The sequence below is a fragment of the Musa acuminata genome, chromosome BXJ3-10 (assembly GCF_036884655.1).
Source record: "Musa acuminata AAA Group cultivar baxijiao chromosome BXJ3-10, Cavendish_Baxijiao_AAA, whole genome shotgun sequence".
Taxonomy (NCBI): Eukaryota; Viridiplantae; Streptophyta; class Magnoliopsida; order Zingiberales; family Musaceae; genus Musa; species Musa acuminata.
Genome location: NC_088358.1, coordinates 23,436,904 through 23,504,132, shown reverse-complemented (window position 1 = coordinate 23,504,132; position 67,229 = coordinate 23,436,904). Strand labels below are relative to the sequence as shown.

Below are 67,229 nucleotides of genomic sequence, written 5' to 3'. Positions count from 1 at the left end.
GTCTCAGGTGGCTTAGACAACTTTCCACCTAGTGTTTGTGAAGATGCCTGCCCAAGATGGGACGAAAATTGAGAGGTTGAAATTGATGATTGGCCACTACCTGCCATCTGCATCTGTAGTCAAGGTCAGTTACAAGCATTTAATGTTAGCATAAAGCCCACATATTGCCATCATGAGTTAATCTCAAGGTTAACAAGACAGACCATCTGTGGTGTAACCATGCGAAGCATTATCTGTGCCTGCAGCACAAAAACAGAACAGAATTTCAGTTTCAGATAATCTCATTAATAAAGTAATTAAAAGATAACTCCAAACGCAGGAGAACATAAACAAAAGCAAGGATGCCATCATGTTGTATCCTTCATCACCCAGAAACCAGAGCAGTAATAGGTTTACGAAAATCTCTAACTTCTTAGTTGCAATTTAAACTCATGCAACTAAGGAACTCCCAAGTTTTCCATCATGATTTATATGTCATTGGTAGGTTTTTTCATGAGAAAAGGGAGTCCAAGACAATATAATCTCATGTCTTCGATCTTTTGTTCTAGCAATGGAGGTTTTGTCCAGAAAATTAGGAAAAATGACTCATCAGAATTTCAGTATCATCCCATGCGTAGAAAGATGAAGCTTGCCGATCTAAAATTTGCAGTCAGCCAGTAATAAATGATCTGTTACTATTAAGTGGAGAGAATTAGTCTACAAAAATGTTGATTATGATTTGTCTGAATTCTCAACTATAGCAGGTCTCTTTCTTTGAACAAGAACAAGAGTGCTTTACTTTTGGGTGGTGTTGGCAAATGGGTGAAAGACATATACTAGCTCTGAATTTAAGGAAGTGAAGGATATGGTAACCAGTCAGGCATTTGGTTGTGGTTTTGATTTTCTCAACTATAGCAGGCCTCCTTTGAACAAGAACAAGAGTGCTTTATTTTTGGGTGGTGTTGGCAAATGGGTGAAAAGACATATACTAGCTCTAAATTTAAGGAGGTGAAGGATATGGTAACCAGTCAGGCACTTGGTTGTGCTTTTGATTTGTATGGAATTAAAGGTCAAAATATAAAGATCACCTGTAAATTAGGTAGCTGGACAACTAGAGTTCTTACTTGTGAAGGAAGGTTGCAGCTTGTTAAGTCCGTTATATTACGTGCAGGTATATTGAAGCATAGTTTTTATGTTACTTAAATCTGTAATTAACAAGGTTCAAAAGAGATGCCAACAGATTTTATGGTCTGGAAGTGATACCAAAAAATAAAGGGCTGATGAACCGGACTGTCACGAACGGTCGTCGCGCACCCGCAACAACTCCGTTCAACGAACCGTTCGTCGCTCACACCTGCATGTACAGCTGCTTGACAGCATGTTTTCTCTTGGTTTTGGGTCATTTTGCTTGTAAATATGTAAGTTCGAACAAACTGCAGCGTTACAAAACGACCGCTCACCGAACCGAGCAAAACAGCCCCAAAACAGCTCCGTTTTCGCGTGCCGCGGGAGGTGAGCGGAGAACTGCCTCCGCTCACCAAAATGTCAGCCATCTCAGACCCCAGGAACCCCCCAGGTGGCACAGGGCTGGATGGGGCTTCGGTTATATACCGGGCGTTGAACTCTCTTTCGCAAGTTCGCACGTGACCTTTACGGGAACTTGGTTTTGCGCCCGGGACCAGGTGAGCGGCTGTTTGTGGGCTTGCAGCTGTTCGTTCATCCTTGAAAGCCTTGTTTTTCTCCCTCTCCCTCTTTTCTCTTGTGCACACAGGGTGTTCATCGAATTTCTTGTAGAGCTTCCTCTTTCGCGAGACTTCGGGACTTGTCCGTTGCTCGTTCTTTCGAACTAACTTTCTTTCTCTTTTACAGGTCCTTCGGGACCTACGAGAGGTTACAAAGTGGGCTGATCCTTGCGGGGCAAGATCGCAAGGGCGAAACGCGACTTAGGCAACGCAAGCTAAGTTCGCGTCTTTGCCACGAGGGTGACTCGCGACTTAGGCAACGCAAGCTAAGTTCGCGTCTTTGGTCGCAAGGGTGCCTCACGCCTTAGGCAATTCCAGCTAAGGTCGTGACAGGACGACAGTTTGTAAACCATTAGCTGAAGGAGGCCTGGGCTTGAATTGAAATACATGTTCTACAGCTGCTATTTTGTACTGTGGATTCATTATAAATCAAATGGAACTATCAATGAAAAGAAGAAGCATATGGAGCTTATCTTCCATGTTTGTTTCCTTTTATTTTCTTCTTACCGTGTACTTATTCACTACCTTGATGAAAAAATCTAGCAGTTCCTCTCTTTGCTAAAACAAGAACACCGAGCCACGGTCAACATCCACCAATATCAAAAGGATCATCTTATAATATAGAGATCCAAAACAAGTCAACAGAAGAAAGAAGTACATCTTTTCCTAGTCATTAAATTACAAATAGATATTGGGTCGCTTCAAATTCTCAAAACCATACTTCTGGATTCATATGTATATTCACTTGAGATCATCCTATCAAATTGGGTAACACGGCCACCAACAATAGCAAAAGAATTCAAAAGTTCAATCCAGACGAATTACCTGAAAAAGAGCTTTGGACAACTGTGGACTTGCTTGCAAAAGTTGGTGAGCTAGAGCCTTGTTCTTAGCAGTCAGGGCCTGTTATCAGAATGAGACAAAATACTTGATTATTAACTGCAAACATATTAATACTAAAAGAAGAAAACAGAAAGAGAAGTGACCTTCATCTCAGACATAATTTCATGCATTTGGTGTCTAGATAATCTAGACAGATAGTGAGTTAAGGGATCATTTCCTACTCCAGGTTGGCTCTGTAACACATTTTGTGCATTAGAAGTCTGAGCTCCACCGAGAACTCCAGCCATGACAGAAGCAGCGGTTGCAGCTAATGGGAGCCCTAGTGGTTGATGAAGAGTTGAATCACCCAAGATAGGGGCTCCACTAAATTGTTTTTGAACATCTGCCATATTTGAAAAATCATCTTAACAAAGAAATTGTTCATGAATCATACAAAAACAGAATAAAAGAAATCACGAAAAACCTAATTAAAAATGAGAAATGAGAAAGACAACCAGCACTTGACGCCAATCCTGGTCCACCACGACCCTGCTAAGATAATACTGATTAGATGTCTACTCAATGAATTCATCTTAAAGTGTACTTCTAAAAATTGCAGTCACCAACAATGTAAAAAAACTAATGCCAGATGAAACTTCCAATCAAATGTATACTAGCAGATGACAGAGAAGCACAACATATTTATGAGGACGTACATCTTTTGCTTTATTAGTAAATAGTAATATCATGCTCAATAATGGTAATAAATGTGCCATAATAGTCTTCAAAAGCTACTTAACAAAATATTAATTTCCACGGACAAAAATTAATTCTCAACTCATGTATTAAGAAAAATAAAGTTCGTTCCTATGTTAATAGGAATAAAAGAACTAGTACAAAGGAGCAACATGCCAGAATTGGCCTGCAAAAATAACTAATAGCAAGGGACAGTAGGCACAAATATGACAGCATCTGGTGGCCATAAACCTTTGAGATAAATCTCACTGTTAAAACCCAAGGAGACACGAAAGGGGAACTTTGAAAGAGAATTGAAATACTCCTACTAGGTAACCAGCTAAAGGGTATCAACCTGCTCCCTGTTACGGTCAGCATTTTTATCATTTTCGGCAAAGTCAACTCGTAACTGACGACCATTTATCTCATAGCCCTGAAGGTTGCGGCGAGCACTCAGAGCTGTTTCTTCATCTTTATACTCACAAAACCCATAACCTTTGGGTTTTCCAGTTTCTCTATCAAATACCAACCTGCATCAATATGACAGTACCATTAAAAGGCATACATAGGAAAAAGATGAACAGATCTACCCCATGTTAGATATGTTCCCACAGTGAGTTCCCTAAGATATTGATAACCATTCAGCATTAACAGTTTTAGGTATGGAACTTTGCTATTTGTATAAGGGTTCCTGTCAATATATATGTTCAGCTAGTCTGAGAGGCTTATTAAAGGAACTATTTACTGAATACAATGGTATCTATAGATAACAAGGACCATCCACAGCATAGAGAGAAGCTTATGGTAAGTGAGTTATATAGTACCTACATATCACTAGCCTGTGGAAAATCATATAAAGAAAGATGAAGAATGAAGTGTGAAAAAATATGCGACCAATTAAAAGTAAAAACCATGTTAATAACACTAAAAAGATTGACATTGCAAGGTGGACAAAATGAACTAGCCTACATGTAAATGTGTACCATCTCATTCCATTAAGAGTAAAAGGTTAAACGGACAACAATAGAGAACCATAACGAGTAAAAAAAGGTAAGCTTCCAACACATCAAGATTGTTAGGGTTTTCAAGAATGGAGACCTGAAGGACACCACGGGGCCAACTTCCTCGCATATCTGAATAAGCTGCTCCTCCGTTGCATCATACGGTATGTTACCAACTGCCAAAACCCCAAAAAATTGAAGTGAAAAACCTTGTTACACTCCAAGAACCGAACTTGCAACCGAATCGAAGACAGAAAGCAGCTCAAAGACGATCTTTCCTATTGAAGCAACTAAAAATACAAAGCCAACGAGGACATGCACCGATAGCAGCCAAAAGACAGAACATCGACAACATAATACTGATGACCAAACAGGGGGAATCCAACCGACCGAAGACGCAGCGGTGCTGGGAACCACCGGAGGCGGCCATGTCATGACAAGGGGCGAGCCTCCTTCCAGTCGGTCTCCGGCCCTTCTCTTCTGCGATCGCCACCGCTTCCAATCCAACAGTCGCAGCCAGAGAGGCGGCCGCGATCCATATACAGACAGATTCGATCGACGGGCAGGGGCAGGTCACAACATGGAAACTCGAAGTCCCGCGCTGGCAAGAGGAACGAGAGGCGGTGCGGGAGATCTAAAAAGAGGGCTTTTATTTAATTATCGGAATTCGGGGGGGGGGGCGCGAGGCGAGGTGGGAGGAGGAGGCGGCGGCGGGGTTAGGACAAGGGGGAAAGGACCGGAGGAAGAAGGGAAGAGGGCGTTTATGTTTCCGGAATCGTGGTCGGAGTTGACCCTTTGATTTATGCAGCAGCAGCGATTCGTATGAAGAGGAAGGCCTGACGATTAGGGTCTCAAATATATACACCCCCCCTTTGGGGATTCCAATTCTAATTAGCCCGTAATAGACAACAGAGGCGTCTGCCTCAAATAGTTTCATGTGGATCACATATTCCGAAAAATTAATACTTTGTGATTTATTATCATACGACTGTCATTAATACGGGGTACGAAGAGAGTCAATGCATGGGGACAGTCTCCATAACTCAAACCTTCATCTCTCATGTTGTTCTGCTGATGTGTTGTTATCTATCATGGAACCTAAACTGGATTTGAATTGAATTATGATAAGATGGGATTTGGTAGCTTTAAGATTTACAATCTGATGCAAACCATCATGATACTACTAATTGGAAACCAAATTCGAATCAGAGTTAGTAATATGTATATAATTATATACAGTTCTCAACAACAATGACATTTCTCAGAATGATAATTTTTGTGGATTAAAACATGATATTATCATCCGGCCTGCACTGTGATCGCAACAAAGTACACGAGAGTCGCAAGTCTCCAGAGAACACTCACAGGGAAATTAAAACTACAAATATCAACAAGAGTAGCAAAATTATGAGTCACACAGTATACAACAGAAGGGAATTCTACAATCAACAAACACTAAATCACGCAGTATGATGAGAAGTCACTGAACTTTGACGGCTTTTTCTTTGCATAATATATGCCACTCCTGTAGAACCGCGGACTGAAGGGCACGATGTTCCACTTCCTCTGCAGTAAGAGTTGATAAGGTTGACGGTTCTTTAGGGTTACCATTCTCATCATCATTCTCTTTCTTTTTCTGATCATCTTCTTCTTCTTCTTCCACCTTTGGCGGCTGCGGAGGTGGCTTGGCTGCTTTGAACAGGGCTATTTTTTCCATGGAGATTCGTAGCCTCTCTGCAGCCGCAGTCTTAACCTCTTCTTCGGGCATGTACTCCACACCCCCGTCCGTAATATCATCTAACCAGCCTTGCAGGTCTGATCCTATTTCCTTTGTGATTGATGGATCAGATGCTCGGATGACAAACTTACACATCATCGTTGTTGTCTCATCTCCCAGATCCACATTTCTGCTCACCTCGCTGGCACCGAAGATCATCATACCGACAAAACCACCATACCAAGTTTTTGCAGCATAGCACAACTGTCGAGATAAATCAGAATATATAAGGTCAGCCATGTATAAGGAACTGCTTTTACGATCAGCAGAACAGTCCAAAAAATTCAATCAACAATTGCAAAGGCATTAGAAGATGCTTGCTGGTGAAACAGGATATGCATTTTGATTATAAGATTGAAAAGATCATTAATTATTATTTTATTAATCATTCACAAAATGGAACAAGGTCAACCATGCATGATAGATCAGAATGTTGGGCATTTAGAAAAACATATACCAAAAGTTATTATTGTTGAGATGAATGTATAGATTTACTAGAAATAATAGAAAAATACATATTTATACTTATAAACATTGAGTATAACTCATACAAAAGATAAAACGAAGCAAAAGATGTTTCACGTGTTACGAATATACCCAAAGAAGACAAATAAATATTGTTTAAATGAGATGAATCAATTAGGATTAGTGGTGATGAAAAGTAGAGGGAGACCTAAGAGAAATTAATTTTTTTTTAAATTAGGAACTCTTAATTTGGCTAGCGAAAGTGCCCTAGACAGAGCTCAATGGTTGGAAAAAATCCATGCAGCCATCCCAAAACAAGTGGGTCATTATGGCTTTCTTTTCTTCTTTTTTTTTCTTTTCCAAATTATGGCTTCTTATCGTTGTTGTATACTCGTTATGCTTCTAACGACACTACATGTATAAGATGAAAAAATGCAGTTTAATAGGAAGAGTATTCTAAATTATAGAACTAAGTATAAAACAATCTAGGACTTACCTGAAAGCCTGCCACTGTGCGGATGAAGTGTGAGCAGACTTGATGGAAAGGCTTAGATGCGAGTGATCTGAGCCCACTGAGGAATGGGGAAGCCTCATACTGTTGTGCAGCAGTGGCTTTAAAACCACTTCCTTCATAAGTATATGCACCTGTGTACTCCAATATAGCCGGTAAACTTGGCCACAAGCGAAAATATTCAACAGGAGAACATTTATGTGGCAAAAGAAGATCTGTTAGTGGGATCTTGTAAGGCTGACACCGTAAGATTACAGGCTCTCCAAGTTCTGGTTTCTGGGAATGCTTTTGCCGCAAAATCTGAGAATCCTCTTCTGCATAATCTCCTTCATAATCCCCAGAAACACCACTTCCATAGAAAGGGTAATAAAGAACTTGAACCCAAAGAGCACATCTCTCAAAGTGTGAAACACCAACAGTGACGCTGCTAAGGACTGGATCCTAACATAAACAAATTTCAAGTGAGGCTACAACATTAATCTAAATATTATCATAAGTAGATAGATACACTTTTGTCTTATATGCACCAAAAAAGTATTCAAATTGATTCACATTCTAAAAGGAAAAATGAGCCAAAACAAAACATGCTCACATGTAATGTAATCTAACCAATCAAATTAAGCAATGGAGACTGTATAAAAGGAGAAAGAACTGCTTCAAAAATGTCCAGACTCACATATACATATCATTGTGATGTGGCACTGGAAGGTAACATCTCTTATAATTATTTTGTCATATAAATTAGGCCATTCATCCACTAATACACTAAATCATTACAGTTCTTCGCCACAATAGCTCTTCACAATTAATGATAGGTATTAATGAGAAAATTGGATCTTATCATGCAATTATATATAATTAAACCCAACTTTGTAACTTACAGTTCAAAGAAATTAATGCCGAGTGCATACTAGTGTCTTCTCTAAAGGCTTTGCCATAGCATTGCAGTAAGAACATGAAAAAATTGGGAGAATATGTAATTTCTTTCCACTAAAGTAATATGACAACATGAAAAAACTTAAAACGTACTCTAGCACTATAGGCTTAAAAGTGCTGATTTATTCAGGTTGAAAAGATTTTGAAAGATATGTTTTAACACCTAAAAATGAAACTAGAAGTAGATAAAACTAATTTATGGAGAGGCACATATATGTATATATAGCATATATTGTAATATGTATGCATGTGCATGTGCAAGTGCTAGTACAAACAGATACCAACAAAGCAGTTTTTTTTAAAGCATCTATGTGCCACAAATACACATCAACAAGTGATAGCAAGGTAAAACAAATTGCAAAGTCAAAGGAAAATAAGCATCAACTGGAAAATTACAGAAGCAAACTCTAAGAAAATTAGCAGGGTCCCAAAAAATACCTGTGAGACAAGATTTCTTAGCGGCCGAACTGCCTGAAGTGACCCATCCATAAAGTACAATGCTCCAGATAGTCCAACACGGATATCCACCCTATTAATCTCTAGTTCAGTCAAGTTTAAGATCTGCATTTATTGACTTAATCAGAATGATTGATTGGTCTAACAAGTATACTGTAAAAAGTATTCAATTACTTTGCATTTAAATGTAAAAAGTATTCAGTCACAACAAAAATAATGAATTGCTTCGTCATGAATTTGTGATTTTTTGTTTAGGAGATCTCGAGATGTAACATATAACATGAAAGTCAAAAGTTACATTTTTTCTATGACAACAACAAGAATTTGCAACCACTTATTACAATGCAGCACAATGAAAAACAGAAAGAGAAATCATATCTAAGGTAAAACAAATCAATAACTTTCAACTACTTAGCTAAACAAAAAAAGAATGCCCTCTAATCATAGTTCACACTTCACAGCATCAGCTAATTCCAGTATGATACACCCGATTAGAATCAACGGAACCAGCTATAGTCCATCAAACTTATCCAGAATTAGCAGTTTTTTGCAGATTTTTTATTGTCTCACAGCCTCAAAAAGGGAGGAGGGGATATAGAACAAGAAGGAAAAGAATATCTACAACTATGAGTGTGAGATAGAGAATACAATGCTAGTATTAGCATTATGTTAAAACCATTGCATTTACCATGTACCACCATTCAACCACCATAATGTAAGATAAAGACGGAAGGATACAAGGAGGGAAAAGTGAAGAATAGAGTCGATCATTTATTGACGATCTTAACGATGTCGATCATATCATTCATAACCAAACACAAACCTGTTAGACAATCTTGCAAACTATGCCTCAAATAATCCTTAGGGTCATCAAATTCCTTCATAGTTTTCTCAAGTTTCTAATCGAATTTTTCTGAACATCTCCTTATTCAACTTCTTATTTCTTTAGCACATTCTCCTTACCAGTGTTCTTGATGGTCTTAATTAGGCATGTCAGACCAGCATAAATAACTTCTCATGTCATTCTCAATTGGTTCTACCTAAAACGTTTAAGAAACAAAACTATCATACTAGAGAATGTCGAGAAACTTGATGCAACACTGGTTGGAGAAGTACCCAGCCAAGAGGATATTGCTAGAATTCTTATCAATCTCCTGTTCAAGAAAGATATTTCTAGCTCTATAGTTAAAACAATTAGCTGCAGCATGGGTGGAAGAACATGCTGAAACAAACACCCAAAAGTGGACCATGCCACACTTGGAGCTGCAGGCTAATAGAGATGTGCAGGTCCAGGCCATTTTCTTAACCAATTTCTACAGAAGTATCCTCAATAAGTGCATAATTTGCATTTCCTTGTTTTATCTTTCTCTTTAAAACAAGCATCCACCCCAAGGTCCTCATACTTGCAACACTAGTTTATCATATAAGCTGATTCCTGTTTATCGAATATTCTTAACATAATCATGTTTTTTTTCTTATTGCTTTCCACAAGGTTTCAAATATCAGTTGGACTAGTACATGTCAACTGGTCTTTATAGTCTGATCATAAATCAATAGAAGACCATGTAGGTCAATACCAGTCAGTATTTAATATTTTATTTTATTTTCCCAGTGATGCTGGAAAGTCAGTATACCTCGCAAAGTATCAACACTGGCTAATCAACTGTCAAAACTGTAATCAGTCGAGATTTAAACCCTTTATACTTCAGTTACACACTAACTGAATAAGCTCTACAACCATCCTGTTGTACACCCAAACACAATATCCATTTTATTTCCCTTTTCTGTTATTCCATTACTGAAATCTTCTATTTTTGCTAGCCCTGGGAAATATGTTTTAAATATTCCTTCACTTCATGGTTTGAAAAATTAAAATTATAAATATATATAATAATATAAATGCTAATTATGGAAGCAAAGTAGGCTGCAAAAAAACTATGTGAAATTAAAAACCTTAAACAAAACATCACATAAGTATGAAAGTCTAATACCTTTAAGTGCAGGGTGATCCTTCCATCCGTCGAATCTGCCAGGTGATATGCTTCAACATAGCAAGGATCACTACTACCAGTCAGTGCATGTGGTTTTGGAGGTACTTTATGCCCAGTGGAATCGATGCCTTTGGTTAACAAAAGGCTCAATTCACTGGGATCATGCCTCCAAAGCTCTTGAATAGCCTTATGAACCAATCCCTCCAACTTTCTGTCTTGTGCTACAGATGTCTCAAAAAACTGGACTGTGAGCTTATGGTGGCTAAAAGGATAATCTCCTGTCGTCTCGCTAACACCTACCCATCTGAAAAGTATTACATGTTAATCATTACTCAAAAAATCAAACTGGCAGGAGCATATGTAGCTACAGATAGCCCAAAAATATAGCACAGAACTAAAGTTGATTTAGAAGATTGAAGTATGAATGACATCAGCACAGGTGAAAGATTCAAGAATGTGTTATCAATCCTTTCACAGAAATATACCATATATAGAGAGATAATTACTAATTAATTTCTTGTTCGTGTTATGCACTAGCAACACTACAAAATTATGATTCATGAATCTGAGTGCCCTCTCAGATAAAAGCTTCAAAGTATAAAACATTTTTTCTAGAAGAGGAAAGTATAACAATAAGCTTGGGCAAAAGAAATCTACCGTGTAGCTTTTAATGCAGTATAGCCTGGATGATATGAACAGATCAAAACATGACTTGCACCTAATGAGCCACATATGTATGCATGGAGGATCGATAATCAGCTCAAGAGAACGAAAAGAATACAAAAGTTTAAAAAAATGAAATGTGTATATATATAGACATACACATATGAATATATACGTATATGTGTATATCTTATCCAAATTTCATCTTAAAGTGCATATGAAAGTTTCATGTTAAAGTCCAAATCTACTATTTTGAAAAGGGTGAGGATTGTTTTGCAAAAATGTATATCCTGGGCCTACGTCATAGCAGTTTAGTGTCATCAGAGTCCTAGAGCTGTTGGATCTGATAGTAACTCCCTCACCATTCAGAACATGCAACTACTCAACCACATGTACTGACCATGTACCCAATTTCCAACCCTCCTCATTTACTTTGTCTCACCGTCTAGATTACTCCATAGAACTTAAAAATGACAATGATGTCACTATTGACCAATGAACATAAAGAACTATCTGTTAATGTACTGGACAAGCAATAACGGCATCCAGCAAACAACAGATTAGTATTTCTTTCTCCAACCTTTCTTCGGACTCCTTCAGCCTCTTGTCTTCTCCTCTCCTTTTGTCCCATTTACTTTCCTCTTCTACCTAGAACTCTCTGCCAAGGTTGGTTCTCTAGGATAATATTCATCCAAACCAGCCAATCCAACAACATTCTGGCGAAATCAACTGCAATATTAGAACAGGGGATAATCATCAACTAAATCAAAGTTAGGACCGAGGCTGGATCAAAATTGAATTGTAATTGACCGATCCTTAAAACCATCGTAATAAGCATATTAATGCTCCAAAATTCCAAGTGTAGCAAAGTCCTACATGCATTAGGTCTGAGGTACAAAACCAATCATGCACCTCTGGCCGTGACAAGTATATCCTCTGCAGGACACTAAGTTATTGCTTTTTACCAGCTATTCTAGTCCATTAAATACAACTAAAAGTAATTATAGTTTTCACTATTGAAAATTGAATTATCTAAGAAGTATATTGGTAGCTATAACAAAACTAAATAATCATTGTACTGCAGTTCCAAAGAAACTATGCTACATAATGAATATGAGATTTATATTAGTACAATATAAAAATTAAAGTAAACTAACAACTTTATAACACTATTGGATTAACATTTGTGAAATTTCTGCATACGAAATTAACTTGTGCCATAAACACTCCCCCAAGCCATAAGCACATATTTATCAAATCATGTCTCTAGCTTTCTCAGTTTGACAAACCATCTATATCCCCAGAGAAAACCCCATATTTTGTTCACAAAAAAACCCTTGTTCTTCTGCTAAATGCAGTTACAGTTGCATTGCCATTGTTATTTTTTCCTATCAATAGAACTTCTTAGAGTCAACAGCCACAACATATAGGATAAATGAATTAAACAAATGGACTTAAACTGAAGTGTTCCTTGGCCATTTTTAAGCTTTTTGCTAAATGTTATTATCAGCAACTGAAACACATTTCTTAATTTAACCAGCTAATATATTAAAATTGATATCTAATAGATACTTCAACAGAGAGTGAACTCAATTAACTGACAAAAGGCATTTGCGGAACTTGTAAAAACATGCATACACGACTGACCTGCTTTCTGGATGACTGGCAACATACTTCAATATCTGCAATATATAGCGACTTTGATGCTTGTTTACAGAGTCAGCTAAGGTGCTACCTCTAAAATCTTCAAGTTCTTTACTCAAGAGCTGACCTGCTCTGAGATTCCGTGTACCTAAACGTTGTGCACAAATAAGGATAGCTTGCACATCTTGTAGCCTGTTTGCAGTAGTTGCAGAGGACTCGGTGTTGAACAACACATTGTGTATATTTGATATAATTATGTTTAACGGATCCTCCAGGTCATCAGCTAGAAGTGGATCAAGACCTTCCATATCAAAATGTTCAGCAATGGCCCAAATTAAGCGTGCAGATATTCTTGGTGTATGCACCTTGTAAAGGAAATCAAGTATGAAATCTTACTTTAACATGATAAATAGGCAGACAAGGAAAACATAGGTGTTTATAGATATAAAATAGATTTTAAAAAATGAGAAACATGAGATCCTATGATGTACAAGTGATGTTTTCTAATTTACTAGAATTGATGTTTTAAGCACATATGAGATTACTAAAGAGGATCTTGGTTGTTTCACCAAGAAAGGAACCTTCACAACTTCAAATGCATAAGGATGAAAAAACTGTTACATTTTTATCCTGAACAAAGCAAATAAACTGATATGAAGATAGATCTCTTTGTTAGATTTCTTTTTTCACAAATACCATAGTGTCAGACTATCGCATGAATATTAAAAGAAGAATCCAAACAATTACATACAATAGATAATCCCCTAAGCACCCAGCGGCAACAAATAACTTAACCGGATTCAAGCACAAATGAATATGAGAGTGAGAAAAGAAAGGAAGCATTTATAAAAACATATTTTATTGCAATCATGAAGAATACTAAACCTGAAGAGGAAGGAAGCAAGGAAGAGAATAGCAAATTACTCGAAGTTGAACGTACTTTATCTCTAATAGGTCATGCTTACTTACTACAAATTTGCAATTTCCCACATCTGCACAATGCTTTAATATTTTATAATGTTGGTCTAATATCAGTTTGGTAACTGGCCGAACCAGTGTGGTACCCGTATACCGGGCAGTACACCAACATATACCGTATGATATCACCAAAAAAATAATAAGTATTAAATATTGACCAACACCAATCTATACAGTCTAGGCCATGGATTGATTGGTAAATACCGATTGGTACATACCAATCTGGGAAATATTAGATTCCTTGACTGGGATAAATGATAAGACTAACCTCACGAAGATCTTTGATAAGTTGTAATTGCAAGTTGCGTAACCGAGTCTCATTCAGAATCTGCTCCTGAGAAGCACCATCCTTGATCCTCTTCACACCTCCTCTTGTATCATAAATGTGACAGAGCCTGACAAGTAACTTCAGGTAACAATCTATGGCATAAGTTCGTCCATCACAGTCCCATAAAACACATGGTCTGCACACTTCTACAACCTCCAAAGCTGACTCTGTCCAATTAAGTGCACCATAACCAGTACCATAGGCTAAAGCACCAATGACTCTACCCTCAGTTCCCGAATTCTTCTGCTCAGGCAACGGAAGAGATAATTGAAAGCAACTTTCTACTAGTGAAGCAACTAATTCCTCTCTGAACAAGCTTTTACTCATTACACTGTTCAAGTCATCCTTTATCCTTGCATCCTCGAAAAGTGAAGTAATGTCTGTTCCAGGGAGGGGCTTTTGTCCTCTTCGCACACTTTCTTTTGCAAAAAGATCAACACAAAGGGCTGTGCGGCATATACATGCCAGAGCATGCATACGATCTGATTCTGCCCTTAAGTTTCTCACCATCAGAAGCAGCATCTTAAATAAAGAAACCTGAAATCAGGAGAAATGATAGAAACTTCAGTCCAACATATAACCCTCCAAAACCACAAGAAGGCAGTCGAAGTAAAGAAAATCTATGCTTACCCCTCTGAGCTATCACAAAAAGTAAACTTTGCCTTTGAACTACAATATTAGGAAAAAAAAGGAATAACTCTGATCAATGTGAGCAGTTAATGCCTTAGTCTACTATTCTTTATCAAAGAACATTCCTAGTTCTTGAAAGGCTAAGATAACGTGGCTAATCCAGTCCAAACATGGAGGTGCTTTGGTGCATGTCCTCAACATGTAACATATTAGAGATCAAGACAAAAGAAACCAGATGCTTGGATGTGCTCAGGTGCGTGTCCTTGATATGCAATATGTTAAAGATTGCATATGCAATATAAGGCTGGTGGTGGCATCAGAACAGCTAGACTAGCTTGAGTGACGCCTTCCTCCTGCATTATGCTGCTGCTAGTAGCTTAAGTTCTTTCTAGTCATCTTTTTCTGTTGACTCTACACATAGATAGATAAATCATTCTCGAGTAGACAAAGACGGACTGAGAAATGTACCTGCATGCTGAGATCGAGAAGGTGGAGATTCGTGACGACAGCTCTCACAATGCTTTCTCTAGCGGAAGAGAACTCCTGCCTATCCCAGAGTGTGAGAATGGCGATGATTGATGCTGAAGCCCACTCCGGCTTTCCTCCCCGAACATCAGCCAGAGAGAGCATATTGATTCCGACCTCGAAGATCAAAGGTGGATCCAAAGAGCTCAAGAACGGCAGGAGATGGGAGACCACGTCCGAGACCCCGACGTGCTTCTCAGCGCTCATCGAGGAGTCCACCGCGGTGGCGGTGCCCGTGTTGTTGCTGCTCTCTCCAGACCTGGATAGCTTCCGGAACACCTCGAGGGAACCAGAAGCCACGGCCTTTGCAGCATAGACGAGCGGGAACACGGTGGCACGGAAGCTTTCAACAGGGATGATGAGGGAGCGGGCCATGAGGGCATTGCGCTTTTTCCAGACGAGGTCAATGGCGGCGACAACCCAATTGGAGCGGATCGCGAGTGAGTTCTCGCCATCGATGAGCTTGTCCCCCGCTAGGCGGCTCATGCGCTTGGTCTCGAACTCCTGGAAGAGGCGGCCGACGGCCGCGAAGGCGGCGCAGGAAACAGCGTCGGAGCGGTCGAGCGTGCCTTCAGCGATGCGGTCCCACCAGGCGGAGGCGCGGTCAAGGAGGCCTGGGGCGGTGTCGCAGAGGAGGACGAGATCGTCGCGAGCGAGTACGCATCCGAGGGTCTCAGTGGCAGCGAGACGGAGGGTCTCGCTGGGGGAGTCGAAGCAGGCGGCGATCTCGCGGTGGGCGTCGGCAACGAGGCGGGGGAGGCGGTGAGAGGGAATGGCAGAAAGGATGGAGACGGCGGCGGCGGCGACGTCAGGGTCGGGGAAGTCGAGGTCGGCGCGGACGGCGGAGCAGACGGTGTCCCAGAGGTCGGGGGTAAGGCGGGTGGATCGGATGAGGTCGAAGGCGAGCTTCTTGGAGACGGCGGAAGCCGGGGAAGCGAGGATCTCCTCGCAGGTGGAGCGGGCCACAGCAGAGACGTCCCGCCCCGCCGCCGACTGCTGCAGCGCCTGCAGAAGCGCCCCCGACTGGCGCAGCGCGTCGCTCGACCGCAGGTCCGCCTGGATCTGCGCGATCAAGATGTCCATTTGCCTCGATTCCCCTCCTCCTCTTCAAGCCCAAGGAGATCGACGAAGGTGTCAAGTGGCTTGGAGTCGAAAGGGTAGAAAGAGAGAGAGAGAGAGAATGGGATCTCTCGTGAAGTCAATAGTAGAGGAAACCTCTTTTACTTGCGAGATGTATTTTCCAATTTCAATTATTAAAAACTGAACAATTTATGGTGGGAATTCCCAAAAAAAAATTCTATTTTTTAAAACTTTCCTTTGAACATTCATATTTTAAAATTTTATAAATAATATATTTTTTAAAATATTTATTTTTCTCCTATCGATCATCATCATACCACTTTGCCCCGTCGACCATCCCCTGAATAGTTATTCGTAAATATGATACAAGAGCTCATTGTCATCGTTTATATCCCTCGTTGTCGGCTATAGAAAAGAAAGAAAATACACCATCGATCACGAGCGATAAAGGAGAGGGGGTGTCGTTGCCCGCAGACTCATCTTTCAAGAAAGAGATAGATTAACCTATGTAACCATGTTATGTGCTACGGTGGAGTGAGGTTAGCTGAACTCAAGATGTTTTTTTTAGAGCTATCAAATTTTTTCTCAATAAAATTCTTAAAATATTTTATATATTTATTACAATAAAAAAAATTATCAAACCTATTTTCACATTAAATAACCTTCTGATCCGATCGTTATTTAAGATCCTTAAAATGATTTTTATAAGCACAAACAGCTAATAGAGAATAAGATGAGTTTAAAGAAAAATATATATGCTTTGGAAGGCAGAATATGAACAATAAGGATTAAGAGCATAGGCCATAAGTCTTCAATAACATCAAACGATTTTTATTCCTTACATGCTTATAATATCTCTATGCAGTATGTTTATATTTACTACAATTAATTATATTTTTTATGTCACATCTCTAAACCCGAGAAAATCAAAAACCTCATTTTGTAGACAACATTTTTGGTATATTTTGCATATAATACTTACTCATATACTTCTATATCAACCACTACAACACAAATTCATAACTAAAATAGGTACTTATAAATCATATAAATATAAATAATGTTATCATTTAATTAAAGTAAGGATAACATATCATGATATTGGAACAATTCTTGATACTTCGAATTATAACTAAAACTCCATGTTAAAGTTGCGAAAAAATATCTTAGAACTCCTAAGCAATTGAATAAGCCTTTATTTCTAACATAATTAAAATGACAATATTTCACAATAAAATATTTCTAAATTCACACTCGATGTCCATATAATATTATACTCTTTACTCTATCAAGTTTTTTGGTTTATTAGGTCATAAATCATTCGTTGTCTCCCTCTTGTGTTTACGGATTTCTTTCGTTGCATTATATCATTATATTTTATTTACTTAATAGTTTTAAGATTACAAGATTGACACAATACCTAGTTACATTATCTATCGGATTAATGATTTACTTATGTTTATCTATATATAATTAGCTAAAAACATACTATTTATTATATCATAAACTTAAGTCTATGAACCACTTTTCAAGCCTTCCTGGTGTGATTTAGCATAGTTGAATCATTGGGAATGTTTCTTCCTAGAACTCTTAAATTCATATGAACTTGTGTTTTATAACATAATATTTTGGTTTTCTTTTTTTTCGTAAGCAAGCTCTTCATATAATCGCCTTTCAATTTTTATAAATTTAATATATATTTTTTTAAAAAAATATTATATGAGTTGTAATTACGATAGATTTTTTTATTTTTTATTAAGAATAAATGATGAAGACGAGATTCGAGTCCTCTCATATTTTGTTTTATACATTATTACCAAACTACTAAAACTCAATAAATAAATATAGAGACTTATCTATGTGGATCCAATTGGGTCGTTCACATTAAGTGAGTTGGGCTCACTAAACTCGACCAACTTAGGCCTAATTCGGAAAATAGGACATCAAAATTTGCTTTTGTTTCTGTCTTTTTCGTTTCTTTCTATTATTTGTAATATGCCATCTAAGGATTGACTTAACCAATCTATGGAGTGTGCGAAGAGAAGAGAAAACAAAATCGAATGTTAAAAGAAAGATATGTCTCACATGCAAACAATACTCACACTACATGCTAATCATCGAGATGATTTAGATTAAAAAGGGTTCATTATTCTCTATCACTAATCCTTCCTACAAACATATTATTATAATAATGGTTAAGCAAGACAATTTCTAGCAATACATAACAAGAGTAAAGGAAAGGAATCCCTACCTCTCTCTCTTTGGGCAATTTCCCTTCCATCTCGTTATCTTTTTGCTAGTCGATCTCATTATCCACGATAATTTATTTTCATTAGCCGATTTCATTTTCACAATGTTTTAAGACAAGAGGATGGATGAATGTATATATAGAGGAGACCAATAACCCTAAATCATAGATAATTTTAAATTACTAAAATACCCATGTCATAGACCATAAAAGAAAAATAAATAGATACATGCATCCTCTCAAGAATAACTTAACTCAGCTAATATTTATAATTATATATATATATATGATTATGATTTATTCCTTATGAATATTTCTATCATCATTTTATAAGTAAAAGCCTCCTAGATAAATTTAAATGAAGAAAATTGAAATTGTTTATGAAAAAAAATAATGTTTTAATATTTTTTTGGGGAATAATAATAATAACTATATTGATGAAAGAATATCCCTTGGGACATTAACCTATCAAAATAACATTTGGACACTTGCAAAGTAATTCCTAAATAACTCTAATTCATTTATTGAATGGATGTATCACAATCTTCCTCATTTAAGAATGCAATTTATCATAATCTAACATGATAAATTAACTCACTAACTTCATTCAACATCAACCACTAACAAAAAAAAATACTTAAGATCAAATTAGTAATAATACACATATCAAGTTCTTATGAATCAATCAAAGTTTTAACCTACTTATAAAGTGAGACGTGATTTTATTTTTTTTTTATTTTTGATATTTATTAATTTAAATATGTAAATTTTTAACCCAACAAATGTACCATCAAATTTAACACTAATGATACTAAAACACATGTCGATCATCAAAGAAAGCTGTGGGTGTGTCCTAAATAGGGCTTTGCGACACTGTCACACTCTTTTCGGTCTTCTCATATAGTGTGATATCACATGATGCTCATCATCAGATGTACAATCAATCATTGAGATAAGTATAAAATCTATGATATGTTATATATAATGTAATATATATATATATATATTATATATATATATATATATTGAAATCAAATAACATTAGATCGATTTTTACCTTTCAATGTCATATGAAAAAGAAGTTATGTGTGATCTGGGCATCGTCTTTAAATTAAACAACCGTTGTCAATTTGTAAGGAAAACTAGATTTTACTTATCTCTTCCTATCTTTTTACAGAACTATTTATACTAATAAATTAAGAAAATTAAGAAAAAAATTATAATATCTCAATAACAAGTATCATTTAGATCATGTTTATTTATAGACGAAAACAAAAGATCCATGATAAATAATTAAGAGAGTTGTTCCTGTAAAAAAAAAGAATCCCTTAAAAAATGCTCGAAGATCTGTCACGGATCTTAGCTTGGCATCCGCGTTCTGTGTAGCTTAAGTATGCGCACAGATGTGTTGAGGAGGGACAACGAGAAAGAGAATGGACAGCATCAACATTCGTCACTGTACCTGCAACTGGGGCTGATGGCCATGGCCACGGCCATCATTGCTGCCCTCTGCACTTTGTGCTGTAAAGAACCCGAACAGTGCCTCCATCTGCATGGTTGAATGATGCACCCAAAGGAGCAGCTTCCCATCATATGGCTTCACCCTTTTCTTTGCCACCTAAAAGTCATCATGCCTACTACACCTTCTTTCCTCAATCATTGTTCTTCCCTGCTTTCTTATCATATCGAAGGGAAACTAATTACTGGTTTTAGGAGATCACCGGACTCGATAGCCTCCTCGGTAGATAAAGTGTTCGACGTTTGTCCTCTGGATTCGGAGAAGAGATATGCGAAAGCCTTGGAAGACCAGACATACACCGAAACTTACAGCAGCTACGAGTCAATCTTCGAAGACATACGATGGAAGAACTGTGATCGACAGGCTACAACTCAAATCAAATTGACTGCGGTGGTTCTTTTCTTTCACACCCGATATTTCGATGGAAAGGAATCGAATGCGATGGGAAGAGGTAGGTCCTCTTCCACATTGATCTCCTGCTTCATATTATTTCTTGGCCTTTTGGTTCTCTTCCTTCCACTGTGTCATACGCCAAAACAGTTGGGTGAGGAGTAAAGACCGGATGGTGGTGAAGCCGAGTCATGGCTTAGTCAATGAATGAGGGAGGAGGAAAGAAGCAAGAAAAAAGGAATGGCAGAAGGGAGGCATGTGAAGGGGGTGATGAGATTTGATGCATCGCAGCCACCGGCAAGAAGGCTTTTAGTAAGCTCCCTCATAAAGCTGCGTAGCAGCAATTGTTTTGAGTAGATAATGCAGGCAGAGGGTGCAGCTCGATGACCCACCTCATTACTGTCCACCTGTATCCACGTAATTTAATATGTGTGCGTGACAGATTTGGCTCCTCCACATTCTGATATTTAAATGCTACAGTGCTGATATGCAAACCCATGATTGGCCCACATGGTTAATGAGCTTGTTCTTGACAGTTTGTATGCTCTCCAAGGACAGGAGAAAGAATCATTGTCCAGGAAGAAGGAAATAGAGAGAGAGAGAGAGAGAGAGAGAGGAGTTCATGAGACATGAGCTGTGAGGAGGGGGAAGAAGACAAGCGCAAGGCTACAAACCAATCCATTACTAAGGATCTCAATCGACATGGTTTGTACTTTTCCTAATCTCAATGACAAAAACCACTACCGATGTTGCTGTGAGCTCTCTTTTTTTTTTCTTTTTTGGCTTAGAGATGGGAAGTACTTTGTGACTGCAGTTAGGGAGGGAGGACAGTCATTGGGAAGAGCACATGACAGTTCAAGTGTGGATCGAGAGGGAATCTACCTCCATTCATGAGACTTTTTTGTTTTTGGGTCACCCCTGGTGGAGGATTTCTGCTTTCAAATCCTCTAAGCTCACATCTCAAATCCATCCAGACGAAGAAGAAGAAGAAGAAGAAGGAAACACTTTCAATTCCTTTTGGTTTATTTCAAGCCCGTACGAGGCATCCGCGTCATGCAGCAGCAGCAGCAGAAGCAGAGGACGGTGAAATGGAAAGGAGAGGGTGCAGTTCTACGGCATCCGGTTACTGCACTTTTACTTTGCTGTGTCCCCCACAATAATTGATCAATTACCACCGTCGTCTTCCTCCTCGCGTCTCCTTTTACCGCAGTAACTCCTGAAGCTCCACCCCCCGCGCACGCACAACACGCGCAGGCCAAGGCGAAGAAGCTAAAACCAGACACCTCGCTGCAGTACTTGTTCCTTTTACCCATCTCCCTCAATAGGAAAGCCCCTGGCGCCGGTTTCGGTTCGCTTTGTGGGTGTAGAGCCCCAAAACCGGCTGAAAGCTGATTTCTTTGCTCTGCTTTTCGTATAATATTGACACAAAGATGGATGCAGACAGGTTGGCCTTCTTCAAATGCACACCAGGGAGAAATGATTCACTCGGTTGATTATGATATCCATGGATGAGCAGTAACCCAGCATCGTTTGCGTGGATTATTTTTGTGATGTGAGTGGGATGGGATGGTGTCAACATCAGGAATCCCATATCCGGAGAAGCCAACAATGGTGGCGTGATGCAGGAACAGTGATGCTGTTGTCTCTGGTGTTCAGGGCTCCATATAATACACCCCCACCTTTGCTTATTTTGAATTCACACCTCTCTCCGCCTCTTCTTCCTCCTCCTCCTCCTCCTTTGTCTCGCCTGCTCTTCCTGCAACTTGCGCTGCAACTTGACAGAACACGGAGGGAGGGAGAAGGGGGGGACTGGGAGAAGACACCGAGCGCACGTGGGTCAGGTGAGTCGTGTGTGCAGGCAGAGAGGCCAACCGTGGAGGAAAACAGGGGGAGGGGAGATGATTTGAAGATGGGCAGATGATAAGGTTTGACATTGCCACCGGTGGAGTCAACAAAAGCTTGGCTTCAGCTTCAGCCTTTGAGAGAAAACAAATGAGCACCGACCTCACCTTTAATCAGCACCCACAGAAAAAAAAAAGCCTTATTAAAAGGAGGGCAAGAAAGAGACGCATCGGATCACGCCATCCTCTTACACTTCTCCGCGGGTTGGTGCACCGAAGGCACCGAGAAGAGGGGGTGGCGGGGATGAATAAAGGTGGCGGAGTTAAGTAATGGAACGCCCTGTGACGTTTAATATAAGAAGGGGGATAAAGGGGTGTGGTGTGCTTGCTGTGTTGTGCGAGGAGGGAAGTGGGGCAACCTGGAGTTGACTGGCAGATGAGTATTCTACTGCTGGTGTTGGGAGTATCTCACAAGAGTATTAGTCTGCCTCATTTAACTGGAGGAGGACAGTGTGCAAAGGTTTTATCTTTTGGAAAGGAAATTTCTTTAAAAGAAGAGATGTTTATGTTGGGATGAGCTGTCATCAGCATTAGATGCTTTATCTGACGCGCACCTGCAATGTCTGCTGCTGCTGCTGCTACTGCTACTGCTACTGCTGCTCCTCCTCATATTACCTGGGCGCAGTAATAATAATGGAAACCACGGCAAAGAGGGTGCTTAAGCTCCTAATCATCGAACGAAGCGGAGACTGTTATGGGATTAGCAGTGTCCGGCGGGTGGAATGGAGGAGATGGAGTTAGAGAGACATGGAAAGAGAAGGATGGTTAAGTTCCTAACTGCATCTTTCTAACTCAGAAGTCTATATTCATCATTCTCTCCGAGGCCCCACGAGCGGGCTACTGCTTCTTTCTCAGGCGGCCCCCCTCCCCCAAGCAGTGTCAAGGAGAGAGAGCAAGCTGCAGTTATAGCGTGTGTAGGTGAGAGAGAGAGAGAGAGAGAGAGAGAGAGAGGAATCATAAGAGAGAAAGGGAAAGAGAAAGAGAGAGAGAGAGAGAGAGAGGGAGAGGAAACAGTGGGGAAAAGCGATGCAAGAAAAGAGGAGGAAGGAGAAAAGCTGAGGGAGTTAGGGTTTTAGGATCTAAACCTACGCGCCTCTCTCGCCTTCCCCCTTCTCTCCCACCTTTCTTTCTCGGTGACGTATCTTATTGTTTGCCGCTCGCTCTCACTCTTTTCTTGCATCATTTTCTTATCCGTGCGGTTAAACAACCTCAGGTAGCGTCTTCCTTCCCCACCTCCTCTTTCTTTCTTTCCTTCCTTTCATTCTCGCCCGCACCAACGCGCGCACAGAGACAACAGTCAATCAGCAGGAGAGCCCCACGCCAGTCTCCAGCCAAGTATGGAGCGGCCCCCTGCACGTGTTTGCCTCCTCAAACCCTAACTAGGTTATATCGCTCTCTCTCTCTCTCTCTCTACCCTCCCCTCCCCCCTTAATATTTCTTCTCAACTTTTTTCTCCATCCAAAAATATAAGAACTGGAGCTGCCGTAAAGATAAATATATATACACAGTTGGAGAGGAAAAGGAAAAGAAAGAAAAGCAAGCAATTGGTGTTGATCTTAGGGATAGATTGGAAAACAGTAAAGCATGGAACAAAGCGAGCTTAGTAGGCATGGAGGACAGGGAGGTGGTGGTGCAGGAACAGGAGGAGGAGGAGGAGGAGGAGGAGGAGGAGGAGGAGGGAGAGGGGGAAGAGTTCGGGCAAATAGCAACAGCAGCAGTGGCACCAGCAGCAGCAGAAGCACTTCGGAACACCACCAGCCACAGCACCACTTTGGCCACCATCACCACCAGCAGCAGAAGCAGCAAGGAAACAGCAGCATCCCGTCGTCGCTCGAGCTGGTCCCGTTAAAGAGCAGAGCGGGCCCCAGCTCAGTAGCCCCCTTCATGGGCTCCATCGTCCACCACGGCGTCGTCGACGCCTCCCTCGCCATCTCCACCGCCAAGCCCGATCCCTCCCTTTCCCCCGGCGCCGTTGGCCCCTCATCTTCCTCTGCCGCCGCCGACACGTCCAAGAAGCTCGCCGGCGGCGGCGCCCCAGCCAAACGCTCCTCCAAAGATCGCCACACCAAGGTCGACGGCCGCGGGCGTCGGATCCGCATGCCAGCCATCTGTGCGGCGCGTGTGTTCCAGCTGACGCGGGAGCTCGGGCACAAGACGGACGGCGAGACCATCGAGTGGCTGTTGCAGCAGGCGGAACCCGCCATCATAGCTACCACTGGTACCGGCACCATCCCGGCCAACTTCTCCACACTCAACATCTCGCTGAGGAGCAGCGGCTCCTCCCTCTCTTCCCCGCCCTCCAAGTCCGCCCCGCTCTCCTTCCACGCGCTTGCCCTCGCCCACCACCGCCCCGACTTCGAGCAGGTGACCGACCCCGGCATCTCCCACGCCGCCGCAATGCTCGGTTTCCACCAGCTCCACCCTCATCCCCACCAACATCAGCTCCTGTCCGCCGATCAGATTGGAGAAGGGTTACAAGGCGGAGGCAGTAGCGGCGGTGGCGACTCTGCCGACACCTATTTGAGGAAACGTTTTAGAGAGGATCTCTTCAAAGATGAGCAGCAGGAAGGAAGCGGAGGGGCAGGCCCGTCCTCCCCGTCGTCGGCCTCCAAGTCTATGAGGGCCGGCAGCGGGCTCCAATTGCATCAACGGTCACAGCAGCAGGAAGCTGCAGCTGCAGCTGCCGCAGCCGCAGGTCTGACGAGGCCGCAGGGGATCCTTCCTGCGGCGGCAATGTGGGCGGTTGCTCCGAACAGCGGAGCTGGGGGAGCTTTCTGGATGCTTCCAGTGTCCACGGGTTCAGCGGCGCCCGCGGTGGCCGCAGCCACCGGACCCTCAGAGCCGTCCATCTGGACGTTCCCGGCCATGGCCGGACAGTACCGCCCCGGGATCAGCGGCGGAAGCAGCATCCAAGCGCCACTCCAGTTCATGTCGCGAATAAACTTATCGGGCGGTGCCGAGTTCCAAGGCGGCCGCGCATTTCCGCTGGGATCGATGGTGCTGCAGCAGCCCACGGGCGGCATGGCGGCTCAGCATCTCGGATTGGGAACGTCGGAAACCAATCTCGGGATGCTCGCGGCCCTCAATGCATACAATAGAGGTGGTGGCCTGAGCATGAATTCCGAACACCACCAGCCAATGGACCACCATCACCAAGCCCACAGTACCCATCAGCAGCACCAAGGTGCAGCCAGCGGAGAGGACCACCAAACCAGTTCACAGTAGTAGAAGGAGGAGAGTTCACAGGATGTCAAAGAGCAACCTTGGACGCACGCATGCAAGGCAGAAACAAAAAATCCAATTGGAGCTTCAAATCCAGCAACGGCGAGTGTTCCTTTCCTCCTCCTCCTCCTCTTCTTCTTCTTCTTCTTCTTCTTCTTCTTCTTCTCTTTTGACTCGCACAAGGTGAGCTTTGGGTGCTAAAGAATCCTTCAAATTAGTGGACGGCGTTCTTTCAGCTTGCGAAAGAACACTGCCACTTCTCTTATCATTATTTTTCCCCTTCCCTTTGTTTTTGTTTCGTTCTGCTTGAGTGTTGTGAGTTCAAGAACCTTACTTCCAAGAGTGGGGGACAAAGATTTGTATAGGGATCCAATTCGTCTGTGCAGTAGTAATTCTTTGTTTGTTTAAGCGCAGAGAGAGCGCGCGCGAGAGAGAGAGAGAGAGGGAGAGAGATGGAGGTTTTAGATGACCGATAACTCATAATCCTTTTCTGGTGTGCTTCTCCCTGCCCTTGTAAACTGTTGCATTAATCTGTCTTTTGGAATCTTCCTCATACCTAAGTCCTGCTTTTATCCTGCAATGGAGGATAAAAGCATCATCTGTTGCGACGCCTTCGATGTGCGTCGCCGCGGCTTCACCTTTGGACGCAACACAGAAACGAAGGGCCTTCACTGTCACGTCCAAAAGTAGGCAAACATCCTCATCTCCAAGACGACCGAGCTGGGAAGAAGACTAATCCCGAACGACGGAATCCTAAATGGTCATCCGTTAAGGACACGGCCCTCGGAGTCCGTGTTGCTCTTCGTGATCCGTGCAAATGGCTTGCCGTGTGAGTTCGGCTAACGATGCAATGCCCATTGGCGTTTGCTTCTGCATCGATCACCGACCTCTCGCGGCGGTGCCCGATCGCCACCCTCAATTGCTCGAGCATTTCGAGCTGAAATCTCTTCAAGATGGAGAGCCGAGCCAGAACACTTAAAAGCAGGTGAAGAAGACACGCTTGTTACCTCGTCTGTCTGCACTCCAAGAAGCAGTGACGAGCTATGAACTGATATGGGGATCTGCAGGTTATCATGATGAGGAAACGTGTGGGCACTGAGACCTCCAACTCCTCAGGAAAAGGTCAGCCGCCGCAGCAACCCATCGAGTGGGACTGCAATTTTGTAGCCTTCTCTTACCAAAATAATCTTATTTTTGTCACTTTTATTATATATATTAAATCATCTAAGATAATTCATTTACTGAACAAAGTAAAAAAAAGGATGGAGAATGCATCCTTCAGAGTTTATCATAAATGCTCTAAATTAAAGATAAATTCCAACAAAAGGTAGAAAATTCAACATACCTAAGAATCAAATCTCGTATTATTTGGATACAGTTGGAATGATCAACAAACCCTCGAAAAAGATGTATGATGTATGAAAATATACTAATGATCGACCATGATTTAGATTGCTAGAATAATAATGTGCACAAAGTTTGACCTTATCTCGATGGCTCTATGATTGAAGGAGGCCGGAATGGACGCTCATCATGATCCTGATTTCAATAGCTGAGACTTGGTTTTTGAGTTATGACACCCAACGACCAACCACTTCGCATTCTAATGGGTGTGGAAATTGATGCTAATCTTTCACTAGATTTTAATAATTATATATACATATTTTTTAAAGATCAAATTACTGTCAACATAAGATTGTAAAGAAAACTAACACCTACATACCTTATGATCGAAGGCATGGTTGGGCTCCATGTGGGACCGCATGTTGCGTCCAATCACAACGCCGGTGGGTGCAATAAGCGATCTATAATGACAACCTGTCGTTGTCTTGTGTATCGGTTGGGGTGTGTTTATGAAAGAGGGAGGAGGTGGATATGATAAAGAGTGCACTCACAGTAACGGGGCATCGATTGGTGCCGGTTTCTGCGCGGTCACGGAGCGAACAGGTGGTGTGCATCAAGCGGAGGTGGACGCCGTATGCTACGTACAGGCTTCGCCACCGCTGCTGCGCGCCCATCAAAGCCACCGGGAGGCGGGCGTACATCTCCGATCAGACCCGTACGACGCCAGACACGTGGGGAGGGACAGTGCCCCCTCTGACCTCCCCACCTCCTCTCATATCATGTTGTCACCGTCCGCGACGATGAGATTCCTCTCTCTCTCTCTCTCTCTGTCTTTTCTCATCTCGGTCTCCCTGCTTTTATTGTGGTTGGCGCAGCGGAGTGCTTGTCTCGTACCGGGATGACAGGTGATTTGTCTCATGGGTCGGGTGTTCGCCGCTGCCAAATTTGATCTGAGAGTTCCTCCGGGCCCTGTGGATGATTTGATGCGTTCAACTTTAGCTTTTCATCATTTCATTTATCATTCGAACAAATGTTACTGAACAAAATAATAGAAAACAAAAATAAATGGTAATGAACATGTATTCTCTTGTCGAATTATTTGGAAGTGGATTCCACGCGATTGTCTTGAGCTCCATGATTAGAGCAATTATGGCAACTGCTTGGTCACAGATAGCCATCATTTACAGATCATATACCCAATTGGAAGGACAAATGAAACAGTTGAGCAAGAACACGATTTCTGAAATGGAGGTGACGGTGCCCCTTTGCGGGCTCGGCAGAAGCACGGCCTGCCTCGAGTCGTCTTCATCATCTCCTGTAGTCCTGTAATGCATGTTGGGGAACAAAGGCACGCTGTGAATCCATCTTTGCCCAATAGAGACCTGCATAGCAGGAGCTGAAGTCAATGAACAGGTAGAAAGTACCCACCAAAGTCAACAGTCTTGCTGAAATGAAAAGAACTTGACACTAGGAATAAGATATTACAAAGATTTCTGGTAGATGCTACTCCCTCTTGATGTCGACTGCAATCGGCACAGCAACGCCAACCTAATTGGTCTCAGCCGCATCCACTTTTCACAGCTACAACAGAATACAAAACTTATCGTTTGCTTTTCCTGGATCAGCCCCACAGTGTTGACTTTTAGACATACTTTTCCTGGTTAGCCTCGATTTAACCATCCATTACAGACATCATATCAAGTGCCATAAAATATGAGCTATTCAAAACATATGATCAGGCCTACTAGACACAATGAGATGCAGGAGGATATTGCTGGGGCATTTTCTGCAATGCAAACAACACAAACTTCTATCTTACAGAACCATTTCAAATCAAGGTTTTAAACCTTGTTTTGGAAATCTGCATGGCCCAATCCAGTATCACCAAATATAAAAGAGAGAAATATTGCCAAAATCAATCTATATGGTCTGATATCCGATGGCGGCTTGACTCTCAATGGATTCAGCCAACTACTACTGCACTGTCCTTACAAGAGGGACCAAGGTTGAAAGTCCCACCATTTTCTTGATGTATGATTTCTTACAATTGAAAATAGCATTCTTAAAATTGAGTAATACAGGTCTATTGCTCAAGGTCTTATGCATCAAGTTGCGACTGAGTAAAAAAAAAGAAAGGTTGTATAGCAATTTGCATCACATTTCACTTGTAAGCACATAGATTCCTAGTTTTCCTTTTTCTCAAGTCATAGCATGTTGCAGCCATGAAAAATCAACAGGTGCACCACACCTGATCACCATGTTGCATTAGTTGAATAGCATCTAAATGAGCTATATATCATGCTCAAAGGTATGAATCATAAATTGGGTGCATCTCTAATATTAAGGCTAGGCACTTCAAAAGTTAAGTAATATAAAGGAGTCGTTGATGAATGAACTCGGGCAAGCTTTTCGCTGGTAAATCAACAAAATCTTAAACAAGAAAAAAAAAGTGTCAACAAAAAGGAAGTATAAGAACTAATGAAGAACATATTCGCCAAGTTGAAAAACCTGCACTGATCTTGAGATTACTATAAACTAAAAATGTTACCACTTCCACACAGGATGAAAGTAGCTTTGCAAGATCAGTCAAACAACACAAATAGAACTATATACTAGATATGTCATAAGCAAATAGAACCACATACATCAATGTCACTGACCAGAAGGTACTCAAATTCAAGCATCACGACCATATTCACAAAATCTCTGGCACCTAGAAAGCTATAAACTTGCATATCCATGGGCGCTGGTGCTACCATATGCCACTGAAAGCAAGTGTCTGATATAGAGGCATCAATATAACCGAAAAAAAAGTGTTGAGTAGAATCACAATTCTAAAAATCACCGAATCTTGGGCTTCGCATTTCATAGGCACAACATTTCAAAGTTTGACCCCAATACATATGAAAGCACAACTAAAAATGATTTCTTTATCAGAAGGAATGACATATCTATATTCTTAAGGACAGGATTAACAGAGAATAGTGAGCATATGTACAGATTATGGTCTTCTGGTGACATTAAAACAAAGAAGTTATTTATATTAAAATTAACAGATATTTGAGACATAAAAATTCTTTAACTGTTGGATAACCATGTTTTGGTCAAAATAATACAGCAGTAGCCAGTGGTATTAGTAGCAGAAACAGCATATGTCATAACTTTCCAAATCATAAGGCATGCGAAGTCCCAAGTCAAATTTGCAGCTCCCTACAAAAGTATTCCATATCCACTTGTGTTTCACTAAGTCTCATATAGGGACATCTGAAGATACTTCCACCATTGTTAGGCACTTCATGGAAAGTAAAGCAAGAAAAAATGAATCTGTACAGCAGCTTTTTCCATGATGTCTAGCAAAAATCCATTTATTGTTTCACGAACTTTGATTTCTCATTTAAATCTCAGTAAAAAACTTGGACTTTTAAACCCAAAAGAAAGCACAGAGTATCAAAATCAAAGCCAACAACACTTTCAAACATTAAGAATAGAATCTACATATCGTATAGCTGTGAAAAGAGGAGGTATAAAGCCACCAAAACTCTGAAACATTAAGAATAATACAAACAAATAGAACTTTAAATCCAACAATAAGAAGAGAACCGTACAAAATGGGGAAAAATCCAAGAAATAACACAAAATTTGGGGTAGTGACGACCGATTACAATCTCGGAGTCACATCTAGACTCTGCAAGTAACTAACTAGGTTTTTCAGACAACAAAGACCTAAAGAAGGTTCAAATTAATCTCCAACATAATGCAATCTCTAGTTCGAACCACAAAAAGAGAGCAATAAGCAAGATACGAGAAAACGAGATATAACAATAGAAGAAAAAACTAGGGTTTCCAGGCATCAGAAACATGACCGGAGCTCGACAACTCATAGGGGAGAAATAGGCGAACAAGGAGCGGCCTTCAGAGAGAATACTCAAAAGTTCCATCACCAGGCCGAGGAGAGGAGAGGAGGACGCACGGCTCGAGCAACGGATTGCGGATCTCAGATTGAAAACTATCGTGGAATGCATCACGGATATCAGAGATCGCTTGGTTCCTCATCTCCTCACAGATCCATCCGCCGCTTCCAGAGCCGTCGCGGCCTCTCTCTCGCCCTCCTCACATACGAACGCAAACGCTGTGATATATATAGCAACCGCAGAAAGCCGTCTGATCTCATCTTGTACCATAATCTCAACCGTCCACCTATCTGATGATCAAATCAACGTTTTGTATTTATTTTTTACTCGAAATAATGGACGGTTCAGATTTGAAAAAAAAGCGATGGACGGTTAGCGAGGGACCTTCGTCACACTATAGCACGACACGGGATGGATAAAGAAATCGGATCCTGTGTTCCGGATCCGATCCGCATGTGCGAAAAGAGCCTGGGCAGAAACATTTCTTCATCTGATAGCGTCGAGCTGGAACAAAAGGAAGGGAATGAACACGATATCGCTTCTGGGAAACGGGACAAGAGGACAAGCCGTGTCAAACCAAGCGATGATTCCGCCCTCCTGCGTCCGCCTCACTCTGTTCCTTGCCGACTGCCTCATGGCATCTTTTGAACCATTCCAATCTTCCAACCACTTCCCTGTCTCGCTCCTTGTCACCACCGTCAGGCACGCACTGAGACCAGATCGAGTGAGAAAAGAGAAGGGGGAGAGGCGGTGCCAACCAAAGAGAATAAAGCAGCCCACCGTCTCAAGCTGGGAATCCAAGACGCGAGAATTCCGAAATCTGAGAAAAGAGAAATGACCTGAGGAGAAGATACCTACTCTCCTTTCCCCCTCCTCATGTCTCCCAAGTTTCGTCGACTTCAGAGAATGGAAGGAGACGACAACGTCCGCGCTTGGCGTTCTCATGCTATCAAGAAGAGGAAGGCGAGGGACGGTTTCGGTGCATGCCATGTGAAGGCGAAAGATGCAGATGATGGGAAGTTCTTGGTGCTGCTTCAAGCGAGAGAGCGTATGCTGAGAGAAGACCCCAAGCGAAGCGGGCAGGAAGACGCGACGGACGAACAACTGCCTCGTTTGCTTCTGCTCGCCGCCTCAGCGATCGACGCCGATCATGCAGACGCAGCGATCGACGCCATAGTCGACCTGTACCAGCATGCTTCTCTGCATGGCCATCCGATGCAACGAGTCATGGCCTACTTCGCCGAAGGCTTGGCTGCCAGGATTCTGACAGATAGCTCCCCCTTCTACCGATCAATCATGGCGCATCCGACACCGGAGGAGGAGTTCACTGCCTTCACCGAGCTCTACCGGGCTTCTCCGTGCTACCAGTTCGCGCATTTCACCGCCAACCAGACTATAGTGGAAGCCTTCGAGGCGGAAGAGAAGCAAAACGGCAGAAGACTATATGTGATCGATTTTGACGTCTCCTACGGGTTCCAGTGGCCCTCTCTGATCCAATCCCTTTGTGACAAGGCTACAACGAGTAAGCCAATCTCTCTGCACTTGACAGGGTTTGGCAGAAGCACGGAGGAGCTCAAGAACACTGAAACGAGGCTTGTCGGTTTCTCGAAGAGCTGCAGCAATCTGGAGTTCGTGTACAATGGGCTTTTGCGAGGCTCGACAACCAGTGACCTTAAGATCGAGAAGAACGCAACCCTTGCCGTGAACTTGGTCTTCTATCTGCAGACCATGAAGAGCTCGTCTGAGATGCTCGCGACATTGATGTCCATCCACTCCTTGAATCCCTCCGTCGTAGTCTTAGCAGAGAAAGAAATTAGCCAACGCCCCGCAGGCTACTCAGCGAGGTTTGTGGAGTCGTCCTTGAACTACTTTGCAGCCATGTTTCGCTCGTTGCATGACTGTCTCCCAGCAGACAGCCTGGGGAGGCTGAGCATCGAGAAGAACCATCTTGGGAGAGAGATCAAAAGCGCCATAACCTGCAACTGTGAGATGACAAGTGCGTGGAAGGGGAGGATGGAGAGCACTGGGTTCCAAGGAATGAAGTTGAGTTCGAGGTCGGTGAGCCAAGCAAAGCTGCTGCTGAAGATTAAGGGCCAGTTTTCGAGCATAGAGCATGTGAGCAACAGCGGGTTTGGCATTTCAGAGACAGATGATGGAAGAACACTGTCTTTGTGTTTGCAAGATAGAAATCTAATCACAGTCTCTGCATGGAAATGCACAAGGTGATCTGGGTACATGTGAGCAAAATGAACCAAGCCAACTTTGGAACATGTCATGATCTAGAGCTTAAATCAAGAAAATGTTTTGTTTACATCATGATTTCTTCATTTCTTTCCTGTGTGTAGTTGGGATAGAGATGGTTCCTATGCTGCCTTTTTTTCTTGAGTACTGCAGTCGATTCAAATAAGTACGACATCCAAGTTAGATTCCACCTAACCAAGATTTGCAGGACACCACTGTGAAATCTTAGACTTGGCATCCTCGTTACAGTGTGCTTGGAGAATCCTTGACCTTAGGTAAGATTTAAGAGCAGAGGATGCAGATATACCTCAGGTCTAAATCTCCTCAGCATACGTGTCACATTCATGCACTGCAATGACTCCTTTAAAGGAAAAGTAAATGATTGATTCCTTCTCATTTTGTATGTAAAGATGCTGTTCTTGATTGACTTGAGAAGGATAAAGCAAACTTTTCTTTCCTCCACAAGAATATATTGCAAAGCCACTGAAGAAGTTTCCTGACGGAAGAACAAGAAGAAAACAAAGGAAAGCCATCTTCTTCATCGGATAGATTTGGGTCAAGATTTGAGTCTAAATCAATCTTCCCTTAAATGTGGGGCCCGCCTGTGGAGCCTTCTTATACGTTATTCTAACAGGTTGGTGTGTCGCCACGTCAGCGTAGGGCGTATGGGTCAAACGCCGTCTGTCGTCACGTAAGTCGTAACGTTCAGGTCCGGACATAGAGTAGCGCTCTCGCTCGTGGGTAAGGAACCACGTTACCCGCGGACTTACCTGTTTTATGATTTGCCTTCCTTATGGGACACGGTGGGCCTTCCAATTGCACGTCTTGGTGAAACGAGTATTCGGACAAAGTGCGAAGGAACATTACAGTCACACCAAAGTAGCCGTTGGAGAGGCGGCCAACGGGCTTCTCTGCTTTGAAATCCCCATTTCACACGAACACCTCTCTAAATAAACGCCCGAATCAACAACACACAAGAAAGAAAGAAAGACATGATGGGGGACAAGGAGAGATCGAAATCAGAGGAGAAGGAGATCAAGATCGCCGTCCTCTCCGTCCTCAAGAAGGGCAGCATCCTAAAGCGCCTCTTCCTTAACTTGCCCCCTCCTCATCCGCCGCATCCGACGACGGCCGGAGACGGCGGCCACATTCCTAACCCAGGTGGGGGAGAAGTAGACGATGAGGACCGCCCGATCCTCTTCGGTCGCCATCCAGATTGTCACGTCGTCCTCGATCACCCCAGCATCAGCCGCTTCCACCTCGCCGCCCGCCTCGTTCCCTCGCTGCGGAAGCTTGCCGTCACCGATCTCTCCTCCGGTGCGTCCTCCTACTCCTCCTCCTCCAATTCCCGATATTTTTCTCTTCTTCTTCCTCTTATTCTCATTGTTTCGGGATCGGTGGTTGATTCGGTTCCCTTCGGTATCCAGTTCATGGGACTTGGGTTTCCGGAACCAAGATCCCGCCCAACGTGGCGGTCGACATGGTAGATGGCGACATTCTGAGGCTCGGCGCCTCGACGAGGGTTTACAGGCTTCAATGGGTCTCATCAAGCCGCGCGCTTGAGATGGATAACCCATTGGAGCCATTGGTTGAAGACAAGGTAGAAGCCAATCAGGTTTTTCGATCTTTTCACTTCTCCTAGATTCAAGTTCTGTCCTTTCGATCTCTGCAAAACCGTTTACTTCAATTGGGATTTTACAGGATGATTGCGAGGAGTTACTAACTGACATGATCGAAATGTGGCCTACTGTGATACCTTCGGCGCCACCTTTGCCGGAATCTATGAATCCATCACCTTTGCCAGCCACGATGGAACAACAGAGCCCAATACTCGAAGCAGAGGGCTCAAGCCTCTTTGCTGCCTTGCCGATGCCTGAGTTCGTTGTGTCTTCGATGCCAACCATGGACAAGAATTCGTCTCCTCAGGTGTTATCTGCTGTTCAGCAACCATTCGAGGGGGACCACCTGAGCCTGGAGAGGTCCGAGACGGGGAGCTTTCCGTCAAGCCTCTTGTCAAGGAGGAGTAAGTCGAGGTCTGTTGGCTTCCTTCGAATCGAGACGGGGAGGGGCAAGGAGAAAATCACAAATACAAGACCTGATGCAGAGGTCGGAGGAAGTACAGGGAAAGAGAATAACAGTGTTTGTGATCGAGCTCAGAGAGAGGAAAAACTTTGCAGGGTGCTCTTTGAAAATGGTCAAGATAGAGAAGAACATTTTGATTCAGATAAGGAGAACGTAACACCAATGTCAAGCCGAAAGATTAAGAGGACCAGCAGGGTTCTGCAGAAATCTGGGTGTGTTGCAGAACATTCTAATGTTGCAGATAAGGTCCGGCCAGCTCAAGAAGACAACTGCAAACATGAGGTACTCAGTGACTTGAGGGCTAGAAAAGCCTCCTCTGAGAACCTAGCAAAGAGTAACATCTTTAAATCTAGCACTTGTGCTGGGAAGTCAAAGAAATATCAGGAAGATCTGCAGATAATACATTCTAACTCCATCACAAATTCAAGTGTGTTGGAAGAAGATGTGCTCTATGGTGACAAAGAGAACTGGACACCAGACTCATGTAAACATATGAAATCGAGGAAAGTGTGTGGTGGAACTCTTATGAAGGTTGAAGACAATGAGAACACGTTTCCTTCAGACAAGGAGAATCTGACGCCCGACATCTCGCGATCTGCGAAGTCGAAGGAGTCTTCCTTCAGTAGCTGTGCGAGAATCGAGAAGGAGATCTTGAAGAGAAGAGTGGAACGGATTCCCTTTCAAACTCTGCTGGAGATTTCTGCTTCGAAAAGCTGCGATGCTACTTCGGAGGTTAACTGTGCTTCCACCAAGGATGCTCCGACTTCAGAATGTGAACCGAATCGCTCTTCCGTAAGTTTTTTAGAAAGATACTGCTGCTGCATGAATTTATTTGTCAGCCAAATGTTTGATTGATTTCGATCCTTAGTTGCAGAGACAACCCATGGGCGAAGTGATTCCCAAAGCAGAAGAGAGGAAGATCTGGAACATTGTGGTCGAAGCAAATTGCTTTCTGGATGAAGAATCAAGAAGGTCCCTGCAGCTCCTCGAAGGCCTAAAGGGGACTCACCTCATCGTCCCACGAATAGGTAAGCTCAGCTTGATTCTTCCCCTGTTTCAATCTAACATCTTTATGCAGCTAAACATCAGCTGCTGCTCTCTTGTCTTGCAGTCATAAGGGAACTCGACTGCCTCAAGCGGCGCGAGAGCCTCTTCAGCAAATCAACAAAAATGGCATCCAAAGGACTGCAATGGATAGAAGAGTGTATGGTGAACACAAGTTGGTGGATTCATGTTCAGAGCTCATCCGAGACGCTGCCGGTGCTGCCAACCCCCCCTGCCTCACCTCGATCACCATTTGGCGACGGCACCGACTCCAAATCCTTCTCCGCCTACGGAAGCTTGACTGAGATCGTTTCTCCGACCGCGGAAGACCACATCCTCGACTGCGCGCTCTTGTTCAAGAAAACGAAGAATGACGGCCAACAATTCATCCTCTTATCCAACAGCATTACGCTGAAGATCAAAGCCATGGCAGAGGTGTGCATATAGTTCGGATAGAGAGGTTTCTTCCTCCTCGCCCTGTGAAGCTAAAACTTGGGTTTGTGCGCGTTGCAGGGGCTGCTATGCGAGACTCCCAAGGAATTCCGCGCAAGTCTCGTGAATCCATTTTCCAACAGGTTTCTCTGGGGGAGCAGCAGTCCGAGAGGATCGACGTGGCGTTGTTCGTCGAGTGATGTTGGGCTGCTCCACAATCCCCTCCTTCGTCAACCTGTAAGAACAGTAGGGAAAGCAGCTGAGGCTGCTAAAGGATTAAAGCTTATACTGATGCATAATTCCCAGTATGGACAAAGTAATCCAGTCAAGTGACAAAAAAGAGGAAGCAAATCTCTCTTCAAGATTGTAGAGATGCAATTCTAAATGCATTCGAGTCAATTTATCTATGCATATTTTATTTTATTTTATGTAATATCATTTTTAATTTAATTTAATAGTATCTGAAAATCTAATTTATTGACTTCCTATATCCATCAAAATCGATGTCAAACCGATTAAAAGGTTTCTAAACCGAACGATGTCATGCACGTCATCAAATGTCCATTCCTCGGATCGGGTCGAGGATAGATGGTACCCGGATCCGATAACGCCCGACACTATCTCCAAGGCGCCCGGGGACTACAAAAGCCCCACGTGTCGGCTCCTCTGCTGCTTCCCAGTGCCCCCGTCACCTCCAATGTCTATCGTCTGCTTCCGGTCGTTGGTCTTCCTCCATCAATCCCGCCCCAATCTGCTCCTCCACCGAGCTCCTCCAAGGTGTGGTTTTTATCGACGCCCGACGCGCTCCACTGTCAGAGCCCTCTCCGGCATCCCGGACCAAGCCGACCCGAGGTATCGTAGATGGAAGAAGGTTCTCACCACCGCTGCCAGCCTCTACCCTCTCTATGTGACCATCGGAGGGACCGTCGCCTGCGTGAATCCGTCGGCTTTCTCTTGGTTCGTGAAGCGTGGGCCGGCTTCTTATAGCTTCTCTTTGGGTTTTATCATGCTGGCTACGGGTCTCACTCTGGAACTGAAGGACCTGTTCGCACTCTTCCAGGAAAGGCCTTTCTCTGTGAGTAATTACAAAGGAATAATTGAACGAACCATAAAATATTCAAACCCTTTTGACTTCTATGTTCCTTTTTTTTGGAATTCAGGATGTCTAACTTGAAAAGATTTATTCTTCATCTGTGTTAGGGAATTTCTCGAATGCTTATCTTTAAATTGGATCCTGATGGATCTCTTAAGTTGACTCACGGTGTCATTCCAGAGCTTATGTTTTGGTTGAGAGTCACAACTGTGTATAAATTCAGACAAGTAAAGTATGTAATGATGTGATGTGTTCGTTTTTGTTGGTCTCGGCGATACATCAGAGGATTACTACTTGCAATATGGTTTGGAGTTTGACAATTTTGTGAGTAGTCCAAAGTCAAACCTATTATCGATCCAAGTATCACATCACCATATCAACGAATTGGTCATGTTCAAGAGTACTTGGCAAGAAAATTCAAGAAAAATGATATTGTAGGAATGCATATTAATGTTTGGAAGAGGACAAGCAGCTACTGCTGAAGTCTGACAATATCGTCTTTCAACCGTCTGAGAGATATTAAAATTGCTGCCGGATTTCTAGTTAGCCTCAAAATGTGAATTCTGAGGAGTAAAAATGTTGTTTGGCCTTCTTTGTGTAGTTGGATGGTGACTGCTTGTTTGTTAATCTGGAAAAGAAATGACTTGAAGAACTTCTCTTCTGTGGGCTATGTAGTTGCTGATATAGGAGAATAAATCCTGCTAAGATCTTCGGAATCTGCTTGGCTTAATATGGATTTTATCTGATTGCTCACCACCTATTTTCTGCACTCATGGATAAGACATCCCTTTAAATGTTTTCTTACTGTTTTCTCTTCTGTTTGTGTTTGTAGATACTGTTGGGTTTTGTTGCTCAATACACAATTATGCCAGCTTTTGGAGTTATACTGAGCAAAGCAGTCGGTCTTCCACCATCTCTTTCGGTAGGTCTAATTCTGCTCGCCTGTTGTCCTGCGGGAACTGCATCCAATGTGGTAAGTCATTTCATTTCTGGACGAGATCAATGAAATGCTCTTCCCTAGAGTTACTTTCTGATTCTTCACTTAAAACTGTTGTCATATTTCTCATGATCCAGTAACAAAACTTTCATAATACCAAAAGCATTCTTGCTCTTTTTATGCGAGAAGAAGATTCATGAACTCAAGACTGCTAACTTCTTTATCCTCTCTTCTTTCACTATCATCATTTTCCTATATATTTCAATGCTGATGCCCCATGTGTATGATCTTTCCTATAATCCAAGTTTTTTTTATTCTCTTAAATATTGCTATAAAGTAATTCTGATGTAGATGGGTTGCATAAAATTAGGAAATTATGCATTTCAGGAAAAAAAATATATCACCTGATGAGAAGTCCCAGGTTTTAAAAATTCTCCTGTTCTTTAATATCCTTCTTTCAAATAGTGTTGCAGGTGACATTAATTGCTAGAGGAGATGTGCCATTAGCCATCGTGATGACTGTATGCACCACCCTTGCTGCAGTACTTCTTACTCCTCTTTTAACCAAAATTCTTGCTGGAACTTTTGTGTCTGTGGATGCCATTAGACTGTCCATCAGTACTCTCCAGGTAAAATTCAAACAGTTCATCGATCTCTTTTTGTTACTTTTTCCTTCGTCAGGAATAATGTGTTTTTTGCTTTTAGGTAGTTGTTGCTCCGGTTCTGTTGGGATCTTATTTGCAAAGTGCATTTCCAGCTATCGTGAAAGCCATCATCCCATTTGCTCCCCTTCTTGCTGTATTAGCTTCTTCGCTTCTCTCAAGCAGGTCTGGGATGAGAAAATTTGCTTAGTTGCCTATTTCTTGTTTCTTTTCTATCTGCATGTTGTCCTTCACACAAGTTTCTCGGATGTTGCAGTGTGTTCTCGGAAAATGTGGTGCGATTTAGAACATCAACTCTGAATGGTTCTGGTGGTTCTGACATAATTTCTGGAGATATGGGTGTTGTGATACTTGCAGTGTTTTTATTACATTTTGCAGGCTTTTTGTTGGGGTATGGATTTTCCCTCAAGCTTATTATACATCAGAAAATTTTTATCATCAAGCAGGAGATGTATTTTCTTATTTATTTATTTATTTATTTAACCAGTTGAAAAGATAATTTCTTAAACATAGTAAAGACGATTAGAACCTTTCTGATAGTATGTGTATGCTTTTTTGTATAGATACCTGTCAGCAGCTATGTGTGGCATGGGAGAAAAACAGCGACGAGCAATCTCAATCGAGGTATCTGTTCATCTGAGAACAGAACATTCACCTAGTCAATTTCTAATCTCTAGCTTCCGAACATTTAGTGTAAATAAAGCTTTTCACTTTGTAGATTAAGTTAATATGAACCTTTTAAAGGCACTCAAGTCCAACTTGTAGATTTTTAGTAGGAACTATTCATGCATGTTTACCATTCTTGCCAACTTTTGTTACTAGATGAGCTCTTTTCTTGTAAGTGCATACAATCGAAGAGTTATCACTAGTGTTGTTACTATTCTACCATCCTATCATCCTTCATGCAAATAGGCACATAAAGATGACAGTTCCAAACTTTCTTAGAATATTTTGGTTCCTTTTTCACACGCAGGTCGGTATGCAAAACTGTTCGTTGGGTGTTGTCTTAGCGACTTCGCACTTTTCCTCCCCGCTGGTCGCCTTGCCGCCTGCGCTATCGGCTATTATCATGAACATCATGGGTAGCTCCCTCGGTGCAGTATGGCGATACTGGCTCCCTTCTGATGCTGATACCGAGGATTGACACAAAAATGAAGACAATGTTGTTATCGAGTTTCGTAATGTTGGAACTTTATTTCATTAAAATGCTTCTGGTCCAGTGAGGACAGTCTCAAGTCTCAGTCAATTATCTTCATTGTATATTTGTTCTAAAGAAAATATGGGTGTTGTGTGTATATGAAGAATTAAATTACCATAGAGGAAAATTGTTCGGTTCACAGAGTTCCTTCATTTGCGAGGATTGTAATTGTATGTATATTTGCTGTTTGCTTATTGCGACAATTATATCCTCGGACGGGGAAACCGCGATTGTCGGTGCCTCCTACTCCGACAAGCTTCTCAATTTCTTTGGAGGACAATGGCTTGGTTCCGGTTGTTGAGCCTAAGATGTTGCTTGATGGAAGCCATGGAATCGAAAGGACCTTCGAGGTGGTACAGAAAGTGTGGGCTGAGGTCTTCTTCCACCTGGCTGAGAACAATGTCATGTTCGAGGGTATCCTCCTCTCACCCCTGGCGCTGAATGCACAGAGAAAGCCACACCGGAACAGGTTGCCGAGTACACCTTGAAGCTCCTGCACAGAAGAATCCCACCTGCTGCTCCTGGCATCATGCTACAGCACTAAACCATCATCATGATCTTTGCATTAGATTCCCTAACACAGGTGATGATGATCGATGCTCTTGCATGCACTCTTGAACAGTTCCTCTCCGGTGGGCGGTCGGAAGTGGAGGCAACCTCGAACTTGAATGCACATGAACCAGAGCCCCAACCCATGGCATGTCTCCTCCTACGCCTGAGCTCTGCAGAACACATGCCTGAAGCCGTGGGGAGGAAGGCCGGAGAAGGAAAAGGCTGCCCAAGATGCTCTCCTCGTCCGTGCCAAGGCCGACTCCCTCGCTCAGCGCCGCAAGTAGACAGGAGAAGGCGAATCGGCGGAAGCTAAAGAAGGGATGTCCGTCAAGAACTACAGGTACTGAGAACCGAGCAACGCCATTAATTTTGATTACTGCTGTGTTCAAGGTAGGAGATGATCGCTGTGGTCAAGCATTCCAAAGCATCAGACAACATTTGGTATTAAGACTACCATACATTGATCGATTTCATCTGTTGCAAACATATCAACATTCATCGATATAAACAGTACAATAAGATTAATTAGGAGCATATAAGACAACGAAGATTCTCTCATTGATCCAAACATATCATTGGAAATTCTCCACTGGCATGCACTTCCTTGACCCTCATGTCATACTCATACTCATCATCATCATCTTCTTCTTCTTCCTCTTCGGTCTCCCTTTTCTCTTGCTTGCCCTCCTCCTGCTCATCTTCCTTGGCCCAACCCGAGCCTGCCGTCAATGGTGTTGACGCCGCCGGCGGGATCCTTGCCTCCTCAACAATCTTCATTATCTCCTCCTCGCTTTGAAGAGAGTAGGCAAGTCCGCTGGCATCCCTCTTGTAGTACATTGCTTGTGCTACCTCTGTTAGGCCCCTGGGCAAGTTCTTCAAGAACCAAGGGTGGTTCCTTATCTCCCTCACAGTAATCCTCTGCACAAAGACCAACTCAGTGATCTGAGATGCCACTGGAACTTGTACTCAGGATTTACCTTTGATGGGTCAGCAACAAAGATCCTGGAGATCAGTTGTCTGCAATCCTGGGAAATATGAACGTACTCGGGTATTCTGTACTGCACTGAAACTATCCTCTGCAATCGAAGAAGACAGTCCAACTGAGACCAGAAGAATGATGACAGGAATGAGATGATGGAGATGAAGCTAATACCGCCATGGTCTTCCTAAAATTCTTGGGGTCGTCCGGTTCTTCAAATGGGTACGCTCCCACCAGCATCACATACAATGTTACTCCACATGACCACACATCAGCCATCTGCACCGACCGGCAATGATGTCTATCTGCTTTGCCAATTTACTAGAATCGAAATCATAAGGGAGAATGGAAAGCTATTCATCACAGGAATCCGTATTATCTGGAAGTCAAGTGTCAGCCAAAAGGGCCCCACACGCCATTCTCCGCCACCGTCGGTCCTCGTCAACGTACTGGTTGCGTCGCAGCACGAGGAGGAAGAAGAGAGGAAGGAACAGAGGAGAGCGATGGATGGATCAAATTACGGAACTGACCTTGCCGTCGTACTCACGCCGGGAGAGCACCTCGGGGGCGATGTATGCCGGCGTACCCACCGTGGACTTGGGGCGAGAGTGGAGCAACGACGACTGCTCTTCCATGCAAGAAACGAATGCAAAAAGGGATCTTCACTAGAAAATTCGAATCGATTTGGCTCTGAGGTGAAGGGGAAGAGGTTTTGAGGATGGATAACCTTGGAGTAACCGAAGTCGCAGATCTTGAGGCGCGGCGCCGGGCTGCCATCGAGCAACGTGTTCTCCAGTTTCAGATCGCGGTGGCAGATTTGCTGCAAACAACCGATTGGTTCAGTAATTTGGGAAAAAGATGCGAGTTTGAAGGGAATTTACCATGTAATGGCAGTAGCTGACGCCGGAGATGAGCTGCTGAAAGAAATATCTTGCCTGTAGAAGCGACAGCTGAAAGGTGAGAGACAGCGATTGATGCGAAATTGCGGAGGAAATCAGAAACATGAGGCCGAAGAAAAAGCAACGGGGGAGGGAACAAGGAACCTCATCTTCGCTGAATCTTCCCGCGTGACAGATGCGCTCGAAGAGCTCTCCGCCGGCGGCGTACTCCATCACGATCGCCAGATGCGTGGGCGTCAGCACGACCTGCAGCTCAAATCACGGTCAGGACAAGCAAAAAAGAACCATTTTTTGGTCGTGAAACAGAGAGATGAAAGGCTAAGCAGAGGCAATTTTAGGGACTTGCTAATGCCGACACATTTACCTCTTTGAATCGGATGATATTGGGATGGCAAAGCGACCGCTGGTTAATGATCTCTCTCGCGACGTTCTCGTTGATCTGCGAGACCCAAAGTGAGACGACATCCACCACCAAAAGCAGGGGATTAAAGAGAAGAAAAACTGGACCTTGTGGCCTCTGGGGATGTACTTCATGGCGACGAGCTCTCCCGTCACCTTGTCCCTCATCAACCGCGCCACGCCGAAGTTGCCCGACCCGATATCCTTCACCAGCTCGTACTTCTCCATTATCTCTCCCGCCAAGGTCAGACCCTAAGAACACGAAAGAAGACGCCTTTTTTCGGGTCGATCGGAGGTGAAAGATCACGAGTTCTTCGAAAGCTCTAAAGAAGAGGATCCAGAAGAGGAGGAGGAAGAAGAAAGCGTGAGGACAAAGGAACGCGGTGCGAGGAATACTTTGGACATATTTATCCCAAAGACTTGCCTTCGACTCATAACAGGGGAAAAGCGAACGACGCGAGAGGGAAGACGGGTAGTAGCAGTACAAAATAGCGGCTGAGCTCGGACAAGACGCGACTCGTCCGCCGCCTTTTTACACGAGCAGCATTACTCGACTCACGTCCCCTACCAAACTTGTGGTTGGGCAAAACGATGCGGGACCCATACGTTGGTCCATATCTCATTTCGTAGACCGTTCAATTCGTGGCGTCACGAAATATCTTCCTTGAAAACGAGTGGATAAGACACGTGGAAGAGATGAATCGTTCGTGATGGAGAGATAGTGACGGCGATTGACGAAGGATAGCCCACATGATGGGCTGATTACGCACGGTTGTTAAAGCATCAAGCCACGATTTGTCCGGGCTGACGGGGACCCGATGATCTCGATATTGATTCTTATGCTTGTGGACTGGACTACTATATAATTTAAAGTCTCAGCATGACATCAGAGCACGCTAAAATAAGGCTCTTATTATTAATTGAGGAAAATCAATTAACCCTGATGTAACCCATGGGCTCCACATGGCCAGGTTTGTGTGTGAGAGAGGCCTCACATGGGTCGGAAGTTGGGTAACTGAACCCCCGGACTTAGGTCAGCCAAGATGGCCGTACCATTGCCGACAGGTCATGCACATGCATGATCGTACGTGGACGATGTCATGGAAACTATTATTATTATTATTATTATTATTATTATTATTTTATATGAAATAGATATTATTATTATTTCTTCTTCTAAATCACAAAAAACAAAAGAGTAATTGTTGACTTCAGAATGCAAGTTGTGCCTATCGAGTTGATTAATAGGAAGGAGATCAACGTGTGCAGGTGGGTGAAGCTGGCTATTATAAACACTCATTAAATAGAATAATACTATGCAAGATAGGGATAAACGTGGAAAAATATTATAATGAAAGTGAAAATATGCAGATGTTACCAAAAAGAAGTAATACTTCAATAAAAATAAAAATTATAAAGAGTAGCCATAATGTTGACTAGCAGCACGTTGCAGTAGTAAGGACAAGAAAAGGATTGCTTACCTATGGAGCTCTGACTACTGTTCAAAAATAAATCAATCAAACAGATCAGGTAAAGAGTTATTTTTATTAGGCTCATGTTGCATTTTCTACTCTTTACTATAATCCAATACATAAATATTGGAAATCGTTCTACGATAGATTTTACAGAGCACCCATGATATAGTTACCACATGATTGATGCCTTTTAACCTCTCGTAGTCGCAGAGGCAGACTCCAAAGTGCTGAAAAATTAGTAGCAGTAGCCGTCTGATACGCTCCCTCCAACTCTGTCGCGAGGTATGAGACGCAACTCTGAGCCATGCTTCAGAAACACATTACCTGCATAAAGCATATCAAATAGCAGATGTGTATAATGATCTGATGTCCCAAAATCACATTTCTTGTGTGAATCAGGAAATGCCAATTATGATGACAAGTGACAAGAAAAATCAAGCTTCTGGGAGCAAAAAAGGGGAAAGAACAACTTCAAGCGAGGTTGCAGAACCAAATGGCGATGTGATCCTCTTTGAAGGGTCAGCGAGTGACGCCGGAACAGTTCAACAAATCAAGTAACGACAACCTTTATATTTAAGAAAATATCACTTTGAAGTGCCAATTCCTCGGTCTCGATTCCTCACATGCTTAGACTACCAATCAAGTGTCAGTTATTTGTCTGCACACGAGTTGAGCAATTACATTGCCTCAATCCTACACTCTCTAGAACAACGTTCCATATTCCATATACTAAAAGAAATGAACTAATCAGGATGGTATTAAGCAGAGAAAATAAAACTAATGCTGCTTATTTAGCTTTGATCGGTAGAATAATCCTTGCAGGTTCTTTTGAAAGGTCTAGTCATGTGTCCTTCCGCATACAAGTAGCAAACAAATTAACTCTAAATAAAATGATCAGTTCGAACAAATGAACAACTAAAACTCACAAAAGTGTCCATATACAAGGAAATGACTGTTTATAATATCTCTTCTCAAATCGTCACTAACCAACTCCAATAATGAAACTGATCTTGTGAACTATGCCACCACAATGAAACTTCAATGGTCTGCCCATTTGATAACTTGTTATTTTTTATATTTTTTTGAAACAAATAAATAAATTTTCCTGCAGACTAAAAGGACAAATTATGAAGGTATATGTAGATTGGCCTTTGTTGTGAATTACTTGAAAGTGTGAACTGAAAACAAGACTAACACAAATTGGCCAAGTAAACAAGTAGTATCAAATATCATATCTTCTGTATGTTCATCTTAGCACAGAGACTATTAAAAGGAGCTGGGTCATTTATTTACTTTTGCAATTTCCACTCTTTGTAGAGAATATTGACCAATTGTCTTGAAGCTTCTCGATAGTTATTTTCTATGTCCTCCCCATAGTAACTAACATCCATCATCCAACTGACATACTAGTCGAAAGTACAAGTAAAGATCAATGGATCAAATATCATCAAGCTCTCTCCCTTATTTTGGATTGCCATTACAAGACATAGAACTGTGAATCTAATCCACCACTAAACTCAATAATTATGCAAGCTAACATAATTTTGCTATATATACGATTAGGAGTAAAAATACACTTTAAGTGCCTACTTAAACCTTCAACAACACAGATACCTTGATATTTTTGCAAGATCTCAGATGTGACAATTTGTAAACCAACTTTAATATCCTAAACCTGTCCAAACTAGAAAGAACCAAAAGATATAATTCATCGTTGTTTGTATCACTTCTTGCATTCTAAGAAATAAGAATCATTACCTCAAAATACTTCCTAACATTAAAATTATCATTCTTTGACTACAAGTAAAACACTGATATATGGGCAAGCCTGAAGCCGGATTTCAACAAAAAATATGAAAAGCTAATTTTCAACTATCATTGGCCAAGGTGAAAGTGTCACGAGAAAATTGCACAACCGTGAAGGAAACATAAGCTATCGACAGATAAGGAAAGGTCAAGATGGTCACAACATACCAGCACTTTGTTGCGGGTTAATTCCCACACCATCTGCAAAGGGGAAAAAGTTCATGAATTTCACGTGCTGCACAGATAAATCCTATGAAAAATGTAGTACAATTATTATTGTCGACATGAAGCTAGAAACTGTGTGGGTTTCATTTACATCTACCAAAGAAAATATTTCCAATCCATTATATTGCAGCGGAAGAAAAAGCTGAACAGAAATTCTCCACAGCTATATTTCATTTTGTTTAGCATCCACAAAAAGAACTCTTTAATGTAGAAATCTACACAAAGCACTTCCACTTAAAGTCTAATTTCGCATTAAGGCCGCAACTGTGCCGAAACTTAATAGACAAATCACTTGGAAAACACGAAAGGGAACCTTCAGATCTAACGATTCTCACACAATCATCAAAGCCTGCCAAAATTCAACCTGTTTCTTCAACCTAGGATTAGAATCACAATCTACAAGAATTTACCATTGGTGATGATGGCGCTGGTCTGAGGAGGGACCTTGAACTCCTCTGCCGCAAACTTTAGCACCGCAGTAAAGGGCGCCGCCTCAGGTACGTTGAAACTGAAATCCGATCGACAGATTAGCGGAGAACAACCTAGGAATCGAAAGAGGGCGACGACAGTTGGAAAGCGAAAACGGGGCTTACACTTTGTAGGGTAGCTTCGGATCGGATGTCAGGATCACCTTGAACGAGACCTTCCCACCACCTCCTGCTGCCGTCGCCGCCGCCATCTCTCACGCTGCGATGAAGAATCGCCCCAGAGAGAGAGAGAGAGAGAGAGAGAGAGAGAGAACACAATCTGGAACGAGGTCGGGGGGCATGAACAACGGATCGCTTTATACGATCGCTCAGAACCGTTATAATATACAGAAAACCGGTATAGTGTTTATATTGAAAATTACATACCGTTATAAGTTATCCGTCTTGAGAAAATTGCATGCGTTGGTTTTCCAGTTAATAATATCAATGAAAAAGCAAAAAATCATATTTTATATAATTATCTCCAAAATTAGGTTTGAACAATTACAATTTTCAATATAATTAATCTATTTAACCTATTATTGGATTCAAATCCGCACAACCCAAACTCAATAGCACTAAATCTCATCTTTAAGTCATAGTGCCGAATCTCACAAATATTTTATGCCTGATGTGATGCAAAGCAAAGAAATATATAGTTGCGCATGGAATCTTTGTCTCTGTGTACACCCATTATGATGCAGATAGAGGCTGAGGGACTCGAAAGCATAAAGGTTTATCAATGACTTCTTCAAAGAAAGATACTCAACTTTGTCCCCTGATGCAAATTCCAAACTCTTTAATCAAAAGATGAATTCATCTCAGTGACCATCAAAGTATACTGCATTATCAAAGTAAAAAACACAAGAGAACTTGATTTCTCATCAAGTATTGTGTAGCCATCTTTTTTCCTCTCACAGAGTTTGACCTGTTCTACCAATTGTCTTGATTCCCTTTACCCTTTCTGTTTGATTTCGAGCCGAAGGAAGAAGAGATACCTCGAGCTGAACCGGCAACCAAAGATCCAGTCTTTACCCCATTTCTGTCTTCATTTCATATAAAGGAAGACAATAATGTTGCAGTCAACACCACCAAAATACCAAACAAGAAGTCTTCAATCTTGCAGCTAATAACGTATAAAACAGAATAGTTACTTGAAATTTATATAATCCATAAAGAATAAAAATATATTGAGTAGCCTTTTGAGGTTAAGGCCATATTCTTCAGCATGATCTCTTAACCAAAGCTTCTGCTTGGAAGATGTTCCTTACAGCATAGAAAGGGCAATCCACAGTTTCTCCACTGTATATATAAGCACAAGTTACTGCACACAAATTATTCCCTTCAGCTGGATATGGATCAGAGTAAGTATTTCTTGGCTTCCCCTTTAATCATCAAGGGAAGACAGAGAGGAGAAGCTTATATGTTGATTAAGCTATCAGACTTCATATTCTCTTACCAGTGTTTGTGGGGTAAGTTTCACAGAAGCAACGGCAGCATCGAATAATTTGCCAGTTCATTCTGGAAACATTTATGTTTTAGTTTAATGCTACTTGTCATCATTTCCTGTTGCAATTGGAGCATCACTTTAAATAAGCCACAGGAAAGAAAATATTTAGCCCAACAGTACTTTCAGCAATTTATACTCTGGGCATCCATGAGGCCATGATGCACCAAATCGTATAGTTTGGACAACAAATATGGTTCTGTGGTCACAAGCTGCAGCATAAAGTTTCCTTCCATGACAATAAATTCTCATTAAGTTAAAAATTACTTGATGGATTCTCTAAGGTATGAGTATGACATATGCATGCATGGTTAGTGATCTACATGCATTTTGGCATTTAAGTAGCATCTGAAAGATGCAATTTAACATGAAAACCTTACATTTTTCGTTGTAGGACCAACAATATTCTAGCAAGGAACTGGAGAAGAGAGGTCAGATGGAAGAAGAAGAAAACACATATATAAACAAAATGTTATATTTATAGAAAAGATATCTGACAACAATATGGACCATGCTTCTAAACAAGCACAAAACATGAAGAAAGCTATTATCTGATATATTGGATGGTTCTGTACTATTATCAAAATCTGGATACTCATTTTTTAGATAAAAATGTAAAAAAGAAATGGAGTTTTCAACAGTCATGATAATGTTTTTCTGCTAGAGGACAATGCAATTAAAGGCGAATCTAATGCTGTTGTAGAGCCCAAAAGATAAAGAAGTGCTCCAAAATAAGTTGCCTAGTTGATATCTCAGGCTGACAGAAACTCTAATGCATGGTTAAACACAAAAGCAGGTGTAGAATAGAACACTTGCAGCTATGACACCTCCAGTTGTGAAACCTATGAAAGGAATTCTTGCACAATAGAATAGTAATACTACATTAGCAACAAGTGATTATTGTAGTAGTAGTAGTAGTAGTAGTAGATAGTAAAAGTATAAAGTTTGCAGATACAAAAGTTCTTCATATGACATATAAAGCCCAAATTTATGTTGCTGGGGCTCAGATCTGGAGTGTGAAGTGCAATAAGAATCATACTGTTAGGCATGACATCTAAAGATCTAAAAGAACTTAATAAAGTTATAACTATTTTCAGTGTCACACACTTTTCCTTTCTTCTGATTGCTTCCATCCTCATCTCTTCTTTTACTCTCTACTTTTCTTCTCTTTCTTCACATTGCGTGACCTCTTCACCATCTACTGCTAATCCTCCTTTCTCTAAGCAGGCAACAACGGACAACAGTCAGAGCAGGCAAAATTATATGGTAAGATGCATGCCACTATAAGTCAGAACAGGCAATTGCCTGTACCGAATCTTTCGACTTGTACACAAAGCAAAACATCACATAAAGTTGGAGATCAATTGGGGAAGCTCGGTTAATAAGAACAATAACTTCATTAATCACATGATTGAAGATACATACGATGTGAATTTATAGTTAAATCAAAACAAGAAATGGACATCATTACGGATCAATATCAGCAAAACTCAAAAAAAAGTTCACCAGAAAAAGAAAGGGAAAACATACCATCAATTAGGAGAACAAGAACCATTCTTTTTCTTATTTTTCCCTTTTTTGTGGGTGCATGAAGCTATCCATCAATTGACGTTGGGGCAATCCCTTGCAAAATGGCCATGCTCTCCACAATTGTAACATCCACCTCCTCCTCCACCAGCAGCACCAGCACCAGCACCACCATAACCGCCGTACTTCCCTCCCCCTCCACCGCCTCCTCCACCACTTCCTCCTCCTTGTCTGCAATCCCTAGCTAGATGCCCATTTCTCCCGCAGTTGTAACAAGGCCCAACACCACCACCACCACCACCACCACCATATCCGCCACCACCGGCCCCACCATAACCACCGCCGCCGCCGCCGCCGCCCATCCTTCCACCTCTTCCACCACTCCTCCACCCTCTCCCATACCCACCACCCCCATAGCCACCTCCATACCCATACCCGCCGCCCCCGGCCCTACCCCTGCCGCCGGAACCACCCCTTCCGCCGCCGCCGAGGAAGATGGCCGCCCCATTGGGCCCGGTGACGTCCACGGCCTTGCTCCGGCCGTCATCGGCCTGATCCACGGAGAACTCGACGGCGTCACCCTCCGACAACGCCCGGAATCCCTCGGCCCGGATGGCGCTCTGGTGGACGAAGAGATCCTCGCCGCCGCCGTCCGGCGCGATGAAGCCAAAGCCCTTGGCGCCGCTGAACCAGATCACCGTCCCCGTCTGCCGCCTTGCATGCGCCATCTCGATCGAGACTCTCCGATCCAACCTCGCTCTCTGTTCTCCCGTCTCCCTCTTCGCTGGTTATTCACACAACGGACGGCTGTGATCGGGCCTTATCCGCGAAGGAAGGAATCACGATAAGATACTTAAGCTGGTGGTGGAGCGAAACAGTCACCTCTTCGCCACTTCCCGTCGCCAACAGTATTAACTGTCGACTTCTCCTTTCATTTTCCTTTTTATTCTTTCTATTTTTAACACTTAAAAAATATAATAAAGAGGACAAAAAAAATACAAAACCACTTTTTTTTTTCTTTTTTGTGGAGAATAAAATGTGACACAATCAATTAAAATTGCCACTGAGCAATTTGGCTGAATGCACTCTAATGCAGTCAGTACATATGGACACTGAGCAAGTGGCTCAAAGAATCCCAAAGCTAAGAAGCATTACTTTGAGGAGATCAGGAAGAAGAAGAATTCTGTCACCATTCAAAGATCAATATGGGATATGTTTTTTCTTTCCCTATGTAAGAAGAATATGCATCTTTCAAGCATTTGGTTTGAGCTGATGGAAGGATAGGATACTGATAGAAGCCAATGCCAACACAAAAGCAGTGGTTCTGCCTTCTCCAATATGGGGGATGAGATCCTTGTTGACAAAAGCTCACACTCGAATTATTCTGTGATGGAATAAGCTTTTGCTGAAAGAAATGCTCTTCATGGTTGGATAGGGAAGTGACAGTGACAAGATTTTGAGATACCAAATGAATGTGTTTGCTGTCAATCTATTTCTGGCACAGAATTGTAGATTTGCAAGATCACAACTGAGTACAGAATGCTCATCTTTGTTGCTATTCTTAGCTATAGAATCAAACTCATACATCAGTTCATCCTAATCCAAAGGCAATTTATCTCTGTAAGAAGATATGTGAAGATTTGCTCAGAGATGCCAGCTGCTGCAGAGGTCATGGATGATATGCACAAAAGAAAATTGCAGCTTGATAGTCTTCAATGGAAGATGTTATCACATCTTATCTAAAAAGCACAAATATGCATTCACTTTGGGCATTAGATATGTTCAGATCTGCATCACCTTTGGATTAAAGCAAGCCTATTCCTCCTCAAGGAATAGATGTGTTTTGGATCTTGTGAGAAGCTGACACCAAAGTGTTGATGTTCTTAGTGATGATGAGGATTTTGTGTCCCCAATTAATTGTTACTTGCTTCAGATTCAAGCTTGATTGAAGACGACGCCTAACTTCCAACAACAATAGATTTCGACAGATCATACAGTAAAAAGAATGAACTTATCTTTGTGAATCAATTGATCATTGTTTGCGCAAGAAGAATGATTATTCTCTGTATGAATCTGTTCTCATAAGAAAGCAATGGAATGTGCAATAATACTACATGAAATCATATCATTCTATTATTAGTTCATGAATCAGAACAATTCATGAAAGATTCAAATCAGAGATCATTCTATAATATGAGAACAGAAGAATCATAATGATGGTCATTACTCTGAAATTTGTCTTTGTGAAAGTGTTTGGATTGGAATGATGTTAACTGCATGAACTGATGTCCAATGGTTCAGATACCATAAATACTATTCTTATGTCCAACAGCTATATAACTAGATATTAAGTGCAAGAAATTGATGTCACTACCAACATCAAATAGAAGGAACTTTGATGTTGTGGATGCACTTTTTGGAGTTTCCATACTTGAAGCTTCCCACAGCATTTTACCAGAATCACATGCTAATTATTGGACTGAAAATGATATCTTTAGTTTTGGTGTTTTTGTATTCTGATTCCATATTATTTTACTTGTAAAAAATTTACTAAAAACTATAAATAAAGATATAGATGCTCTTAATTTAATTAGGGATATTATGTTATATAGAGCTCAATAATGACAAAAAATTCAACTAGTAGGAACATTAGCTCTTATTATTTTTGTGTTTCTTTGGCATACTTTTTCTCTATAATTGATTCTGTTCTCCCTGTGATTATAGCTTTTTTTTAATTTTTTGTATTAAGTAGCAGATTCATAATATATATAATTCTGTTACTTTTGACTATATATATATATATATATATATATATATATATATATATATATATATATATATATATATATATATATATATATATATATATATAAGATAATGTTATTATTCCCTCATATTCTAATTATTTATATAATATGAAAATAGCTCAAATTCAATCCGACAAACGAAAGGTAAAAATACTAAATCCATATGTCGAGATCTTAAATATTATATCAAACTGTGTCTTGCCACGGATTTAGCTGGTTTTTCCTAAGTCGGACGACACTCTTGCATATTCGTTCACAAAGGTCGACCTCCCTGAAAACTCCTATGGTCTTGTAGGACATACAAAAGAGAAAATAGGTCAGAGAAAGCACCTCACTCGGGATTCACAAGCAAACATTTCAGAAAACGCTTCATAGCCTATGCAAATTACAAATAGACTTTACAAGCTCTGAATGATTTTACAACAAAGGGTCAAAATGGTCTATTACAAATCGAATATCTGTCACAAGTGTCCACATGACATAATATTTATTTATAAGCCTAAAACGGCCACCAAACTCAACTAAAATGGGGCTGTTAAGCCTTCGACCGTCCCTCTATATGCTGTGCAAAGCATGAACAAATCAAATGACATGGACATACATAAGTATTATATCAAATATCCTATTTAGAATTTTGTCTGTGATATTCTCCCCTACTTATTCATTCGACGTCCTCGTCGAAGTCTTTGCCGATGTTGCAACTCCTCACCTTTGTTGAGTCTTCAATCTTCTGCTCCAATTGCAATGCGCATCTTGGCTCCCAACTGCTCTCTGTTACTATTATTAAGTAGTTGAACTTTTGATCCATTATACTACTTCAACTCGCTAGTGACTCTAACTCTAGTATGTGGTTGGCTGAGTTGTGTTGATTCCTGTTAGTTCCTACGGATCCTTCAGATGAAGGAAAAAACCATCCTTACTATATGCTAGTCTCTCAAATGCCTCATGCTACTTGAACTAGGTAGATGTTTGTTGGAGTTTTAACGAGCATCGCCATATAAACTTTTGAAGTTTTGGGTTATTCTTCCACAAAATTTGCCCAACGACTCTTTTTTCACTTAGTTGTCACTTCCAAGTAGATTTACATCACTTCCACTTTTAATTGACATTCTATTGGGAAATGAAGCGGATAATATACTCTCAATAGCACAGATCATTATTGGTGAGGATTTGACAACTATTATCTTCCATTATCTTTGAAGGGTATTTGTACCTGTATAGAGCTCCTCTATTGGATAGATAAAAGAATTATGGTACTTGGTTTCGCCTATTCTCTTAAGAGTTGAGAAGACAATGGTTACTTGACTTCGCCCGACTCCTCGAGGGTTGTACTTCATGCATTGAGTTGGTTACTAACCTTCGCCTACTCTTTGCTCACACTTCTGAAGCACTCAAAGTGTTTGCACTCCTTGTATTGAGTTAGCTACTATGATTCACCTTCTTAATACCATCGAATTTATGAAATGCAAGAAGTTTTCACCCCAACTTGGAGTAAGTAGCTAATAGTTTTGGTCGCCTCTGGGATTGTATCGTCTTCTCCAGCAACTCTGACGCTTACTCCATTGAGTAGCAAAGGTATAGCACTGCGTACTGCCTACTTCATTCTTTGGTCATGCACTCTTGCACTATCCAAAGTCCTTCACTTTCGGCTATCCTGATGAGAAGCTTGTTGACACCGGTCTTACGAAGTTCTTTAGGCCTTATCTCGATACTTGGAGTTTGCCTCTGCAAGCTCCACCTCCTCGACCCCTTTCATGACCAAGCACTCTCCCTCTATGAGAGCAAGGGATTGATGACTTCACAAAAGTCCCGCCTCTACGGTACCATAGCGCTACCATGCTCATGGTCCTATTATCCATCGTCTCGTATTTACATCCATTTTCTTCATGATCAGTAGATTTGCCTCTGTGGCACTCCTTTGAATCCACCTCCATTCTAATCGATGCTTTGTTTTGGGTAGCTAAGTCCCTCTAGACTTATCGTCGTTTCCTCGCCCTTTTCGACCTCCTACTTCAACACTGAAGCACCTCTGTGTTCTCTAAGTAGTTCCCCTTGGTCGATGGAAAGATAAACTGCAACTCACATGCATTGCCTCTATCATGATGTTGTAGGGTTTGCACCGATTCTGTTCTCTTTAGCTTCCTTGTTAGCGACGTTCGCTTACTCGACCTTGTCCTCTAACTTGTTGGGCTCCTTTAAGCAAATATAGACTCTGGAGCAGTCCAACTCTCCAATTGCTTTGATCATACTTCTACATGATCAAGTCCCTCCAATGGGACTCACTAGTACTTACATTCGAACTTTTCCCTCGGTGGTACACAAGCCCTATATGCTGATGACCAAGGCTTTCATCCGATGCAAAATTCGATGCACGCACGAAAGACCCGCCTCTACGGTACCATAGATTTCACTCCTTGAATCTATGACCCTTCTTGCCATCATGTTGTTCAGCGAAGTAGAGCTCTCAGTAGTTCTCGATCATATTTGTATATGATATAGTCCTTCACGGGACTATATTCGTGTGTATCATATTGCCACGAACTATTTCACCACGATCCGCTGCACCAAGTCGCCTAATAGTGACATCTTCATTGCATTCCGATCCTTGTGGGATAAACTCGGTTTGTGATCCCTCCATGTGCGGCCTCTGCTAACACATCATAAGGCCTCTTCCACCTTCAATTGTGTTTGTTCTATTGGCAATCGACCTTTGTCCCCCACCCTCTTGGGTCATACCTGAACAAAGTACTACTCTAGGATAGTCCGTCGCCTAATAGTTCTTGAAGTCCACCGACTTCGCTAAAATTAGTGCACTATTGTCTGGATCCTGTGCCTCTGCCCCTACCAGCACAATATCTGCTGCGCACCACTTCCTTTATTGCAACTTGAATCGCAGCACTGTGGCATATTCTTCAAGAGTATTTACCTTCGCGTCCTCTTGCCTTGTGCGAAGGCCTTCTGAACCCAACTTTGCCTTTGCAAGTTGAGTCTCCTTAGTTTCTTCATCAAATGCTTCTTCAAGATAAGGTGCATGTGCCCAAAAGCTCCCTTCATTTTTGGCACCATATAAGATGAGTCCGCTCTATCAGAATGACGGACTCATAGAACGACATGATCTCGCTCTTGCCTCTATAAGAGTTCATGTCCTTGACCTCTATCCAAGGGAAGCTCTATGCCTTCGCTCCGTATTATCTCTTCTATGCTGGCTCCCTTTATACGGCTTGGGCACTTCACCAAGTTATACCCAAGTTGCTCTGCTTCTTGTTTTGCATTGAGTTGATGGTGGCCCTCGCACCCACCATTCCACAAGTCAGCTCACCATTGAGTCCGATCTCCATATCGACTCCAAGTGTGTCTTCATTTATATTGCTTTGGATCGTTCCCCTACTTGATCTCATAATGTATCTACCAATACATTCTCTAAAGTGAGATCATGCGACGACTCTTTACCGCTCGCATCGTGGAGTTATTATTATTTTTTAGGTACCCCTCAACATGAGCGGTTTGTTGCACATGATTCTTTCTTTGGAGTACCAGGACCTATCCCTCTTAGATATCTATTCCGTTAGAACAATATATCTCTTCACTTCCTTCTCTTTGAAAGTTTCAAAGATCACAATCTCCTTGGACTACTCCGACTTGCTGAACAAACTGTGCATTGTTCTACCTCCTGCAAATGCACTTGCTAGATTGCGACTCCATGTCAATACAACCCCCACTGCACCACTCAATACCTAGCAATATGCTGAACTCACTACACACTTTAGCCTCATATGTACGTATCCTTCTCATGCCGAAGAGAAAGTTTCAATGCTCCATGACACATGACATTAAGTTTCGGTCGTCACAAACATTCCATCGTCCGTATACAAACCCTTGCATGAGTACCGAATTCTTTGAGTTAGCAATTCCCCTCACTTTTGTGAGCTTTGTATAACTCTTTCGATCGCTGAGCAACCCATTCCACCTTATATGGTCTCATCCTTTACCAAGCGCCTCACTTGCCTTAAGCACCATCAAGTATGGTTGTCAACGTCGAGTCATAGCTCAAACTTAGTCATCTCAACCTTTGTGCGCTACGTATTCTTTCCAACTTGCTTGTCCTTGTGGTGCCTCTTGCGCGAAGAGTTGGTCATTCTCTGAATGTCAATTTCAGATGCTCGCTCCTCTGAGCGACTTCTTTTCCCTATATCTTCATACATGTTTTCCCCTAAACGGTCGCACGTGTTGGCTGCCCTTAACGCTGCCCCGCTAAGTCCCCCACGTTTGCATGCTAAGTGTTTCTACGAGTGTTTATCCCATTCTAATACCATCTATCACAGACTTAGCTGGTTTTGTCTAAGTCGTGCGACACCCTTATATGTCCGTCCGTAAAGGTCAACCTTTCCGAAAACTCTCATAGTCTCGTAGGACCTACAAAAGAGAAAACGGATTAGAGAAAGCGCCTCACTCAGGATCCACGAGCAAACATTTCAGAAAACACTTCATAGTCAATGTAAATTACAAACGTATTTTACAAGCTCTGAAAGATTGCACAACGAAAGGTCAAAGTGGTCCACTACAGACCGAATATCTCTCATAAGTCTCCATATGACACAACATTTATTTACGAGCCTAAAACGGCCACCAAATCCAACCAAAATGAGACTGTTATGTCTTCGACCATCCCTCTACATGTTGTGCAAAGCATGAACAAACCAAAAGACACAGACATATATAAGTATTACATCAAACCTCGTGTTTAGAATTTTATCTATCCGACAAAACTCCTTCGATATTTAAGTCAATAAATAGGTTCAAACGATTTAATTTAATACCAAATCCAAAGAGAGTTTGATTAGATCATATTAGCTTACATCAGCTCATATGCTAAAGATGCTAAATGACAATGTGCCTTAGAGCTTTTATAATACGACTGACTGATGATCGCAAGAATCGGAGCTATGCCCGTGAGAATTAGGATTGAAGATACTGATGATGAGTTATCCAATCTTTTTATTGTGCATTCAATCTTGATATTTCAGTCATTAATGATTCTAAATTCAAATATTCTTCTTTAATTCGATATCAAGTGTCGGTCATGATATGTATTGGTCATAGTACATCTTTTAGACAATGTTGCACGCAACCAATGCGTAGACATGTAGTTGCACCTAAACATCTATTTAAGTGGTAAATTGACTTCCTCCAAATCGTGCTAACCACTCCTCATGTAGAAGAAAAGCATCAAAAGAGGAGTGTTGCAAAGCAATCGAGCTACTTAGTTGAATGAGTCTTCTTTGACATATCTGCATCAACTCTCTACAACAATATGCAGATGAATTGAGGATGGCATGTACATATAGCTGACATTTTTGTTTCAGAAAAAAAGCTTTCTTTATTAGAAGAAGACCACAGAACCGTATACAAAATGTATTCAAAGATCTATAACCCATGTAAGAACAAAAGAGAGTGAATCCAATCCTTCTTCTTCCTCCTCTATGTGAACTCTTCCTCCAATACACATTTATCTCGAGCTAGCTGTGTGCTTTCAACTGTACTGGCATGAGTTCTTGAGAGACACAGGCGTGTCCAACCTGGTCTGGTCCATCACAATAGCACACCGGACATGGCTGTAGAACTTGGGCTTCACCAGTTTTCCCAGCACGTATGCCCTTGACCTGACGGTGACGCTGAGGGTCAGGTTCACTGGTTGACCATTTGGCCGGCCGCTGAGACCTGACCCGCCGCCGTAGAGTGGGAGCTTGCTGCTCATCACCGCCACATGGAGGTTCCTCTGACTCTTCCGGGATTGGTAGAAGTAATCTATCTGCAAAACGAGCAACTCCGAGTCAACCACGACATCCACAGATCAAGTCGCAGAGATGATGATGCGTGCTCACGCTGCCGCTGGCGATCGCGAGCTGGTAGTAGTCGAGCAGCACCGGCGTCGAGGTCACGTGCACGCCGAAGAAGCTCCCGGTGTTGCGGTAGGTGAGCTTCACCGTCGAGTTCAGAGTCAGCAGATCGGTGGGCACGAGGGAGGAATCGGTGCCGGCTTGGACGTAGAAATCCTCGAACGTGATGCTCTGTGACAACGCGGAGTCGCTCCGTTATTAACCTATGGTTGTGTTCGACGAAATGCTTGGAAGCATAGAACGGGGCGAAGAGGCGAGGAGATTACGTTCATGGTGACCTGCGGGCTCTGGTGGCGACTGGCGCCCCACAGGACCAGCGCGAAGAGGAAGAAGAGGACGAGGAACACCGCGACGAACGCGAGGACGTAGAATCTACGGGGAAGGCGCTTCTCTTCTTGCTCGCCGTCTCGGAGCAGGCTTTCCTCCTCGATCGCCGCGGTGTCCCGCCATGGCATGTCGTCCCGGTGGCGATCAGCGCCCGTCACGCCGTAGTTGAGGGAGACCTTCCTGGTGCCGGGCGTCGACGAGAGGCGGGCGGTGAAGGAATCCCGGGAATGGTGGTTGCGGGTCGGGGGGCGCGCCGGTGTGGAGTGGTACGATGTGGCCGTCGCCCTGTCGCCGTATTCCAGTGGGCTCTGGACGTAGTAGGCGGGCCGGGGAGGGGAGGGAGGAGGGGACGACAGCGAGATGCTCGACGTCTCCGACTCCGTCTTGGCATGCTTCCCGTGAGTGTACATGGCGATCGAGATGCCTACTTCGATCTCTTCTTCTTCCTGCTTCTGCTCTCTTCTCTGGAAGGAAAACCACAACTACGTCAAGCCTTCTTCCCTTCCTTCGCTGCTCCAATCTAGTGGAGACAAAGAAATGGGGACGTGTTATGCACGTCAGTGCTATCAATAGTTGACGGTTTCAAATCGATGATGACCTGCTGCTCTTCTTCAGTAATTGCAATTCTTATTAGCATTAAATTGATCTTTCTGATGTGATGGCTTTTCTTTTCTTTCTGCATTAGTAGTCAACAGGGAGAAATGCGTTGACTACTTCCCGGTTCTCATCCACTAAATGAGATGTCTCTTCATTGGGCTGCTTACTTCCTTCTCGTTGGCATATTATTCATGAAGTAGCATGTGTTCACATATATGTATTTTTTTCCTTTTGGTATTTTACTATTAGTTTGCACGTTGTATGCACATTACCACATGCCCTTCATTTTGTCTTTCAATAATCATATTCATAAATTAATTGCCATGTAAAAGTCAAGCCAAATTGTCATCATTACCAAAACTGGGAAAGAGAGTAGTAAGTTGGAGGCATAAACTTGTCCAGATACAACAGAACTGCCAGCCCACCCAAAAAATGAGAGTTCCCATGATAAATATCTATTAAGAACAAATCAAACTAATGAGGCTCAAGACAAATGGTTCTACAGAAATCAAAAAGTTACAACCAACTTTAAGCTGCTAACCAAGAAAAGCAGTAAACTCAAAGCATGAGATCGAACAATGCAGTCAGTTATTTGACCTAAACAGCACTAGAAGTTGATACAAGTGTTTGGTGATCCCTCACGAGCTCCCACAATCCACCATTTAGTGCAATCCTAGATGAAGCAGGGATAGTGCCAAAACCTTTACATTCATGAAGAACCAGGAAAAACCAATCAAGCTCCCACAAAAAAGGTTTCCAACGGGATAGCAATTTTCTTGGTTCATGATTTTGCCAGCTTGCTTTGCAGACGGGTTTCGCTAAACCAACATCTGAATGTCAGCATGATTTCTTTCCTCAGGAGCGTTCTCTATGGCCGCAGCTTTATCTGAAATCAGGTTTCTCTGCCAGCTTGTTCGATACCCATGGCATCTTTCTCTCTGAATCTTGACTTAAACAAACAAAACTCTCTCTGGAATCATCCTATTATATATCCATCAAACTTTTCTACTGGTGGTGTGCACAAAGGTTAGTAGAAAAAAGGAAGCTTACTCTGTATAATTAGTCAAAGGAACAGCAACTACTTCTTCTTTAAGAGATGACAGCCTACACTCTTTGTCCAGAAGACTAGCATGTGAATTTGTCATCTCAAATGAGAGAAATGGACTTCTAATTTTGAATTTTGAAGCCCTTCGACAATGTCAAATGTAGCTGGAAGAGCCCAAGAGAAGATCAAACATATCACTTGGTGTCAGCAAAGTTGTACCACCAACAATCAGCTCTATGTCGGGCCTACCATATTCTGCAACTGCTTCCATAGCTTCCCGAATCTTGGATAAGTAAAAAATTCAGTATGTTAGTTAATTAGTGCTGTCTGGTAACGTACTTCAAAAAGAACCATAACTGACATTAGTTGTAAGTCAGACTATTGAGATGAATATTGACGTTAAGTAAAAGGTTCATATCATCTGCAATTGCTACATCACATCTCTTGACATTGGCGCTATCGATGCCCAAGATAATTACAAAAAGACTAATGTGAAACACACATCTTCAGATTACAATTTGAAAAACTAATTTGAATATTCAAACAAGATCTACTTCTATGTAAGATGAAAAATTCACGCAATGCTTTCTCCAGTGTCCATATAAACAAAATAGGAACGATCCATTCATTAAAAAGCACCTCAACAATTTTATGCAATCTGCAAGAACAGTGAGGGTATGGAATACCTACCATGCTTGAGAAACAAATGAGGATCCGACTTCAAGAGAAATCTTATTTACTGGACAGTAAAACATTTTTTCAGGAAAAATATGGTCACATGAAGTAAAGAAAAGAAATTTACCTCAAGATTATTAATGCCCCCCACAACAAAAACAAGAAGAACACTTTGATCTCCAAAACTTGGTTTAGCCTGAAAAAAAATAATTCTAAATGTTAATGCAGCTAAGATTATTGGCAAAACTTCAATAAGTGTAAATAAAAGACCCACCTGTCCAAGGCCAAATCTACCAAACCCACTCTTCAAAAACCGCCCTACTGCAGATGAATGGTACTCAAGTCCAGGAACATCATACTTCGCCAACAAAGTTGTTAGAAGCTTATAAAGCAAACCCTTCCGTGTGTCCGCATCACTGCCATATTTACTTGATGCAACCAACCCTTCTCGGAGAGTTAAGTTTCTCCTCTTCAAACTAGATAACTTATTAAAGAATTTGAATAGTTGATCGACCCTATCTCGCAACTCTAGTTTAAGCTGCATGTCACCATATGCTTGTTCATTTTGATCATCTGCTTCTTCATCATCCCAGCTACCCCACTGATCATCAAAGGCATCAACTTTTGGTGGCTTGGCTGAATCTTCCTGCTCATTCAACTTGGCTTCAAGTTCATTACATAGACCATGGAGGAACTGAAGCTTTGCAGATGATGGATTTTCCATAACTGCATCCACTATAGCTTCTTTAAGGGAATGCTCCTCTTCCCAAGAAAAAGGTCCACTAGATGCAGATGTCGGAAAGCTTTCCCCAGCTAGAATATACCCGATCATCGACAGAAGCAGTGCATCTTGAAAAGAGAGAAGATTCTGAGATGGTCGGACCCTTCTATCTTGTTCATTAGATCTTACTGAAGTACTCGTATTGATAAAATCACGAATTTGACTTGAAAGGCTTTGACTAGTGTCTAGAGAAGTTATAGACAATATCTTCTCAGCATTAACAAACGCATCCCAGTGGGAGTTATGAGGCTCACTTAGGGCAAGTACAGCAGCTAACACTAATTGAATGATGCCCTTGTTTTGAATTAAAGACATCTGATTTTGAGCCAGTCTTTTAAGCATAGCATGAATCTCTGAAGCAGATAAAAGACCTGGCCGACCTTTTAGATTAACATTTATGTTCTCATGCTGCAGAGTTTCCAAGAGCCATTTCTTTATTAGAATTGCCCCATCTTTTGCCCTTCTATCAAGCAAGGTTTCAAGATAGTTTGCTCCTGCACAATTAGATTGAAATGATCCACTCAGCAAACTATATCCATTATCTAACGCACTAGTGATAATTTTGTCGGCATGATCAGAAGATTCGTTGACAATTGCACCAGCATTCCAGCCTGATATAAAAGCTCCAATTCCTTCAGATAGCTGAGTGCTGTTCGTTGCATGTTCATCTGTACTGAAAATAGTTCCAAATGGAATCCGTATATCAAGTGGTGCACGTTGAACTTTAATGTGGGTACCTATTTTTGGTGCTGGGGAGCTTTTAGCTGGTAAAGAAGATGAGATCCTCTCTCTACGAGGCAAAGAGCAAAACAGTCGATCGAGAAATGAGTCACCATGGCAGCAGGGTGTAAGAAGATCAAGGGTGCGGTCAATAAGTAACAAACCAGCTGATCTTTTATTACGCCGACCTACATCATACAGACTTGACATGTCCATCAACATCTTGCCAATGAGTCTTGATGTATCTCCTAGAGAAAATATTTCCATCTTCAAATCCATCTGAACATTTTCAAAAACCATAGATGGAGCAAGTAATATGGTAGAAGACAACTATCAATCATAATTTAACTAGATAAATGAAAAAAATAAAGAGTCATAATTAACATAATAATTAAGAATAATGGTAATAAAACCTACCTTTGCTGCAAGATGGTAAAGGAAATTAGCAGTAAGTGTTGCACCAGGAGGAACATCTTCACCATCAGAAGGTAATCCAGTAGAAATAGAGGGCAATCCAGGACTAACAGAATCATCAGAGTCATTTGACAAGCATGCTTCTGCAACTGTTCCTTCTGAAGGCAAAACAAAGACTCGAGGGGAAAGAGGACACAAGATCATTGGGAAGTGATGAACAGAAACGAGCAACTTTTTGGACTCTTGTTTTCCTGTAACATTGACCAAATCATCAGCATATATGTCTCCTTTGGAGCTAGCTTCAACAGATTGATAACTTGCACCAGAAGCAAGATCTGCCCAACCATCATTTTCAGAAGCCTCTGCTTCTCTCTCTTGATGAAAGTGAAGTCCCCTTTTTCCAGATTTTTTCAAGAGCTCTTCATAGTCTTGAATAAGCAATGACTCATATTCATTAAAGGCATCAGGCCCAAGAGGTGAATCGATGTATGCTGAATGAGCAATCTGAAAGTAATGAGCAGAAATAAGGATTGACAGTATAACAAAAATAAATAAATAAATAAAAACCAAGAGAGCCTAGTCCATGTGACACTAGGAAAGAGTTGAAAAACGACTAGTTAATACAGGATCAAATTATAATCAGGTAGAAAGCATAACACAAACAATGAAGGAGACCAAAGGAATGCATAAGGCGGTTTCTTGATGTAGTGGCTTATATTATTCAAATCATGCTCGCAATTCACTGAAGAAATATAATGAACAGCTTCCAGATGAAGATGCAACAATGTCACTATAAGCAAAAGGTATTTGCTCTTATATAGTAGAAGAAAGAATGTTTATTATTCTTAATGTAACCTTATTAATCACCTATGGAAACTTAATTTACCAAGTCAGTTTAGGACTGAAGACTGCACCTCTGAGATAGAAGTAAAAATAATACATCGAAGAACAGTTCTGTTGGTACCCAAGCAACGTAATATGTACCGATGTGCATCACTAAGGAGACGTGAGGTAATAATTACAACCTTCCATGTAGGACCCACAAACACTGAGTTCCAACTCGTAGTCTGCAATATAGATAAAAGAAGAAGAAATTAAAAGGTATATATTTGATAGAATACAACAAAGAACACCAAAATGCAATACAAGAACATCAATTCCAAAAGGAGTAACTAACTTAAGTGACAGATTCAGACAAATTTTTTGATGGAACACAAACCATATGGCGATGTGCACTTTTTACAATATTAGCATACAATCATACATCATTATTCACATGGACAAACTAAGAACATTAAACTGCAAACTGAATAGTAATGGCTATTTAGCATTACCATATCAAGTGGAGATGCATTTTCTAAGCTGCAAACAGCATGCACTCCAAGTTCCAATAAAACTGGGAATGCTCCAATGAACTGGAAAGCCTCTAGACAACCCGCATCAAGATAAAGAATGGAGTCTGCAAGTTGATCTGAAATCTGAAAGTATGAAAACAAAAAAATGGATCATTTCCATAAAGTGAAAGTATGTAGCTAGCAAATAGAAAGAATTTTGTCTCATACATTCCTGTAGTGAAATATGTTAGTTTTCTGTCATAAAATTCAATAGTCCTCTACTGTGAATTTGTCTCAAACAATGCCTAACTTAGGTACTCTGAAATGGGAGACCAAAAATAGAAAAAAAAAAGACCCAACGGAACTTTTTTCTCGAGCCATTTAGTTAGGTTGTTCTGGTAACTGTGAAATAAACATATACCAAACACATGACACTATGTAAGCCAGGGCAGCCAAGGCTTTTTTTTTAATTTATAAATTTTACAAGTATCATTGTAGCAATGTTGCGCCTAAAAGGAATATTCCCTATGGCCTATACAAACCAAAAAACATTACCCAGAAGCTTTTAATTTTTTAGTACTTCACAATTTTTGTATATAACAATATTTGAAATATTATTACTTTCAATATTATTACTTATCATTATTTCTTGTCGCAGACCCCAAAGACACTGAAACTGTCATTGTAGTTCATTCTAACACCACAGTTCATAGTTCAAACCATGTTAGGAAAAAAAAAAACTAAGCAATGAATTAATTGAAAGAAAACACAATAACATCTTCTCCAATATGATATGAGAATTGCATTTTCATTAATAAGCATTAATTAGCTAATTATCTCAATGCTATGATGTTATTCTTGACTTAGATTGTTTTGGCAGGGCACTTATGTATGACAAAAACCATAATACTATTAAGTTTATATTGCATTTTGGGACAGAGATGTTTTCATGTACAAACTTTAAATATGGAAGTTATCATCTATTTGGGATTTCCCCAAAAACAATTGCCCCTCGTTATATACTAACCATTAAGGATATATTATCATGAAGAAACAAGAAAATTGAAAGGTGTTCTTATACACCTTTGCTAGAGAAATTATAACCGAGTATTGCACAATATCCTAATTTCTTTGTCATAAAAGACTTGATTTTATGTCTGAATGGTATTGATGTAAAATTATCCTTTATAGCTCATCAAATCTCTGCAGTTACAAGCAACATCAACAGGCTAAAATTTTCCCAAAACTCATCCTAGTTAAGTGTCATCTCTGCAAGAGCCAATTGCCAAAAGAGAATCAATTAGCCGTTAATTTACCAATCTGTTCAACGAATATATCATTCACCGGCATGCGAAGTCTTTTGCCCCTAAATCGAGTAAGGCAACACTGGCAATAACACCAACTCAAGAGAAGTGAAAGAACAATAAAAGAACAAAATAGGTACACTGCCAGAACACGGTTAGCAAAAGAAGAACCAACTGGAATGCCCCCCAAGATACTCTGCTCTCAGTCGACATACCTAAATCCATAAGAATTCAATAACCTAAGCAGAAATGTTCGCAAGCGCAGCACCGCGCCACATGCATTCTACAGTAACAAAACTGCAGATCGCATAATAATAATAACAATACGCAGGCATCACATAACTACAGTAATCATCTATCACCTTCGTTATGAATCCGATCCAATTCTAGTCTTATCTTTGACATAACAAGGAAATACGAAGTTAATCCTAAATAGCAACTGAGGAGGAGCAGAAGAAGAAACTTAGAAGGGAAGAGACCCCTTCATTACCTGGCGAATGGAGTCGATACAAGATCTGATCAGATCGGCGGAGGCCATAGTCTCCTCCTCCTCTCCCCCTCGCCACTCCTTCGATCTCTGGCGTGGGGAAATGGATCGGAGACGGAGAGGGTCTGCGATCCTTCACGAAACGCCACGGGATGAGAACCGGACCGGAGATCGAGTCGGACGAGTCTGGTCGGCAATTTAACCACTCGGTTCAATTAATTGAACCGGAGGTCTTTTTCTTCGTAAATTGAATTGAAGAGGTGGGCTGATTCCGATTGAATGGACAGTATTGCCCTCCATTCTTCAGAAAGGGACATTTTGTCCCCATCGGCCACGTGGGATGATTGGATCCAATACTTATGAACTAATATACAATTACATGAGCCATACTTTTCTCTTTGGTTTGCATGATGAAATATTGAATTAAATTTTATAATTAGATACGTGATCATTTTAAATAGTTATTTCATTGGTTAAAGTGAAGTTGTTAGTTTCTTCTATAAGCACGAGGTAATGTA

General features: G+C 41.6%; 11 protein-coding genes and 1 long non-coding RNA gene across 19 annotated transcripts in view; 4 read left to right on the top strand and 8 right to left on the bottom strand.

Annotated features, from left to right (window-relative positions):
- Window positions 1–5,133, bottom strand: part of LOC104000284 (cleavage stimulating factor 64) — a 7,908-nt gene extending 2,775 nt beyond the window's left edge. The window contains exons 1-8 of the mRNA XM_009422293.3: window positions 4,670–5,133; window positions 4,377–4,455; window positions 3,634–3,808; window positions 3,059–3,092; window positions 2,708–2,946; window positions 2,547–2,624; window positions 204–239; window positions 1–113 (exon numbers count right to left, since the gene is read on the bottom strand). The exon at window positions 1–113 is cut by the window's left edge and continues 334 nt beyond it. Coding sequence (XP_009420568.2) covers window positions 1–113; window positions 204–239; window positions 2,547–2,624; window positions 2,708–2,946; window positions 3,059–3,092; window positions 3,634–3,808; window positions 4,377–4,455; window positions 4,670–4,709 — 794 coding nt within the window. The 5' untranslated portion in view covers window positions 4,710–5,133. The remainder of the gene's footprint in view (window positions 114–203; window positions 240–2,546; window positions 2,625–2,707; window positions 2,947–3,058; window positions 3,093–3,633; window positions 3,809–4,376; window positions 4,456–4,669) is intronic.
- Window positions 5,134–5,628: 495 nt separating this feature from the next.
- On the bottom strand, window positions 5,629–16,389 carry LOC135651210 (protein TPLATE-like). The gene is made up of 7 exons (XM_065171121.1): window positions 15,127–16,389; window positions 13,969–14,565; window positions 12,726–13,087; window positions 10,416–10,719; window positions 8,407–8,529; window positions 7,018–7,473; window positions 5,629–6,260 (listed from the first exon to the last, which is right to left on the bottom strand). Exons 1-7 carry the CDS (start codon window positions 16,264–16,266, stop codon window positions 5,760–5,762), a joined length of 3,483 nt encoding a protein of 1,160 aa, XP_065027193.1. The 5' UTR covers window positions 16,267–16,389; the 3' UTR covers window positions 5,629–5,759.
- A 4,577-nt stretch (window positions 16,390–20,966) lies between these two features.
- LOC135651838 (transcription factor TCP8-like) lies at window positions 20,967–26,061 on the top strand. The gene is made up of 2 exons (XM_065172338.1): window positions 20,967–21,125; window positions 21,235–26,061. Exon 2 carries the CDS (start codon window positions 23,906–23,908, stop codon window positions 25,544–25,546), a length of 1,641 nt encoding a protein of 546 aa, XP_065028410.1. The 5' UTR covers window positions 20,967–21,125; window positions 21,235–23,905; the 3' UTR covers window positions 25,547–26,061.
- Window positions 26,062–27,949: 1,888 nt separating this feature from the next.
- LOC135651839 (uncharacterized) lies at window positions 27,950–31,051 on the bottom strand. The gene is made up of 2 exons (XR_010501954.1): window positions 28,373–31,051; window positions 27,950–28,269 (listed from the first exon to the last, which is right to left on the bottom strand). It is a non-coding gene; the product is annotated as an uncharacterized LOC135651839 (long non-coding RNA).
- Window positions 31,052–31,459: 408 nt separating this feature from the next.
- On the top strand, window positions 31,460–33,159 carry LOC135650704 (protein SCARECROW-like). Its single transcript, XM_065170250.1, has one exon. It carries the CDS (start codon window positions 31,675–31,677, stop codon window positions 33,022–33,024), a length of 1,350 nt encoding a protein of 449 aa, XP_065026322.1. The 5' UTR covers window positions 31,460–31,674; the 3' UTR covers window positions 33,025–33,159.
- Window positions 33,160–34,009: 850 nt separating this feature from the next.
- Window positions 34,010–37,059, top strand: LOC104000531 (FHA domain-containing protein PS1-like). Of its 3 annotated transcripts, none has more exons than XM_065170348.1 (6): window positions 34,010–34,356; window positions 34,467–34,654; window positions 34,741–35,913; window positions 35,996–36,149; window positions 36,233–36,600; window positions 36,679–37,059. In XM_065170348.1, exons 1-6 carry the CDS (start codon window positions 34,032–34,034, stop codon window positions 36,928–36,930), a joined length of 2,460 nt encoding a protein of 819 aa, XP_065026420.1. In that variant the 5' UTR covers window positions 34,010–34,031; the 3' UTR covers window positions 36,931–37,059. The 3 variants fall into 3 exon arrangements, with proteins under 3 accessions (XP_065026420.1, XP_018675137.2, XP_018675135.2); XM_018819592.2 differs by having other exon boundaries at window positions 34,467–34,639; window positions 35,990–36,149; window positions 36,679–37,057; XM_018819590.2 differs by having other exon boundaries at window positions 35,990–36,149; window positions 36,679–37,057.
- Window positions 37,060–37,120: 61 nt separating this feature from the next.
- On the top strand, window positions 37,121–40,626 carry LOC104000291 (probable sodium/metabolite cotransporter BASS1, chloroplastic). Its single transcript, XM_009422299.3, has 7 exons — window positions 37,121–37,672; window positions 38,523–38,663; window positions 39,101–39,256; window positions 39,333–39,454; window positions 39,546–39,680; window positions 39,853–39,913; window positions 40,263–40,626. The coding sequence occupies exons 1-7, from the start codon at window positions 37,136–37,138 to the stop codon at window positions 40,431–40,433; spliced, it is 1,323 nt and encodes a 440-aa protein (XP_009420574.3). The 5' UTR covers window positions 37,121–37,135; the 3' UTR covers window positions 40,434–40,626.
- An 818-nt stretch (window positions 40,627–41,444) lies between these two features.
- Window positions 41,445–44,059, bottom strand: LOC135650772 (serine/threonine-protein kinase SAPK7-like). Of its 2 annotated transcripts, none has more exons than XM_065170351.1 (9): window positions 43,425–44,059; window positions 43,282–43,356; window positions 43,062–43,163; window positions 42,900–42,953; window positions 42,746–42,838; window positions 42,549–42,641; window positions 42,193–42,297; window positions 42,017–42,115; window positions 41,445–41,957 (listed from the first exon to the last, which is right to left on the bottom strand). In XM_065170351.1, exons 1-9 carry the CDS (start codon window positions 43,542–43,544, stop codon window positions 41,595–41,597), a joined length of 1,104 nt encoding a protein of 367 aa, XP_065026423.1. In that variant the 5' UTR covers window positions 43,545–44,059; the 3' UTR covers window positions 41,445–41,594. The 2 variants fall into 2 exon arrangements, with proteins under 2 accessions (XP_065026423.1, XP_065026422.1); XM_065170350.1 differs by having other exon boundaries at window positions 42,900–42,968; window positions 43,425–43,766.
- Window positions 44,060–44,842: 783 nt separating this feature from the next.
- Window positions 44,843–47,860, bottom strand: LOC135650773 (ubiquitin-fold modifier 1-like). Its single transcript, XM_065170356.1, has 4 exons — window positions 47,416–47,860; window positions 47,233–47,330; window positions 46,766–46,798; window positions 44,843–45,115 (listed from the first exon to the last, which is right to left on the bottom strand). The coding sequence occupies exons 1-4, from the start codon at window positions 47,499–47,501 to the stop codon at window positions 45,027–45,029; spliced, it is 306 nt and encodes a 101-aa protein (XP_065026428.1). The 5' UTR covers window positions 47,502–47,860; the 3' UTR covers window positions 44,843–45,026.
- A 149-nt stretch (window positions 47,861–48,009) lies between these two features.
- LOC135586985 (glycine-rich protein 2-like) lies at window positions 48,010–51,164 on the bottom strand. 4 transcript variants are annotated; one of them, XM_065170355.1, is made up of 2 exons: window positions 50,327–51,164; window positions 48,010–48,415 (listed from the first exon to the last, which is right to left on the bottom strand). In XM_065170355.1, the coding sequence occupies exon 1, from the start codon at window positions 51,049–51,051 to the stop codon at window positions 50,398–50,400; it is 654 nt and encodes a 217-aa protein (XP_065026427.1). In that variant the 5' UTR covers window positions 51,052–51,164; the 3' UTR covers window positions 48,010–48,415; window positions 50,327–50,397. The 4 variants fall into 4 exon arrangements, with proteins under 4 accessions (XP_065026427.1, XP_065026424.1, XP_065026426.1 ...); XM_065170352.1 differs by having other exon boundaries at window positions 48,010–48,335; XM_065170354.1 differs by having other exon boundaries at window positions 48,010–48,331.
- A 7,303-nt stretch (window positions 51,165–58,467) lies between these two features.
- On the bottom strand, window positions 58,468–59,939 carry LOC135651660 (uncharacterized). Its single transcript, XM_065171926.1, has 3 exons — window positions 59,294–59,939; window positions 59,013–59,198; window positions 58,468–58,939 (listed from the first exon to the last, which is right to left on the bottom strand). The coding sequence occupies exons 1-3, from the start codon at window positions 59,762–59,764 to the stop codon at window positions 58,661–58,663; spliced, it is 936 nt and encodes a 311-aa protein (XP_065027998.1). The 5' UTR covers window positions 59,765–59,939; the 3' UTR covers window positions 58,468–58,660.
- Window positions 59,940–60,377: 438 nt separating this feature from the next.
- On the bottom strand, window positions 60,378–66,893 carry LOC135651659 (sec1 family domain-containing protein MIP3-like). Of its 2 annotated transcripts, XM_065171925.1 has the most exons (8): window positions 66,715–66,893; window positions 64,921–65,064; window positions 64,501–64,653; window positions 63,931–64,090; window positions 63,590–63,837; window positions 61,946–63,451; window positions 61,799–61,867; window positions 60,378–61,279 (listed from the first exon to the last, which is right to left on the bottom strand). In XM_065171925.1, the coding sequence occupies exons 1-8, from the start codon at window positions 66,760–66,762 to the stop codon at window positions 61,151–61,153; spliced, it is 2,457 nt and encodes an 818-aa protein (XP_065027997.1). In that variant the 5' UTR covers window positions 66,763–66,893; the 3' UTR covers window positions 60,378–61,150. The 2 variants fall into 2 exon arrangements, with proteins under 2 accessions (XP_065027997.1, XP_065027996.1); XM_065171924.1 differs by having other exon boundaries at window positions 63,590–64,090; window positions 66,715–66,892.
- Window positions 66,894–67,229: the final 336 nt, after the last annotated feature.

Coding starts and splice junctions, on each gene's coding strand:
- LOC135651210 (XM_065171121.1), bottom strand. CDS start 16,266: ATGGACATCTTGATCGCGCAGATCCAGGCGGACCTGCGGTCGAGCGAC. Junction 14,566..15,126: donor TTCTCGATCTCAGCATGCAG/GTACATTTCTCA, acceptor TCCTGATTTCAG/GTTTCTTTATTTAAGATGCT. Junction 13,088..13,968: donor TTATCAAAGATCTTCGTGAG/GTTAGTCTTATC, acceptor TTCCTTTACAAG/GTGCATACACCAAGAATATC.
- LOC135651838 (XM_065172338.1), top strand. CDS start 23,906: ATGGAACAAAGCGAGCTTAGTAGGCATGGAGGACAGGGAGGTGGTGGT.
- LOC135650704 (XM_065170250.1), top strand. CDS start 31,675: ATGTCTCCCAAGTTTCGTCGACTTCAGAGAATGGAAGGAGACGACAAC.
- LOC104000531 (XM_018819590.2), top strand. CDS start 34,032: ATGATGGGGGACAAGGAGAGATCGAAATCAGAGGAGAAGGAGATCAAG. Junction 34,357..34,466: donor CGTCACCGATCTCTCCTCCG/GTGCGTCCTCCT, acceptor TTCGGTATCCAG/TTCATGGGACTTGGGTTTCC. Junction 34,655..34,740: donor ACAAGGTAGAAGCCAATCAG/GTTTTTCGATCT, acceptor GGGATTTTACAG/GATGATTGCGAGGAGTTACT.
- LOC104000291 (XM_009422299.3), top strand. CDS start 37,136: ATGTCATGCACGTCATCAAATGTCCATTCCTCGGATCGGGTCGAGGAT. Junction 38,664..39,100: donor CGGGAACTGCATCCAATGTG/GTAAGTCATTTC, acceptor ATAGTGTTGCAG/GTGACATTAATTGCTAGAGG. Junction 39,914..40,262: donor GACGAGCAATCTCAATCGAG/GTATCTGTTCAT, acceptor TTTCACACGCAG/GTCGGTATGCAAAACTGTTC.
- LOC135650772 (XM_065170350.1), bottom strand. CDS start 43,544: ATGGAGAAGTACGAGCTGGTGAAGGATATCGGGTCGGGCAACTTCGGC. Junction 42,839..42,899: donor TCAGCTACTGCCATTACATG/GTAAATTCCCTT, acceptor GGTTGTTTGCAG/CAAATCTGCCACCGCGATCT. Junction 41,958..42,016: donor TTGTTGCTGACCCATCAAAG/GTAAATCCTGAG, acceptor GTCTTTGTGCAG/AGGATTACTGTGAGGGAGAT.
- LOC135650773 (XM_065170356.1), bottom strand. CDS start 47,501: ATGGCGGCGGCGACGGCAGCAGGAGGTGGTGGGAAGGTCTCGTTCAAG. Junction 47,331..47,415: donor CCGAAGCTACCCTACAAAGT/GTAAGCCCCGTT, acceptor ATCGGATTTCAG/TTTCAACGTACCTGAGGCGG. Junction 46,799..47,232: donor CAGCGCCATCATCACCAATG/GTAAATTCTTGT, acceptor TCCCCTTTGCAG/ATGGTGTGGGAATTAACCCG.
- LOC135586985 (XM_065170355.1), bottom strand. CDS start 51,051: ATGGCGCATGCAAGGCGGCAGACGGGGACGGTGATCTGGTTCAGCGGC.
- LOC135651660 (XM_065171926.1), bottom strand. CDS start 59,764: ATGTACACTCACGGGAAGCATGCCAAGACGGAGTCGGAGACGTCGAGC. Junction 59,199..59,293: donor GCCCGCAGGTCACCATGAAC/GTAATCTCCTCG, acceptor GCGTTGTCACAG/AGCATCACGTTCGAGGATTT. Junction 58,940..59,012: donor TCGCGATCGCCAGCGGCAGC/GTGAGCACGCAT, acceptor CTCGTTTTGCAG/ATAGATTACTTCTACCAATC.
- LOC135651659 (XM_065171924.1), bottom strand. CDS start 66,762: ATGGCCTCCGCCGATCTGATCAGATCTTGTATCGACTCCATTCGCCAG. Junction 64,654..64,920: donor ATGCATCTCCACTTGATATG/GTAATGCTAAAT, acceptor TCTATATTGCAG/ACTACGAGTTGGAACTCAGT. Junction 61,868..61,945: donor GTAGATTTGGCCTTGGACAG/GTGGGTCTTTTA, acceptor ATTTTTTTTCAG/GCTAAACCAAGTTTTGGAGA.